Source organism: Calliphora vicina, chromosome 3, assembly GCF_958450345.1.
Source record: "Calliphora vicina chromosome 3, idCalVici1.1, whole genome shotgun sequence".
Taxonomy (NCBI): Eukaryota; Metazoa; Arthropoda; class Insecta; order Diptera; family Calliphoridae; genus Calliphora; species Calliphora vicina.
In genome coordinates, this window is record NC_088782.1 from 90,237,405 (window position 1) to 90,309,493 (window position 72,089).

Sequence of the window (72,089 nt, forward strand, 5' to 3'; positions counted from 1 at the left end):
TATGCCTGCAAAATTTAATATTGCAATTATTTAATTTTAAAAAAGTTGTTTCCCACAATAAAATTTCATAAATGTCCTTTGTTTTATACAAATTTTATACCTAGAATTGGTAATAAAAATTCCAAAAAATATTTCAAACATTTCATTACAAGAAACAGGCAGGCAGTTTATGAAAAAGTCATATGATTTAACAAATTATTTCTAAATACATATGTATTATGAATTGAAATCAATAAAAGCTAATAATTATAATTACACATTTTTGCGTGTAGTCAATATTAAATTAAAATATTTTAATAGTAATTACGCATTTATTTTGTTGAGTGTATAACATTTACAATGTATTACATACATTGTTTCTTTTGCTTTTCTTCTTTTGTTTTTATTCTATATAACGGTGGAGTTACAATAATTTTTTAAAAAATAATGTGCTAATGTTGTGTTTATCTGATCAAATTCAATAATTCTTTTTTTCGAGTCATAATATGTTTTAATTTGTTTTTTTAAGTTGAAACCATTTGTTGATGTGCTTTCATTATGTGCGATAGTTTAAAGCGTGAATCTACTCACAAGAACACAATGATTTCATTAAAGAAAAAAGCAAATCAATTAGAGAACGAAGTTACCGAGGTAAGAACATATGTATGTACGTACATGTTTATGTACCAATTGTATTGCAGAACGTATTTTAGTATAGTGCTTTTATTTGAAATTTAAAAGGGCATTAGCAAATTTTAAAATTAAACAAAAAATCCGAAAGCAAATGCCACATGAAAATTCCAATTTAGCGCAGAGACACGTTATCTGTTTTTCACCACACAATTGATCTGAAATCATTCACACAATCTATCGATGACATTTGTCGTCTAATGTGTTGTACTCTCAATATGTTGGGACTTAGTAGGCCAGTAGATCTTGCGATTGAGTTATCCCTGTGCAGGATTCTTTAACTGCTGATCTAAAAAATCCCAACCATATTAGGAGTAGTGAATTAAGTAATTACTCTAATCCGTGTTATGTATTCTATTGCGAATAATAAAATTAATTTACAAAACTCACAACTATACTGATGTACAGTGCGTTCTAAACTGAAATTAAAATGCCAATGAATTAATAGATTTATTATTAATAATAATTAAATTATATCAATGCGATCCATTACAAAAATCAAAAAGGTCTGTAGTTGGCTTCGTCGGCATTGAAAAGTGCAATAGTATCTGTAGTGTATTCGTCCGTAACTAAGATTCAACCTTGCATCTGCGGTTACTATGTACAACGATTAAAAAAAGTTGTATGCACATGTGTTTGATTACTTTTTATTTTTGTTTCTATTTCTATTAGCCACTAGATATGATATGTACATTAGGGTGGTTTTACACCCTTCATCATTAGTGGCAAGTTTATATATACCTTAGGGTGGCCCTTAATAAACGAAAGTTTGTTAAGGGCCATTAGTAAAAAAACATCCTGACAAATTTTAGGTAAATCGACTGGGGTTAAGACGTGCCGCAAGCCCTCTGCAGTTTTGAGATGCATTTTTTGTAAAAATGTTGCTATTAAAAAATTACTTTTGCAATTTAATTTAAAAGAATAGAAATGTGTACGTAATTATCGTTCTAATGAACAGAAAAAGAATTTTAAAATTATTAAAAATTCGCCAGGCCATTAACGTGTCTCAGGCAACAAGAAATGTAGAAACAAAATTAACATATTTTGAGAAATATTAAAATAAAAGCTCAATTTTACTTTAAATATATCCATATTTAAATTTTGTTCCTACATTTCATGTTATAGTGGCCTGAGATAAGATAATAGCCTGGCGATTTTTTAATAACTTTAACATTTTTTAACCAATTTTTGTGTTTTATATCTTATTAGAATAACAATTACGTACACATTACGATTCTTAAGTACACATTACGATTCTTTCTTTTTGCAAAAGTAATGGCAATTTTTTACAAAAACTGAAAAAATTGCCTTTTTTGAAAAAAGTTTTTTCCCCTTGTAAATGCACCTAAAAACTTCTGCGTCGTTGCGCCACCAGTTTTATCCTATCATCCTAATATTTTACACAACGTGTTTCTACAATACATACATAACAATTCTAGAGTGGGTGGGGGCGATCGTTCATAATTCGCAATTTTATTTTTTTGGAGCACTCTAATATATATACAATCAGTTGTATAGAAAAAAAATATTGTTCGTATTTTGAAGGGTGCCGTCCTGAATATTCTGACACTAGGTCTAAAAGTGAAATGCTGAAAATTTGTGCCAAATCGGACAATGATTTCCGGACGCGCATCGATGTCAAAGGTCAGATATATGCAAAATTTTACTATTTATATTAAATAAATTTTGTGAAACTCCTTAACAAGCTGCAATCAAATTTTTCACATTTCGTATAAATTTTGCCACTAAATAATTACTTTTGCAATTGAAAGCAAAATAATCGAAATCTAATGTGATATAAATGACAAAAATTGGTTAAAAAAGTTAAAGTTATTAAAAATTCCCCAGACCATTAACTTGTCTCAGGCCACTTGCACAAGAAATTTAGGAAAAAAATTAACATATTTTGAGAAATATTAAAATAAAATGTAATTTTTACTTAACATATATCCGTATTTACTTGTATATGAGTTTTTGTCTTCGTAGGATTTAATTTTTTTACCGGCAGTGTCAAAACTCCATTTTAAAAATTTTTCAAAATTTTGTTAAACAAATTTCAGATTTTATTGATCATTGAGATTTATTATAAAAATATAATAGATAATAAAAATATAAAAAAATTATGTCAATACCTCTGCGATTTAAATTTTGCGATTTTTTTTGAATAATTTTTTGGCCATATTTTGGCGAATGAGCCCAATTTCCATACAGTTTTGAATTTTAAGTAAAACCTATTCAGAGTATTATAGTGCATATAATTTTTAATATAGTCTGAAAGTTTTAATAATATCGTGAAGGTCAATTGTTAAATTTTTCTATTTTTCGAATTTCTAATGGAAAGATAGCGAAATGTTATATATTTTTTAATACCGATTTTAATGAAACTTGAGAAAAAGTTCAGCATTTACAATAATAGCACAAAAATGGAAATTAATCCTTAATAGCACTTGGGGTTTAAATGACCCTCAACTTTTAAAATCACACAGTCATTTTGAGACCAAAAAGCTCTTAAAGGAATATGCCTAAGCTTTCTTTTGAGCAAAAAAATTAGAAAAAAGGGCACATTTTGGAAAAAAAGTTCGATTTTGCCAAAAAAAAAGTAAAAAATTTTATGTCTTGAGTTAAAAAAAAAATTTATTTTGATAGAGTTAGAAAATATTTATTTTGATCAAAAAGGTCATCAAGGAAAATGTCTAAGCTTTTTTTTGAGCAAAAAAAAATTAAAAAATTAGTCCATTTTGAAAAAAAAAACGTTAACAAAGTTTTTGATTTTGCAAAAAAAGTAAAAAATTATATGTTTTGAGTTTATTTTGATAGATAATCAACTTGCATTACACTAAGCGACCAATAGGTCGAAAGATTGAAGAAATAGCTGTCTAAACTATTTGGGACACATTTTGCTGAGAACAATAGGTAATAAGTTACATGGATGAGATAAAACAAATGCTTGGCCAAAATGTAAAATTTTGACTCAGAGAGTTCTCCACTGATCTTGTTGAAATCTTTGTGCAAATTTCATCCCGATCGGATGTCATCGATTTCAAAAGTTGGTTCACTTGACATGAAAACCCCCATATATAGTACATACATATATTTAAATTTATTAAATTGCTTAAAATTGTTCATAATTCCAAATTTAAATAAGTAATAATGACTTACAAAAATTGTATTGTTTCTGAAATTCGACAAATAACTAAAGATAAATAACTAGTGCGTGGTACGATAGCTCCTTCTATAAATATATAAATATCACATCAAGAAGTTACAATTCTAAAACAAGTAATTCACGGGCGGCCGTGGTGTGAACATTAGGGTGGCCCTTAATAAACGAAACATGGATTTTGCCCATTCTCACCCCCCAGTTTGGTGAACATTAGTAAAACAATCATCCTGAAAAAATTTTAGGTAAATCGGTTGGGGTTAAGACGTGCCGCAAGCCCTCTGAAGTTTTGAGATATATTTACAAGGGGAAAAATGCATTTTTTTCAGTTTTTGTAAAAATTTTGCCATTCAAAAATTACTTTTGTAATTAAAGAATCGAAATGTGTACGTAATTGTCGATCTAATGAGATATAAAAAATATAAATTGGTAAAAAAAAATGTTAAAGTTATTAAAAATACGCCAGGCCATTTACGTGTCTCAGGCAACTAGAACAAGAAATGTAGGAAAAAATTAACATATTTTGCTAAATATTAAAATAAAAGCTCATTTTTACTTAAAATATATCCATATTTACTTGTATATGAGTTTTTGTCTTCGTAGAATACCGTTAACCTATTCGCAGATATGACCAAAAAAATTAAAAATTTTTTAAAAATTTAGTTAAACAAATTTCAGAATTTTTTAATAATCTCATTGGGATTTATTGAAAATAGAATAGGGAATAAAAATATGAAAAATTTATGAAAATATCTCTTATAGTTTTTCCGTATCTGCGATTTAAATTTTGAAATTTTCGAGAAAAACTCATTTTTTGGCCATATTTTGGCGAATGAGCTCTATTTCCTTACTGTTATGAATTTTAAGTAAAATCTGTTCAGAATATTATAGTCCAGGTAATTTTAAATATAGTCTGAAAGTTTTACTAAAATCGGAAAACGCTAACCCTTAAATCGTGAAGGTCAAAGATAAAATTTTTCAATATTTGGAATTTCTAATGGAAATATAGCGAAATATGATATATTTTTGAGCCGATTTTGATTAAACATAAGAAAAATATAAAATGAAATCTAGTATTTATAATAATAGAACAAAAATGGAAATTAACCCTTAAACGGCACTTGGGGTTAAAAACTTTTAAAATCATAAAAAACATTATCAATTTCAATAGTGGGGTTATTTTAACCACAAGTGCCATTAAGGGTTAATTTCCATTTTTGTGCTGTTATTATAAATACTAGACTTCATGTTATAATTCTCTTAAGTTTCATCAAAATCGGCGCAAAAATAAATAACATTCCGCTATCTTTAAATTAGAAATTCCAAATATTGAACAATTTAATTTTTGACCTTCACGATTTAAGGTTTAACGTTTTCCAATTTTAATAAAACTTTCAGAGTCCATTTAGAATTATTTATAATAATATTCTGAATAGGTTTTACTTAAAATTTATAACATAGAGCACATTCGCCAAAAAATGGACATATAATTGGTTTTTCTCGAAAATTTAAATCGCAGGCACGGAAAAACTATAAGAGATATTTTCATAATTTCATATTTTAATTCCCTATTATGTTCTCAATAAATCCCAATGAGATGATAAAAAATGTCTGAAATTTGTTTAACAAAATTTTTAAAAATTTGAAAATGGAGTTTTGAAACTGCCGTTAAAACATTTTTAATTTTTTTGGTCATATCTGCGAATAGGTTAACGGTATCCTACGAAGACAAAAGTAAAAATATTTTAAGTAAAAATGAGCTTTTGTTTTAATATTTATCAAAATATGTTAATTTTGTTCCTTCATTTCTGGTTCTAGTTGCCTGAGACACCTTAATTTTTACAAAAACTGAAAAAAATGCATTTTTTCAAAACTTCAGAGGGCTTGCGGGCACGTCTTAAACCCAACGGATTTACCTAAAATTTTTTCAGGATGATTTTTTTACAATGTCCACCAAACTGGGGACACCCTAGTGAACATATGCTGGCGAAATATTAGCACAATCGCAATTAATAATGAAAATATTAGCTTAGATTAAAGTGGAGTTGAACGTGATGGCGGTCGTCCAAAACGGTCGTCCAAAAATAAATTTTTTATATAAAAACTCAAAATATCTAAATTCGCTAATAACGTTTAATCACGAAAAGGTGCTCGATCTGTGATCACTTTTCTGACCAAAAATCGATTTTTTTTATATAAAACTCAAAATATCTAAATTCGCTATTAACTTGGCCAATAAACGTTTAATCAAGAAAAGGAACTTGATCACTCATATTTCTGACCAAAAACCGATTTTTTATATAAAAACCCAAAATATCTAAATTCGCTAGTAACTTGACCAATATATGTAGTTTAATCAAAAAATAAAATTATTTTATAATGGTTATCAAAGACCAAAAAAATAAAAATCATTAATAATGGTTATTGAAGACCAAAAAAAAAAATAAAAATCTTTCATAATGGTTATCAAAGACCTAATAAAATTAAAATTTTTCATAATGGTTATCATAGACTAAAATTTTTTTGAGTTATTTATAATTGTTATTACGGGACCTATTTTTTCCAGTTATTTTTTGTATAACCAATTGCTTATTTAAAACAAAATATCTGTCTGTGATCACTCATATTTCTGGCCAAAAATCGATTTGTTTATATAAAAACTCAAAATAACTAAATTTGCTAATAACTAGGCCAATAAGCGTTTAATTAAGAAAAGGAGCTCGATCTGTGATCATATTTCTGAACAACAAGTAAGAAAGTATGGTCGGTCAAGCCCGACCATATAATACCCTACACCAAGTAAATGAGTAAAAATATTTTTCTTTTAAAATATCAATAATTTATATTCATGAGTGATTTTCGGAAGTGGGCCTTATATGGGAGCTATGACCAATTATGGACCGATCACGTTGAAATTAGGTCGTGTGATTTATGTCTATATTAAATTTAACTATGTTGAATTTTGTGTGTATACCAACATTTTTAAGCGATTTATGCACGTTAAAGCGATTTTCGGAAGCGGGTCTATATGGGAGCTATGACTAATTATGGACCGATAGTAACAAAATTTGGTGACATGAATTTAGTTTATATAAAACTTATTTGGAGCGAAATTTGTGTAGATTCATAGATAAATTAAACATTTATGACCGATAAAGTCCAATTTCGAGGGGACATTTGTATGGGGGCTAGGTGAAATAATGAACCGATTTCAGCCAGTTTCAATAGGCTTGGTCCTTGGGCCGAAAAAGTAATATGTACCAAATTTGATCAAAATATCTTCAAAATTGCGACCTGTACTCTGCGCACAAGGTTTACATGGACAGCCAGCCAGCCAACCAGACGGACGGACATCGTTTAATCGACTCAGACACCCCACTATGGTGGTGTAGGGTATACAAATTTATTATACCCTACACCACCATAGTGGGGAGGGTATTATGCGTTTGTGCAGATGTTTGTAACGCCCAAAAATATTAGTCTAACACCCACCTTAAAGTATACCGATCGACTTAGAATCACTTTCTGAGTCGATTAAGCGATGTCCGTCCGTCTGGTTGGCTGGCTGTCCATGTAAACCTTGTGCGCAGAGTACAGGTCGCAATTTTGAAGATATTTCGATGAAATTTGATACATATTATTTTTTCGGCTCAAGGACCAAGCCTATTGAAACTGGCTGAAATCGGTCCACTATTTCACCTAGCCCCCATACAAATGTCCTCCCGAAATTGGACTTTATCGGTCATAAATGTTTAATTTGTGTATGTATCTCCACAAATTCCGCTCGAAATAAGTTTTATATAAACAAAATTCATGTCACCAAATTTTGTTACGATCGGTCCATAATTAGTCATAGCTCCCATATAGACCCGCTTCCGAAAATCACTTTAACGTGCATAAATCGCTTAAAAATGTTGGTAAACACACAAAATTCAACATAGTTAACTTTAATATAGACATAAATCACACGACCTAATTTCATGGTGATCGGTCCATAATTGGTCATAGCCCCCATATAACCCCACTTCCGAAAATCACTCAAAAATATAAATTATTGAAATTTTAAAAGAAAAATTTTTTTTGCTCTTTTCGGGCTTGACCGACCATACTTTCTTACTTGTTTTGACAAGAAATGGGATTTTTGAAGTTTATTTTATTTGTAAATATTCAGTGAAACGTTGCCACATTTAGAAAAAGGATATAATACTCCGAGAAATTTTCCATGAAATATGTGTATTATATAACAGTTCACAATACTGTAATTTATATTTAAAATAAATAAAAAACGGATTAATCTAAGACGTGTATCTTTATATCACATAGGCCATGACAATTAAAAGCTGCCCGAAGATAGTGATACCTTTTTCAATCAGACTTTAATAAAAGGGATGTTTTTAAATTTATCAGAGGAATTCTAACGTTGCCCCAAGTGTTGCATCAAAAGGATTTTGTGGTCGACTTTCTTTTACAAAACTAGCCTGTGCTACAAACGTGCTACAGCAGTCTTTACTAACTACTTTATGTATTGGCTAGAGATTTGAGAGAAGACTTTTATCCCTATTTTCAAGGCCTTATTTGCTGGGCGAGAGACGCTATGAAGAACGTGTTACCAATTATGCCGTTTGTCATTTATTGCTCGGGATGTTCGTGATTATGGCAAGTTCCTGGAGTTTATATTGACAACTATAGAGCGTGAAAAAGCTGATAGTGTGCAGGGCTGTGGTAGTTTATTAAGATAAAGCGCGGCGTAAAGGGACAATTCCATTGCATTGCCGGAGAATTTGCAGTTTATTTTAGAATCTTTGGTGGCGGATAAGAAGATAAAACCACAACAGAGCCAGCTCTTGAATGATATAGTGGAATATCGTCAAATATTCCACTGTATTATTCATCATACCAAGTATCTGACAGTTGTCCCAATGAAATTGTCTCTCAAATCTTATTAAGAGATTACACAAACGGTTGTACATTCGTAAAATTGTTCTCTTATTCGTGGAGGTGCAAGAGGTTTGTGCCGGCAAACAGCTTTGTGATTTAGTTGCAGATATAACCACAATCAAGCATAAACTAAATCCTTATGCTAACGATACTCAGGAAATGAAAACCTTGGCCAGATTTGTGTTGCTGCTCAATGCCTTGGATAAACGCACAATAATATTTTGAATAAAATATTTTTTTATTTTATTTATATTTGAAGTAACTATACTTCAATAAAGGCAAAAATCGGATTAAGTTATTGAATATGGTAGCTTTGTTTTAGATATAAACTTCAAATCCCCTTTAGTAAAAAATATCCAGTAACTTTATTTTAGAGAGTAAAAATAAATTACTCTCAATCTGAAAAGTAACAAAAAAAAAGTACGCGAACAACAATTTGTAAAAATGAGTTGTATTTTATTATAAATCAATTTAAAACGTTTGTTTTGTACTATTTTACTTCTTTTCTTTGCAAAACTTGTAAATTGTATTAATTTTCAACTTTTAGTTTTGTTTGCATTTGCAACCATATGTCTTAAACGTTTTTTTATGTTGATATTTTTTACTGGATAAAAAATGTCCAGTAAAAAATATCATCTTCTCTTTCTTCGAACTGTCACTTTTAACACTCTCTTGCTCTCTCGTTACAAGTTTTTAAAAGTAAACGAACGGAATCCCGTAACATCCAGTGATAATTTGTACAAATTATTACAAATTATCAAGTACGCGAACACAACTATTATATATCAACGTTAAGAAATTATGTTCACTTTTCAAAAATGTACAAAATTTTTAATGGGAATAAAAAATGGCATCTGCCTTTTTTTAAAAAATTTAGTTTTTAAAAAGCAATAAAAGTTTTGTTTATGAATCGTTTTTAATGAAATTTTTCACTCATAGAGAAACTTTTGATAAAAATCCAAAAGTGAAAAAGATATTTCTGAATTGTTAATGACAATCCCACAATTCCCAAAAGAAATTTCAAAAATCCCAAAATTGGGATTTTTTGATTTTTGGATATTGAAGGCACCAAGTTCGGGGCTATGAAATCCCCTTGCACAATATTGAAGAACATATTGGGACATTCAAAACAGGTCTTAATTTTTTGAAAACAGCTATGCGAGTAGAGAACATGTTGTCTAAAGTTGAAATTTACATAAAAAATAAGTCTAATTTGGAAGGCTCTGGACCACGCACTAATACGAATTTTGATATTATAATATTTCCCGAGATGTTATCTTTCAGAAAAATATAAATACATTATTTATCAATCACCCTTATCGTAGTTGGCGTAAACGTCATACGCCTACGACAGTTGCGTACTAGATTAAAGAAACAGTTTGCATTTTATCTTTAATCTAGTACGAAACAGTCGTAGGCGTAAGACGTTTACGCCAACCACTATAAGGGTGATTGTCTTATGTTCTGTATAATTTAAAATTAATGTAAGTACTTTTTTCGTAAAAAATGGCGAAAAAACGACTTTTTTACTTTTTTTAAGTTTGAATACATATAACTTTTGACGTTATATAAAAAACAAATTTATATATGATCCAAAAATAGAGAACATAAGTCATAAGCGTGTCAAATAAAATTTGGATCATTTAAGCGGACATAGGCCCCCAACCCTAAAAAGCTACATATTTGTATAGCCCTATCTATGTATGTATATGTTACTTAAATACGTACAAAAAACTACATCTTTTCTACGTTTTAGGAATTTCGGCATATGAAAACAAAGAATGGCAACAATTGCAATGCCATTGATTTAAGAACTATTAAGGGACCCATAGACACATACTGCTGACAGCTACTGCCGATGAACCCTTCGTATACGTGTGTGATTGATATTTTACTACACACCTATTAACCATCATTGAAAATGTTTTCTTGTTTTCAAAAAATATTTTATGTTTCTTTTATTTTATTTTCTTCAATAACTAAAACGTCAAATTTAAAACAAAATATTTCAGAAAAATTAAAAAAATTCATCTTATTGTTTATTTAAACAACTGCCAGCAGTAGGAATTCATTTCAAAATCAAAACTTATTTGATTTTTCAAAACAAAAAATTCAAATTTACCAACACATCCTTATTGCATGAGCATGATCAGTATGTGTGTCTATTAGAGCCATATAGAAACATAGAGCGGAAACTAGAAAAAACTCAAACAAAAAAATTACTCAAAATAATCACACATACGTGAGTTGTTTTTGTTTTCAAATAGTTTTTTCTACTAATACATTCTCACCACTTAGGTTTCTAACAACTGAGTTAGGTCTTTGACAGGAGAGTTTCCGCTCTAGGACTATTATCTATGGTACGCAATTTTGATTTTAATAATTCAAATTTATGTTCTACACAATCATTATTATGTATGTGTACGTCTACATTCAAATCGAGTACATATATTAAAAGAATACAAAATAAATATTTTGAATCGATTGAATCGAGTTTTAAATACCAAAAGAAAAATAATTAAAAAAAATAAAAATATAAAAACATGAAATCGCAAAATAATTTAAAAATGGAAAACAGTGCGGTCCTTAAAAAGCTTTTATCCGTCAAGACAGACAGACAGACAGACAGACAGACAGACAGACAGACAGACAGACAGACAGACAGACAGACAGACAGACAGACAGACAGACAGACAGACAGACAGACAGACAGACAGACAGACAGACAGACAGACAGACAGACAGACAGACAGACAGACAGACAGACAGACAGACAGACAGACAGACAGACAGACAGACAGACAGACAGACAGACAGACAGACAGACAGACAGACAGACAGACAGACAGACAGACAGACAGACAGACAGACAGACAGACAGACAGACAGACAGACAGACAGACAGACAGACAGACAGACAGACAGACAGACAGACAGACAGACAGACAGACAGACAGACAGACAGACAGACAGACAGACAGACAGACAGACAGACAGACAGACAGACAGACAGACAGACAGACAGACAGACAGACAGACAGACAGACAGACAGACAGACAGACAGACAGACAGACAGACAGACAGACAGACAGACAGACAGACAGACAGACAGACAGACAGACAGACAGACAGACAGACAGACAGACAGACAGACAGACAGACAGACAGACAGACAGACAGACAGACAGACAGACAGACAGACAGACAGACAGACAGACAGACAGACAGACAGACAGACAGACAGACAGACAGACAGACAGACAGACAGACAGACAGACAGTAAATACAGACAGTAAATACAGACAGTAAATACAGTTAGTTTAACATTATTTATTTATAAATAGTAAACGATTAAGTTGGTAGCTGCTCGTTGTTAGGTTTTGTTTTTTTGGAAGCGTATTTGGAACATTTTGTCAGGCTGTCATGGGCGTACTGGAAATGCTTTTGAGTTATTTTATAAAAATCATCGTCTTCCAGGGCAAATTTGTTCTTAAAAACATCTAATTAAATTATTCGAAAAATATTTATATATTAATATTTATCAATTTAAAAATAGACTTAAAATTATGGTACATAAATTAAATTCTATTATTTCTGTCCGTTTTCTTACCGTTTAATGTAATTTATTTTCATTTTATATTTGTTTATATTTATTCACTTTTTTAATTAATTTTTTCACACTTTTGATTTATTTATTATCGGCAAATTATTGAGGATTACATTTTTTTTTTAAATTTTCGATGTTTTCTCGAACATTTTTATTTCGAAATTTCTTGATTTTAGTGAATAATCTTTATTTTCGAAACTCAGGCCGGGTGGGATATTTAGGATGCTATACGCTGAAAATAGGAAATATACATGCATGCAGTGATTTTCAACAGCACTGATTTTTCTCAAAAAGGTATCCAATTGTCCACATCTGCTGTATTTATATTCTTATTGATCATAGGCAATTATTGCAGTCGTAATTCAGCTCTGGGTGGAGAAAGAGCTCGCGCGTCATTGTCATTATCGCTTAAGGGCAATCAGGCCGTCCCTTTTTCGCTGCCTTCGAGAGTTTTGCGGCTCACTCTCGCATTGGATAATGTTTGGCGTCGTCTAACTGTACCGCGTTACAGTTTCTCGAAGTTTACATTGTCCACATGCAATCGTTTTTGGTTTTCATAACCTAACTTTTTAATAAATGATTTAAAGTTCCAGCTTCCTATATGAAGATATAGGTCGACTGGGAACTACAAATCAACGTGGGATAACCTGGCAATTTGAGAGTTTTTCAACTCCGCCAACCAAATTTAAATTCTAAAAAAAAAAAAAAATAGGCAATTATTGTATGACATTTTGTCCAATATTTTTTTACGTAAGGAAATTATAAAATTTTTAGTAAAAACAGTGTTAAAATTGTGCGAGCAAAAAAATGCAACTCTAAGAAAGGTGACTTGATTTTTAAAAATTTGAAAAAAAAAAATTATAAAAAATTGCTAAAAACTATATTACTGTTACAATGCAGTAATTTGCTGTTAATATTAATAAATTCAAGCATATGAAATCTACAAAGGATAAAAGAATTAACGAATAATGCATTTTCTGTTCAATATGGTGAATTTTTCGAAAACCAAGACAATTTTAAGATTTTTTATTTATTTCCTTACCAATTTAAAATCTTGCGGATATTCTCTATGAAAAGGAAATCAAATAATTGTGGTGGTGTGCCTAAAACTGAGTGTATAAGAGCTCGAGATCAAAAGGACATGACTAGTTGATGTTAGAAGGGTGCTGAAATTTAATGCTAAAATAATATTTTCACAATCATATGACATCATGTGTTTTTAAAAAATACAAATAATGAAATCATATTCTAATATCCATTTATTTTGGTAAGTAAACGAATTCCAAAACAGAGGAACTGTAAATAATATTAAATTTGACACTGTTCCTATTTCATAGAATAAATAATAAAAAATAGAGTAAATAATATTAAATTTGACACTGTTCCTATTTCATAGAATCCTATATTTAGCTTACGTGATTACAAAGCTATCGCAAAGTTTTACTATTTTACGACCTGAGTAATAGATCGAAACTATCAGACACGAATAAATTAAAATTATTTTAATTGACCTTCCATATCATACGACTGCACCATTTTAAGCATAAAAGACCTGCCTCCAAAATCATAGGCTCTTAATTTATTTTTGTAAATAATATATGGTTAATTGAATTGGTTTCTCCTTATTATATTTGTATCATTAAATTATCTTTATAGTCATATTTTGGCGAATGAGCCTAATTTCCTTACTGTTATGATTTTTAAGTAAAAGCTATTCAGAATATTATAGTCCAGGTAATTTTAAATATAGTCTGAGAGTTTTACTAAATGCGGAGAACGTTAACCCTTTGTCATACGTTTTTCATATTTTTATTCCCTATTATTTTCTCAATTAATCCCAATGTGATGATTATAAAATTCTGAAATTTGTTTAACAAAATTTTTAAAAATTTGAAAATGAAGTTTTGAAACTGCCGTTAAAAAAATAATTTTTTTTGGTCATACCTTGGTCATACACAAAAACTGAAAAAATTTTATTTTTTTCCCTTGTAAATGCACTTGAAAACTAAATCGTAAGTCGGCACGGATTGCAATCATGATAACAATAGTTTTATATATGGGGCATTTCATGTCAAGTGAACCAACTTTTGAAATCGATGTCTTCCGATCGGAATGAAATTTGCACCAAGGTTAGTTCTATTGGATAAAAACTCAGACACAATTTTTCAACAAGATCGGTCGAGAACTCTCTGAGTTATAGGGGGTCAAATTTTGACATTTTGGTCAAACAGGGGTTTTTTCTTATCCATGTAACTTATTACCTTAGTGGGATGCGAGCGGGATATCTATCAAAATAAATATTTTGTAACTCAAAACATAAAATTTTCAGACTTTTTTTGCAAAATCAAAAACTTTGTTGACTTTTTTTTCAAAATGGACCCTTTTTTAATTTTTTTTTTAGCTTAAACAAAAGCTTAGATATTATCGTTGGAGACCCTTTTGGTCGTTTAGTGGGATGCGAGTGGGATATCTATCAAAATAAATATTTTTAACTCAAGACTTACAATTTTTGACTTTTTTTTTTTGCAAATACGATTTTTTTTTCAAAATGGGCCCTTTTTTAAAATTTTTTTTTAGTTAAAAGAAAGCTTAGGTCCATTCCTTTAAGATATTTTTAGTCGCTTAGTGGGATGCGAGTGGGATATCTATCAAAATAAATATTTTTTAACTCAAGACTTACAATTTTTGACTTTTTTTTGCAAAATCGAAATTTTTTTCCAATATGGGACCTTTTTTTAAAAATGTTTTTTTGCTCAAAAGAAAGCTTAGGTCTTTACCTTTAAGACCTATTTGGTCGAATAGTGGGATACGAGTGGGATATCTATCAAAATAAATGTTTTAACACAAAAATTGTATGTCTTGAGTTACAAAACATTTATTTTGATATATATCCCACTCGCATCCCACTAAGCGACTAAAAATATCTTAAAGGAATAGACCTAAGCTTTCTTTATAGCAAAAAAAAAAATACAAAAAGGGCCCATTTTAAAAGAAAGTCAGAAAAGTTTTTGATTTTGCCAAAAAAATCAAAAATTGTATGTCTTGAGTTACAAAATATTTATTTTGGTAGATATCCCACTCGCATCCCACTAAGCGACCAAAAATATCTTAAAGGAAGGACCGAGGCTTTCTTTTGAGCAAAAAAAAGGGCCCATATTGGAAAAAAATTTCGATTTTGCAAAAAAATTTCAAAAATTGAATTTCTTGAGTTATGAAATATTTATTTTGATAGATATCCCACTCGCATCCCACTAAGCGACCAAATAGGTGTTCAAGGAAAATATCTAAGCTTTATTTTAAGAAAAAAGGGCCCATTTTAAAAAAAAGTCAAAAAAGTTTTTGATTTCGGAAAAAAAATATTAAAAATTTTTTATTTTTGTTTTAAATATTTTTTTTCGAATGATTGAAGAAAGAGCTATCTAAACTATTTAAATAAATTTTGAGTTCTCGACCGATCTTGTTTAAAAATTGTGTCTGAGTTACTATCCAATAGAACTAACCTTGGTGCAAATTTCATCCCGATCGGAAGACATCGATTTCAAAAGTTGGTTCACTTGACATGAAATGCCACATATATATAAAAAAAAAATCGAGGGTATGCGTTCCAAAATTCCAAAAAAAAATTGTTTGGGACACTCGAATGTATGTATATACCAATTATTATAAGAAAGGTGAAGGGTATATAAGATTCGGCATAAGCGAATATAGCACTCTTACTTGTTCACTTTACAGTAGTTTTGTTTACGTCGCTAAATAACATTTAAATATAATTATTATATGAGTTACGTTAATAAAATATAGGAAGATTTTCGTCAATTTACACGTACACAATCCTAATACAAATATTTCAATCAGTTCCTTGATGTTGTTGCGGATATCAAATAATTTGTGGTGTTTACTCACTTTTTAGGCTGTGCGTATATAAAATGCTTATATTTACTCTTCAGAAGCTCCACAAACCTTGGTTGGCCCCTTTGAATTTTTTTTTTATTTCAGTATATGGATGAATTCATAAGTTATATTTAATATGTAAGAATACACATTTTGCATGCAATATATGAAAAAACGTTAAAAAGTTTTAAAGTGTGCAAGGTTTTTGGAGCTTCTGAAGAGTAAATATAAGTTTTTTATAAGTATTTGGTATTGGTGAAGATTTATGTATATTGTTACGTGTTTACCTTTTAAAAGCAGTGGTTTTTTCTTTTGAGTTAATTTTTATCGGGCCACACTAATAAATATATTTTCTTTACATTTTCAGAAAATCAATACACCAGATAAACCCATACCAATATTTTATGGAGATCGTTTTATACCTCGACGATTTTTATTAAAAAATTGTGAAAACAACTTGAAATTCGCTTTGAAAAAGCCGTCTAGAGATGTTCTTTCATTGGTAATATAAATAATTAAATCTCGTCTATTTATTATTGTCCCTATTCATAAGGAAATTTTTAATTAATCAAGGATTTAGTAAACAGAATTTTCATATGAAATTTGTTTTTCAAATCATTGATAAATAATTGATAAAGTTACAGTATATACATATGTATAAAAATTGTGTCGACTCTATTAATTTTTAGTGTACTAGCAATGACTATTGGAGAGAGAATACCTATTTGCCAACGATAAATTTTATAATGGAAATGACACAGGATCGTATACTGCAGCTAATGGATCCAGTAGTGAAATCAACTGGTCTTATGTTAAGATCACGTTGCCGAGACATCAATGAAAATAATTGTTTTTTATATGATTGGCCTTGCAGGCCTCGATCGAAACCATCTGTATCTCTTGATACCACTTTTGATCTGCCAGATTATGATTCCAGCTGTGGTAAGAATATATTTCAGTTAATACCTTAGCATCTTATTCATAATATATGTTTAAACTTATAAATGGTTTATACATATTTCAAATTTACAAACACACTATGTTTTAGAGGAAACCTTTGATAAATTTAAAAATTGATTTTAATTAAGGTCTTTATTATTATATTGTTCGGCTTTCATTTTACATACAAATTTAGACAGCATTACCTCACCTTATAAAATTATAAATTTCGTATTTCTATACGTGACAGTCCAGGCGCGGATCCTTAAATAAAACGTCAAAACTGTTAAATGCTGAATTTTTATTTTTTTTTATTTAGAAAATCAGGGATATTTATAATACAAAATCTAACCGCAAAAGCTAGTTTGCATATTGTTCAGTCGTTTCATGTATGGACTACGGGTCCATGTAAAACTTTTACAAGAAATGTTAGAAAATTTTAAAACTTCTAGATTTATTTCTTTTGCTAAACATTTCAAGATTCAACACATTTCTATTACGTGCAAAAGTTTGCTAAAAATTCGGAACTTGCAAAAATTTTAAATTGAAATTTGGCTAGAGAAATAATATCCAAATCGGTTGATTAGATGGAGTTGCGAAGACATACTTAATGATCCTCTTAAAAGACATTTAATTTTCACTATTAAAAGTAAACAAAAGGTAAGAAAAAATCAGCCCAACCAAGAAGAATATTTAAAATAAATATTTTACAAAAATTAAAGTCGTTTAGAACTATGAAAAAGAAGTAGTTTCCTCATATTTCTTTAGTTTTTTTCATACAAATAAAAAAACCATCTTTGAACTAGTTTTTAATGAAAACCCAACAAAGGTCCGAGCTTATTTTGTAAATCCCGGCACCAAGAAACAAAATATTAAAAAAAAATTATTTTGTTTTCATGAAAAGGCAAAGTAACACATACAAATTCTTTCGTTGATTACATTTTTTATTTGTATGGAAAACTAATTTTCCATGAATGTTTTGTTTTTCCATATAAACTTTCACTTGAGCTGAGTTTAGAAAATAAGGCCCCAATAAAACACTAAATACAACACAGCCTTCCCACAGTTTTGGGCTTGAATAACCACAATTACTGATTTTGGGGAAGGATCCGAGATGTCAGAAGTCTCGCATAGAATATGATGTCGAATTAAAAAATCGTCTAAAAGTAAAATGTAGCTGCCGTCTAGCCATAAACACTGATATATTATATGTTACGATCGGAAACAAAAGGGCAGCATTTCTAGGCTTGGCAAAAAAAATTTTATATTTTTGGAAATGTTATTAACATATCTTTAATCCTAGGGGGTGAATGACTCAACTTTTTTCACTATTCATTTAAAACGGATAAACCGGTTAATCGAAAATCAATATTTTAAATTAACCGGTTCCCAAAAAACTAACTAATAAAAAAATCACCCCTCCGTTGGGCCGCCATATCTAAAAAACGAAAAAAAAATCGAGCAAATGTTTTTTGTAGCTCTTCTCAAGGACTATTTATATGTCAAGTTTCAGTTCATTCGGATCAATAAACATGAGTATAATTTTGCTAATTAAGCGTAAAGGGCTTACAACTCTGGAATCTTTGGTGACCCCAACTGAATTTTTTTAAGAAATCTAGAATCGGAGAAGTTATCGTGGTCGTATTCGTTCAAGTAACAACAGCCAGCCATACTTCAGAATTATTTTAATTAAAGGGTTTTTATAAATTAAAAATGGAAAAAAAAATTTCCTTAAATTAATGTGACAACAAACAGTAAAAATTTATAAAATTAGTAACTGTTACGGATAAATTTATAAATTGCAGAATTTAAAAACTTTTGAAATACGAGTTAAACCCGAAACCGATTTTTTTAAATTTGACGGTTTTTTTGGACACTCTAATGTATGTACAATAGAGTGACAGCAGATTTTTTTTAGATTTCAAATAGTGCCGGTTGGAATATTGTGACACTAGCTCTAAAAGTTAAGTGCTGAAAATTTGAGTCAAATCGGACAACGATTTCTGGACGCGCATCGAGGTCAAAGTTCAGATATATGCAAAATTTTACTTTATATAGAATAAATAGGTGAAACTCATTAACTTTCTGCATTGTTTTCTAGAAATATGTATTATTTATTTATTTTGCTACTAAATAAATACTTTTGCAATTAAATGCAAAAGAATCGAAATGTGTACGTAATTATCGTTGTAATGAGATATAAGTGACAAAATTTGGTTAAAAAATTTTAAAGTTATTACAAATTCGACAGACCATTAACATGTCTCAGGCCACTTGAACAAGAAATTTAGGAAACAAATTAACATATTTCGAGAAAAATTAAAATTAAAGCTAATTTTTATTTAAAATAATCCGTATTTACTTGTGTATGAGTAGGATACCGTTAACCTATTCGCAGATATGGCAAAAAAAAAATTTTTTTAACGGCTGTTTCGAATCTCCATTTTCAAATTTTTAAAAATTTTGTTAAACCAATTTCAGAATTTTTTGCGATAATACAGTTTTTGGGTCATTTTGGCCAAAAGGAGAACAGGGTTAATTTCCAAAAAATTCTTTAATGTAATATTCATTAATATAAATAAATCTACATATTTCTAGAAAACAATGCAGAAAATTAACGAGTTTCACCTATTTATTTCATATAAATAATACAATTTTGCATATATCTGAACTTTGGCGATTAATTCATAGTAGTCATAGTTTTAAAATGTAATATTTTTTATATATAAGCACATAAAAACACAGCATTTAGAAAAAAAGGTTAAACAATTTTTTTTAACCCTTTTAACAATAATGCGCTTATTGTTTTTTTGGAAAAAAAGACCTTTATTGACAATTTATGCTGTATCTTTGGAATGGAAAGCTTTAAATTGTTGAATATAATTGGAAATTAAAGCATGCTTAATGTGCTATTAAAAAATTCAAATTATAAATTTATTGTATGTATAAATTTAATTTAAAATCCAATTTTTGTTTTACACAAAATTGTATAAATTTACAAATTTTTTCAAAAAAGTCACAAAAGAGAATATTATAATTTTTTAGTAATGAACATAATATAACAATAAAAGGTAGAATCACTATAAAATATGTTCTCAATTATTCATGCCTTGAATTGTCAGACTAATATAAAATAAAAAATAAAAGTAAAATTGAAATAAAACATCAAAAATTAACTACATACATAAATTGAAAAATAATTAAAATTCAATTTCAAAATATAAGAAGAAACATGCGTGTTTTTTTTTCGTATTTCAAATATAAACAAAATATTTCTCAATTTTCATTTGTTATTATTCGTATTTTCGTATTTCTGTTTTTTTGTTTTTCTATTATTTGACGTAACAAGGCATAGCATTTTTAACTCTCTCCCTAGTGATTCTACCTTCTAATGGTTGTATCATGGTAATGAATAAATATAAATTCATAAAAACACAGCATTTTTTTTTTTTTAAATACCTTAGTTCACAATATATGCTGTAACTTTCGAATCGAAAACGACAAATTAATGAATAAAATTAAAGGAAATTAAAGCATACTTAATGTGCTATTAAAAAATTGAAATAATAATATTATTATATGTATTTAGTATATATTAATTAGATAAATTTAATTTAAATTTTTTTCAAAAAAGTCACAAAAGAGAATGTTATAAATTTTTAGTAATGAATAATCATAAATACGAAAAATACAGGAAAAAAAAATGTTTTACCTGTTAGGCGTTTTTTGTGTTTCGGAAAAATATAATTTTCGCTTAACTTTAAAGTCAAAATAAATTTAAAGAATAAGTTAATATGTAATATGTATTCCTGTTAGTATAAATTTGTATCCAGTTTTTCTTTCACTAAATGCAGTAAATGTAAAAATTTAAAATTAAAAGTTTTGTGGGAATCGTTGGTTTCGTTTTACTGCATTCTCAAATTCACCACAAATATCCCAATTATCATAAGCTTCATATTAATCATTATCTTCATCATCATTATAATCATTATCTTCATCATTATCATCATTACTATCTTCATCGTTGTTATCATTTACTGGTCTTGTTAAACAAATGACAATCAGAGTTTTTACACAAAAATGAAAATAAAAAAAGGGCCGGGCATTGTCTGGACTTTTTTCAAAAATTTCCAATTTTTTCACTTTTTTTAAAAACAGTAATAATTTTCTAACTTTGACCGCTCACTGAAAAGAAAGTAAACAGCATAGTTGATTTATTTTTACAGCTAGTGATGTAGAATTTTATCTACTTTTACCCTATACCAAAATTTATTAGAAAAACTTTATTTCTAAATTTCAATTAATCGCCACTTTTATACCATTTGAACCCAACGTGCGACGCACAGTGTGGCAAAATTAAAAATAGCGGTCAAAACTCTATAACTTTTGACACAGGCGGAATTTTAATGCGGTTTTTTTTTTTTGTTTGATAGGTGACTTTTTTACCCTTATTTTGAGATATTAATTTGTATATTAGGTTGTGGTTATTGATAGTTATTTTCTTAAAAATTGATAGTTATTTTCTTAAGAATTATTATCCATAATTTAAGTAAGAATTTTTTTTTCAATTTGCATATGAAATTTATTACAAAAAATTGAGTATTTATTGTATTGTATAACATAAAAGCCTTTCTGTACCGCAATTCTGTAACTTTTTAACGACAAAATTTTGTCGTTAAGTAATCAAAATTCGTTAGTTAACAATATCGTTAAGAGATATTCCGAATTAAATTTTACCGATTATTTTCGTTAAAAATAGTCGGTAGATAACGATAACAAAATTTGTCGGTAGGTTAACGACAAATAAAATGTTCTAGTTAAGCCATAACGATAATTGTTTAGGAGTTAGTTTTGTAACATAAATATTAGAAATAAGTTGTTCTTTGAAAGTACGCTTGGTCAACTATTTTGTGTTTGTTAGATACGGACTGATTTGAGTTTTAAATATAAAAATTAACATGCATTAATTATCTTTTTATGATAAATTTGGACATATATTTGGTCAATTCACATGGGTTCTTATCAGTCAAATGTCTTAATATATCACGACCAGCGTTGCCACTCATAAAATATTTTTCCTACCAAATTTCTGATTAAAAACTACCAAAAACTACCACAACCTACCAAATTTTAAATATTTGAGAAATTCTATTAAAATAATATTAATGCTGTTATAACAAAGCTCCCTTATAGGGCCCACACCTAAAAATTACTTTAAGCTCTAAAAGTGTTGGTATCCCGACAGAATTCAACACAAATTAGTTTCATACAGAAATAAATTACGCGTCCTAATTTCATGGCGATCGGTACATAATGTGACAATCAGTTGTATGGAAAAAAAATTTTTGTTAAACTTTTGAAGATGGCCGGGTGGAATATTGTGACTAAATGTTAAGTGCTGAAAATTTGAGCCAAATCGGGAAACGATTTCTGGACGCGCATCGAGGTCAAAGTTCAGATATATGCAAAATTTTACTGTTAATATGGAATAAATAGGTGAAACTCGTTAACTTTCTGCATTGTTTTCTAGAAATATGTAGATTTATTTATATTAATGAATATTACATTAAAAAAATAATTTTGGAAATTAACCCTGTATCTCCTTTGGTTCAAAATGACCCAAAAACTGTATTATCGCCAAAATTAGAGAAAAATGCAAATTTTTCAGTTTTTGAAAAAAATTTGCTACTAAATAAATACTTTTGCAAAAGAATCGAAATATGTACGTAATTACCGTTGTAATGAGATATAAATGACAAAATTTGATTAAAAAATTTTAAAGTTATTACAAATTCGCCAGACCATTAATGTGCTTCAGGCCACTTGAACAAAAAATTTAGGAACAAAATTAAGATATTTCGAGAAAAATTAAAATAAAAGCTCATTTTTACTTAAAATATGTCCATATTTACTTGTTATGAGTTTTTGTCTTCGTAGGATACCGTTAACCTATTCGCAGGTATGGCCAAAAAAAATAATTTTTTTAACGGCTGTTTCAAAACTCCATTTTCAAATTTTTAAAAATTTTGTTAAACAAATTTCTGATTTTTTCGATCATCACATTGGGGTTTATTGAGATCAAAATAGGGAATAAAAATATGAAAAAATTATGTCAATACCTCTTACAGTTTTTCCGTACCTGCGATTTAAATTTTGCGATTTTCAAGAAAAACTAATTATTTGTCCATATTTAGGCGAATGAGCAACTTAAAAAAAATAAAACATAAAGTCCGGAATTTAAAATAACAGCACAAAAATGGAAATTAACCCTTAGCAGCACTTGGGGTCCAAATTAACCTCAACTTTTAAAATCACGAAAAACACAGCCATTTTGACCCCAAATGCTCTTAAAGGATTAAATCCATTCTTACACTGTTGTTGTAAATGCTAGACCCCAATATATATTTTCCTCAAGTTTCATGAAAATCGGCACAAAAATATATAACATTTCGCTATCTTTTCATTAGAAATTCGAAATATTGAAAAATTTGACCTTCGCGATTCAAAGGTTATCGTTTTCCGATTTTAGTAAAACTTTCAGAACATATTTAAAATTACAAGGACTATAATATTATGAATAGGGTTTACTTTAAATTTATAACAGTAAGGAAATTGGACTCATTCGCCTAAATATGGACAAAAAATTAGTTTTTCTTGAAAAACGCAAAATTGAAATCACAGGTACGGAAAAACTGTTAGAGGTATTGACATAATTTTTTCATATTTTTATTCCCTATTTTGATCTCAATAAACCCCAATGTGATGATCGAAAAAATCAGAAATTTGTTTAACAAAATTTTTAAAAATTTGAAAATGGAGTTTTGAAACAGCCGTTAAAAAAATTATTTTTTTTGGCCATACCTGCGAATAGGTTAACGGTATCCTACGAAGACAAAAACTCATAACAAGTAAATATGGACATATTTTAAGTAAAAATGAGCTTTTATTTTAATTTTTCTCGAAATATCTTAATTTTGTTCCTAAATTTTTTGTTCAAGTGGCCTGAAGCACATTAATGGTCTGGCGAATTTGTAATAACTTTAAAATTTTTTAATCAAATTTTGTCATTTATATCTCATTACAACGGTAATTACGTACATATTTCGATTATTTTGCATTCTATTGCAAAAGTATTTATTTAGTAGCAAAATTTTTTCAAAAGCTGAAAAATTTGCAATAATACAGTTTTTGGGTCATTATGAACCAAAGGAGATACAGGGTTAATTTCCAAAATTATTTTTTTAATGTAATATTCATTAATATAAATAAATCTACATATTTCTAGAAAACAATGCAGAAAGTTAACGAGTTTCACCTATTTATTCCATATTAACAGTAAAATTTTGCATATATCTGAACTTTGACCTCGATGCGCGTCCGTAAATCGTTGCCCGATTTGGCTCAAATTTTCAGCACTTAACATTTAGGCCTAGTGTCACCATATTCCACCCGGCACTCTTTGAAATCTAAAAAAAAAAATTCGGCTGTCACTCTATTGGTCATAGCTTCTTCTCTAAATCACTCACGAAAATAAATTATTGAAATTTTAAAAGAAAAATGTATTTGCTAGCACAGGCTATTACTTATTACTTCTTTTAACATGACTACGCACAATTTAAAAAATTGTTGTTATAATTTGGAAGATTTAGAATATTTAAATTAAATTTTTCAAGAAATCTTGAAGCAACAAAACAAAAAATTATAAGAAAATAAAAGTCTTGCGAGCCCTTTGGAATTTTTTGAACTGAACTCTACGAAATACGTACACATTTACTTGACTAAACTAAAAATTTAAGATAATTCTGTATTCATATTCAATTTTTCATAAATAATTTTATTATTTTGGAGTAACATAGTTTTTTTGTTATGATTTTTATTATTTTGTTCTTAAAAATTCTTATTCAAAAACTTACCAAAATACGACAAAAATCGGAACAAACCAACCAAACTACCAAAAGTCAATTTATTAACTTAAAACTACCAATTTTGGTCCAATTGGACCAAAGCGGCAACGCTGCTCACGACTCTGCGGCTCGGCTTAACCGACTCTTAAGCATTCGGCGCAGGTCTCTGCTGGTTGGTTACGATAACATAGCATACATAATAGTATTATTTTAGAACATTTTTTGATTGAAAAGCAATAAAAACCACTGTGAAATATTAGGACATTATGACAATATGACATGATAAGGAACATTGTGAATTGACCAACTATGTTAATTTTGAAAAGCAATAAAAACCACTGTGAAATATTAGGACAATATGACCTTGTGAATTGACCAATTATATTAATTTTAGGAAATAGTATTCGAATTTTAAGAGCAACTTTTATTTGTTGCATAATATCCATATTTAACACATTTCTGGAGTGTATAATGTTTATCCCTATATTCAAATTTCCTAGTGAGCATTTTAAACCATATTTGGCGATGTGAAACGAGTATAAACTTATACATGACCGTATTCTAAGAAGGAAATTTGTTGGAATTTGTCGACTGTCCTTATAACAACACATATCTAAATTCTGAATCAATGATCACTTGTGGTGGCATAGACATATGGATTATGTTCTTTTCTTTTCAGTAGGTTTCGCGAACATATTTGGGTGAGCTGATGCTTGATTTTTATATATAAATGCGATTATTTATTCACACGACTACGAATTTATCTGCAAACACGAAAAAATAGTGAATATTTTTAATTTTAAAAATATTGACATTTATATTTTTAACTATATTCGTCGTTAAAATGTATTACCGAGAGATATCGTTAACTTCAAATAGTGAATATTAAATTCGTTAAAGCAACCGATATTTTTCGATACTTAAAAAAAAGTTACAGAATTGCGGTACTGAGTCCATCTATTTGTGGAATAATTAAACAAATTTTGAATAAAGTGTTGATTTTTTTTAGAAATATTTATTATTAGAAATATATGCATATAAAAAATGGGAATATACACAAAGATCTAAACGTTCCCCTTGTAAAAACTGAGATCACGAAGAATGCAGAAAAATATTTAAAATAGCTTGAAATTCACCCAAACCCATTGGCCCGCAACATATTAGTTAACCGTGGCCACACTCGATTAAGAAGGAGGGACACAGCAGACCTAATCTAGAAGGATAAATGCCAATTTAACCAAAAACAACCATGAATACAAAATTTTTCGTCCGGCACTGGCTGGACTTATTAAATAATAATTATTAGATATAAGATTTGTACCACTTATTGTTAGTTCATTAAATAATGAAGATACAATAAACAAATGAAAATGAAAAAAAAGAAATATATGCTATGTGATTTTTAACAGCACTGATCTTGCTGAAAAAGGTATGCAATTGTCCACATCTGCTTTTTATATTCTTATTGATCATAGGCAATTATTGTATGACATCTTGTCCAATATTTTTGTGCGTAAAATTTTTAGTAAAAACAATGGTAAAATTGTGCGAGCAAAAAATGCAACTTCCGTAGAGTTGACTTAATCTTTAAAATTTTGTAAAAAAAAAATTATCAAAAATTGCGTTGCATTACCATCATTTACTATTAATGAAAACAAATTTAAGGACATTAAAATTCAAAAGGATAAACATTTTATCCAAAAAACGCCAAGCTCCTATTCCGTTATAAAAATTTAGATATAATTAAGAATTATGTTATGATTAGAGTGCCGAAATAATTTTGATGGCTAGTTTAGAAATTGTTTATATATTGAAATAAAACTAAAAGGTTAGACATTGATGGTGACATCATATATTTGATGCTACCCAAACGAACACATGTGGACATTTATGATTATTTCAACTTCCGAAAGATAATTTAATGATACAAATATAATAAGGAGAAACCAATCCAATAAACCATATATTATTTACAAAAAAAATATTAAGCGCCTATGCTTTTCGAAGCAGGCCCTTTATGCTTAAAATGGTGCAGTCGTGTGATATGAAAGGTCAATTAACGTAATTTTAATTTATTCGAGTCTGATCTTATTGTTACGCATTCTGTCTGGTCAAAGATATTCCCTTAAATATTAAATTAAAATAGTAAAAAATAGCGAAAACTTAGTAATCATGTAAGCTAAATATAGGATTCTATGAAATAGGAACCGTGTCAAATTTAATATTGTCTTCTGCTGTTTTGAAATTCGTTTACTTAACAAAATAAATGGATATTTAAATATGATTTCATTATTTGTAATTTTTACAGATGTCATATGATTGTGAAAATATTGTTTTAGCATTAAATTTCAGAACCTTTCTAACAAAAATAACAGATGGGGAGAATTGGATCCAGTTATAAGAAAAATCATACCAGTTGAAGATCACATAGCATAGCGTTGCATTTTTTATGCTCGCAACTGTAAATCCCAAATCCGTGCATTAACAAATTAAACATAAATTCTAGAGTATCCAAAACCGGTCAACCGGTTTTTTCATCTTTGCAAACTCCACCGGTTTCGTTTTTTTTATCTTTTCGATTTTTTGACAAACCGGTTTTTGTAAGAAAAACTTTGATACCATTTTTAAAAATATTGATTTATTTTATAGAAAATTATAGCATTTGACATTATTTTGTAAAATATATAAAATAATTGCATATAGATGGAACCTTACGAATTCAAAAATGCTACATTTCCAAAGATTTAGTACACAATTCTTAAGACATTTCCTATTAGCGTCCACAAATAAAAATAAATTTAAGGAGCTCTTTTTCATATTAAATAAAAATTTAATATAAACCGGTTAACCGGTTTTTTTTTAAGACAAAACCCGAAACCGTTTAAAGGCAATAATCAAAACCGGTTTTTTCAAAAACACACTTTTTCGGTTAAACCGGAAACCGGGTTTTCAAATTTGCCGGTTTTTTGGACACTCTAATAAATTCACTTGAATTATATTTGATTAGCTTCGTTAACGAAGTAGCGGGTTAATACCTAGTAAATAATAAAAATATCTAAACAGCTATTTTCCGTCCTTGTTGACAATAGTTATTATTAAAAGTTACTGGGTACAACTTGATGTCTGTAAACATGAATGGGGTTACGAAACTATTTTAAAAGAAAATATAAATAAAATTGCTACGATTCATGCTCAATGTAAAATTCAATCCTCGCTGGAACTATCATCAGATCACTGACCCAATATTGTTACATTATTGAGCCCCCGAGAAATTCCCCGACAGGCACACGAATTAATTGGCTCAAATATAAAAAACACCTCAGTACATAATGCTCGGAAAACATACAGCTAAGAACACAAGAAAACATCGATCACTCTCTTATCAATTTCGATAAAAATCTCAAACTAGCTGCTCAACATTCTACTGAAACCCCTCCACAAATCAGATATAATAGAATTTATTCTGCAGTTGCCGAACGGCTCTTAAATAAAAAAAGAAGAGTTCGAAGAGAGTGACAATTCCACTGATCCCCCCAACTAAAATCGAAGCTAAAAGATTGCACAAAAACACTTAAAAAAGTCTTGGAAATTTGAAAAATAGAATCTATGAATAAATAGCATGAAATCTGGGGAGCTACAAAACGTTTTAAAATACCTGTCATATGTAAGCCCCCCTTGAGAAATTCAAGTGGTGGTTGGGCAAGAAATGATACTGAAAAAGGGAATCTGTTTGTTAATCATATGATGCAAGTTCTAACCCGAACACATCAAATGAAACTATTGAGTTGCCACTTGTTGTACACCATTTTGGAGCAGCCACACAGATGGATGGCTTCATAAATTTTTTTGCAAAAATTATAAGGAGTTGTCGTAGAAATTTGGCACCGAGAATTATATGGACTAAACTAAGAAAAAATAAAATATTATCAAAATGACCACGCCCAACGCCCACTACCCATACAATCCAAATAGATTTTTTTGCATAAAATTTTTCTTATCCAAGTAAAAGTCTAGAAATTTGGTACATATATTTTCTGAAACAAAATAAGAACGTATGCTATGTTTTATTAAAATCGGCCATGCCCACCGCATACCGCCCATGGAATCCAAATGCAATACATTTTTGTGCATTTTTTTTAATCGAAACAAGACACTCCAACCTTTCATTTTATTAAAACACAGCTTGGGCGAAATTGGGGCTACATTTTTTTTCTCCATGGAAAATCAAAAATAAAATAATTTTTAGAGACTTATATATTTGGTCATATCTTCTTAACGGTTTATGGTATCCCCATATTTTTTTTTTATTGATGGAGAAATGTTATATTTTTCAAATATGTTAAAGGTAAATGGTATTATTAAGAAAATTATACATATATAAACCACTGAATTGCATGAAAATATATGTAAATTTTTGCTTAACACCCTTGTATGGACATTACTTCAATTTTTTTAAAAATAAAATTAAATTTTTCTTAAAACTATAAGTGTACATTTCAACTTTGAACATTTCTCTACAAAACTGCATCATTTGATTTTTGAAATTGAGTGTTTGAAAAATTGACTTTTTGGCACCAAAATCCCTCTGCGAGCCGTACCCCTACGTTTTAAGATTCTATTGAAAAAACCCATAGACTTGTAAATATTGTAAGAAAAGCGTTTGAGTGAAGGAAATATTGTTCCGCTGTCTTCATTGACATTTCTCAAGCATTTGATAAAGTATGCCATGATGGTTTAATATACAAATTGAGTCAAAATTTACCCACAAACACACATAAGCTATTGGAAAGCTATTTAGCTGGTCGAACATTTGAGGTCAAAGAAGGAGACTTTTTAAGTACTCCGCAACCCATTGAAACTGGAATCCCCCACGGCAGTATCCTAGGATCCTTTTTATATTTGATATATGCCAACTAAAAATAGCACTCATACATCAACATTTGCAGACGATACTGTTATTCTAAGCTGTCATGAAAAACTTTTACTTTATAACATGATCCAAAAACCGATATGGTGTTATGGCATACAGCTATGGGGCACGGCATCAGTGTCAAATGTAGAAAAGATCCAAAGTCGCCAAAACAAGTTTTTAAGAATGATCACAGTTGTCCACTGGTATATAGAAAACGCGAATATACACAAAGATCTAAACGTGCCCCTTGTAAAATCTCAGATCACGAACTATTTAGAAAAATATTTAAAAACAACTTGAAATTCACAAAAACCCAATGCACCGCAACATATTAGATAACCATGGCCACACTCGATTAAGAAGGTGGGACACAGCTGACCTAATCCAAAGACTAGACAGAATAATGCCAATTTAAGCAACAATGAATAAACAATTTTTCGTCTGGTACTGGCTAGACTAATTAAATAATAGTTATTAGATATAAGCAGGGCACACTTAGAAAGGTGACTGCATCACTACAACAATACAAAAACAACAGGTACTTTGTTTTTGTTAAAAAGTAGGTGAACTGTCAAAGTTGCCTGTTGTTGTTTTTGGGTTTGTTGTATTTTTCGCCACAACAATCACAAGTGAATTGACAATTCAAACTGTATAAAAAAATAATCAGCTGTTTTATCGCAGTCACCTTTCTAAGTGTGCCCTGGATATAAGATTTGAAAAACTTATTGTAAGTTCATTAAGTAATGATGCAATAAATAAAAATTGAAAATTAAGATCTATAGTTAATGTTTATTTTAAGTTAAGTTATTATTATTAATGAGGCTTAGAATATAATTTATTCTGAATTCTACAGATCAGAACCTAGTTGATTGGTCAATACGAGGTCAAATTGCCGTTTCTTTTGGTCACGATGTAATAATATGGCAAAGCAAGGAAGATATAACCATGGCCTTCGATATTAAGTGTCCACGATCGTTGGCATATAGTCCGAATGGGGAGTTTTTGGCTATTGGCTGCAAGTCTTGTGAATACCCAGGCAAGTAATATTGTATACATATAGAGACGAGACATATAGAAACTTTATTATTACAATAACAACAGATTTCGGGTTTTGACCATCTGTCTCGTCTCTATTCTACCCTACATTTGTATTGTATATATTTTATGTAAATTATGAACAACTTTTATATTTGCTGTCTTTAATTTCTAAAGTATTGGAACTGTGGGATGTGTCATGTCCTCAAGATTTTTGTGTAATTTGTGGAAAAGCGTTTGGTTTAAAACACATTGCTGTGCAATGCATTGAGTGGACCTCATCGGGCAAACAAATTGTATGTGGAACCCACTATGGATCTATGTACATTTTATCCATTCCCGATATGAATACTATCAAGAAGATACGGAAGCATCATTTGCCAATAACAATAATACGTTTCTCACCCACCATGCGTTATTTGGCCAGTGGGGATTCTGAGGGAAACATTGTCATCTATAACTGGAATATGTGCACTGTATATCTGTATGTAAGATCCAGACGTAAACTGAATGTCGTTTTCGATTGGCATCCGTGGACTGGAGTTGATTTGGCCATCTGTATGTACATTCAAACACGTATTTAGCTGGTAAACTTGGAATACGTCTAACAATTTTCATAAACAAATTTTATTACAGCCGAGGATGTTCCTGCTTCCATTGTGCTTCTACATGTTCCCACCAAGAAAATCGTTGCATATTATCAACAAAATGGGTCAAAAATTGCAATTAATTATATATCGTTTAGTAAACTTACAGGTGAATTACTGGTCAGCACTTCCAGTCAAGGTAAAATTTCATAATTCAATTTTTCATAAAATTTTTAAATTTAACCAACTGGATAACTTGTTTATAGATGGAAACGCATGTAATGATTATAAGGTTTTAGTAATGTCTTCGCTAGATCGAATTGTAGACATACTGAAAATACCAGATGGTGGAGCCAGATTTTTAATGTGGAGTCCAGATGGTACAAGAGTTGCCACAACTGGAAATGATGAGACTCTAACTTTGTGGAATTTTTATCCAGCGAAAAAAAGCAAATATTTTAAGAAACTTAATGGATTAAAAGCAAAATCTTCAATGGAATCTAAATTTGGAAATCAATTTAAAAAATGGTGTTATTTAAAATGACAAATTATAGTAGTATGTATAAAAGAATTTGTTTATCTATTTGTTGTAAAATTCTATTTAATGTGATTATATATTAAGAATATCGAGTATCTTTCTTTATTTTATTTTTTTTTAATATTGTGGCAATGTTTTAAGCGACAGTCAATCCCCTTTTCATACCCACTACCAAAAAGATGAGGGTTATATTGATTTTGTTATTCTATTTGTATCTGTATCAAAATATATGAAAACCTTTGTTCGGCCTAGTGTTGTCAATATTTGAGTTTAATTTTAATCGAATATTATTTTATTATTCGAGTAATCGATTAATTTTTTTAAAGTTTCTCGATTATCAAAGGAATAACGAGTAAAACAATCATGGCTATTCCTGTTCTCACTTTCACCATTCACCCTATTTCTGAAAGCATAATTACAACAATATAATATAAAATAAAATTTCGAAAATTATATAATTAAGGTTAAACAAATCACGTGTAAACATTTCTAATAAGAAATTCTGAGAAAATTAGAAACCATTGTTGTAATTGTGCTTTCAAAAATAAGGTGAATGGTGAAAGTGAGAACAGGAATAACCCTGAATATTAAAATAAAAATACATAAATACAAATTTATAACATTGTGTAAAAGTTATATCGGTCAAAAAAATATATATAGTCCTGGCGTTTCGCTGGTTCAGGTCTAGGAATTGAGATATATCGATTTGTAAATAATAATTTTAATAAAGTCTGGTTAAATATTTTATGAACTAATAACTCAGAGGAATAAGTTTGTCATTCTGGTTTGGTGCATCGAATAATATTTGATGGGACATTTAATTTTCAAAACGGTTCTATTTTGTTTATTCTATCTAAATTCAACGATATATGTATTGGTAAAATTTAAAGGGTTAAACATTTGTTCACGATGTACAATAAAAACATATCAATAAACTAATTTATATAAAACAAGTAAGAGAGCTATATTCGGCTGTGCCGAATCTTATATACCCTTCACCAAATTATACTTAAAAATATTTTTATTTAAACAAAATCAAATTTAGTTTTTTAATGTTTTAAAATGTTTTTAAAAAAAAATTTTTTTTTTCAAAATTGTTTTTTAATTTTTTTTAAAAAAAGTTTTTTCAAAATTTTTTTTTTTAAATTTCTTTAATTAATTTTTTTGGAAAAAGAATTTATGACAAAAAAAATTTTTGATAAAAAAAAATTCGGGTTAAAAAATATTTTTTTCCGATTTTGACCCATTGTATGTCCAACTTACTATGGTCTTATATACGTCGTTGCAAAGGTCTTTGAAATATCTATCCATATTGTCTTATATACGTCGTTGCAAAGGTCTTTGAAATATCTATCATTAGATATCCATATTGTCTATATTAATGACTAGTAATCCAGGTCAAAAATAGGTCAAAAATCGAGGTTGTCCTAGTTTTTTCCTTATATGTCAGCCATATGTCACCGATTTTCTCGATTTTAAATAGCAACCGAGCCGGAAGAATTTCGGAGATATTGATGTATGAATCGTGTATGTAAGTTTTTTGGGGGATTCGGAAAGTTGATTTCAACACACAGACGGACAGACGGACATGGCTATATCGATTCCGCTATCTATAACGATCCAGAATATATATACTTTATGAAAATAGTAGATATTGTCATATTTTTATTCCCTATTATGTTGTCAATAAATCCCCATGTGATGATCAACAAATTCTGAAATTTGTTTAACAAAATTTTTAAAAATTTGAAATTGGAGTTTTGAAACTGGTGCGTGAATTTTTTGATGACCTAAACAAATGATTTTCATTACTTATACAATATTGCCCGTCACGTGGTGGTATGCCAAAAATTTCGCCAAAATTAGTTATATCCCTAATATCCATATTTACTTGTATTTGAGTTTTTGTCTTCGTAGGACATCGAATAGGTTACCATTCGCAGGTATGATCAAAAAAAAATAATTTAATTAACGGCCGTTCCAAAACTACATTTCAAATTTAAAAAAAAAATTTCAGAATTTTATGATCATCTTAATGGGATGTATAGAGAATATAATAGGGAATAAAAAAATTAAAAAAATGATGTCAATATCTCCTCTATTTTTTCAGAACCTGCGATTTAAATTTTGCGATTTTTGGAAAAAACTAATTATTTGGACATATTTTGGTAAATGAGCCCAATTTCCTTACAGTTATGAATTTTAAATAAACCTATTCAGAATATTATAGTACAGATAATTTTAAACATTCTCTGAAAGTTTTACTAAAATCGGAAAACGTTAACCCTTAAATCGTGAAGGTCAAATATTTCAATATTCGGAATTTCTAATTGAAAGATAGCGAAACGTTATACAAGTAAAACGTAATTTCTAGTATTTACAAAATTTGTTTTGATTTTAAAAATTAAGATGACAGATTATGAAAAAAGATGACATATAGAGGACACAAATTTTATAGATGACAGCCAGTTAAAATAGATGATTGTCCTCTAAAAAAGAGGATGTATGGTCACCTTACTGTATATGAGTAGGTGAAATTCAAAACTCGCTCGTTACACATAAACCGAATTTTGGAAAAACACGAAAAACATGTAGCGGGTGATTCAATGGACCAAATTAGTCGAATGTTTGAAATTCTTAGATGTTACTTCATTCTTGACTAAAACTCTACAGTTGAAAAAAATAAATAAACTGCAACATAGAGAAGGACTACCAGAATAGTTATCGCAATTTTTTTTAATGTTTTGTAACGAGAGAGTTTTGCATCTCACCTACTCATATACTTTATAGGGTCGGAAAATTATATTGTGGAAATTACAAACGGAATGACAAACTTATATATATATATACCCTTCTCACAAAGATGAAGGCTATAATTAACTAAGATAAAAATTTTTGTTTCATATACATTTTTTTGAAATCCTATAGTTTTGACTAAAATTTCTGACCAAACAACCGAAATAGCAATGTAATGAACAATAAATCCTCTGAGTTTTTTTTATTGAATGCGTGAAAGTCTATTAAAAAAGACAGATTTTTACAATATTTTCAAAATAATATATTAATCTAACCAGAGCACCCTGACGGCAAAGTTTTGCAAAAAATCATAAACGATGACTTCAAAAAATATAATTGTTTAGCATAATGGCAATAGATACCAATAAACTATGTTTTAAAGACTATAGAAAAGGTGGTTAGTAAAGTGATCACCCAACCGCAAAGAGTTCTCATCAAAAGCTCTAGAATTGGAATATACGAGTTTTGACAGTTAAGAACAATCGAGACTACTCGAGTGCAGATGGCAGTGTTATAAAAAGTGACAGAGGTTGCAGTCGTTAGTTAGTTCATACTATGTAAATAAACATCAACTGTGTGCCTTAAAGTGTGCTGTATTTTCCAGTGAATTCGTGAACATTATAAACGTGTGTGTGTGCGTATTTGAACATAAATAAAGAGTTGTTACAATTTTTAAACTACTAAAAGGCTTTTATTTGCAATCAAAAATATCCGGTTTATTTAAAGGAAATAAGCCAACGTCTTAAAAAGGTTAAAACGTAACAATATATACGCACAATAGAATGCTCCAAAAAATAGAATTGTTCAATGTATTGTAGCAACACGTTGAGTAAAATATTAGGATGATAGGATAACGTTAACTGGTGGAGCAACAACGCTGAAGTTTTAAGGAGAAACATGCAATTTTTTCCATTAAATAATTACTTGTGCAATTTAAATTTAAAAGAATCGAAATGTGTACGTATTACGTAATTGTCGTTGTAGTGAGATATAAACGACAAAAATTGATTTAAAAATGTTAAAGTTATTAAAAATTCCAAAGGCCGTTAACGTGTCTCAGGCCACTAGAACAAAAAAAGTAGGAACAAAATGAACATATTTAGAGAAATATTAAAATAAAAGCTCATTTTTACTTAAAATATATCCACAGTTACTTGTATGTGAGTTTTTGTCTTCGTAGGATACCGTTAACCTATTCGCAGGTAGGACCAAAAAATTTAATTTCAAAACTCCATTTTCGATTTTTAAACATTTTAATATAGACATTCCAATATAGTACCGATAGAACAGTTAAACGCGCTCCAGTGAATCAATAGAGTTGGATACCCTACTGTCACCAATAATAACCTTCGCCCTCTCCTGTTCGCGGTCAGGAAGCTCCAAAATAGACTTTGAAGCACAGGCCCATACATGAGAGTTGTATTCCATTTTCGGTCGGATATAGGTGGTGTAAATAGTGAGGAGATCTGGGGCCGAATTACCACACTCGTGATCGAATGAACTATCGTATCGAAAAATAATTTCGATATCGTAATTATAACAAAATGTACTAAATTTCATGCTCGATATCGAATGCCGTAATCTCAAATAAGAAAATTACGATCGAATTTACGTGATATCGAATGCGGTAATTCGGCCTCTGATGGAGTGAAGTAATTTCAACACCCCTCTACGATGGGTAGTTATCAGAGAACGGATTGAATGCTCTATTTTGTGCTTTTGAATGCATTCACAAAAAATGAGCCTTTTGTTGACAATATACATTAATTCTGTAAAGCAATGCATGACATTATTCACAAAATAGAGTGCAACGAAAAATTATACATGCATTGCTTGTCTTCTATAAAAGTAAACTAACACTCCACAGTGGGGCAGAATCGAAATTTTTTGGAAATAAATCTGGCATTTCTAAACGGCTGGTCCGATCGGGAAAAATTTTACGTGACATGTTTTTTCTAGACCTAGCCGAGCGCTTTCCAAAAATATAAAAATCTTTGAAATAGGATGGGAAACAAAAAAAAGGCACGTGTTTAAAAATTTTACATGTCGAAGGTACCCTACTTTGAGCCCCCATAACGCCGCCCCTGGAGGATCCGCCCTTTGTAGGATCCAAATCAAATTTTATCCCGATCGAACCAGCCGTTTAGAAATGCCAGATTTATTTCCAAAAAATTTTGATTCTGCCCCACTGTGCACTCCCAAAAGCAACGAATACTTAACGATTGATGTGAATGTTTTTAATGCTGATATCGCACTTGATCAACAAGAGGGTATTAACTCAAAATTTTAAAATTTTCAGTAGAGGATAAAAATTGTATGTGGTTACATTTTAAGAGAATTTGAAAATCTGAATACATCATAGTATGTAAATTCCATTTAAAAATATAATTACATTAAGGGTCCTCATGTAAACGCTTAAAAGCCTCGCAAACTGTGCATTTTTACACTCTCGCAAATGAAATGTCAAAAAATGTATGGAAATTCGTTTGTACAACTCCGATAAGTTTGCGCGACAATTTAGACTCGCAAACTTGAATTTATTGTGCATTTGATGAATCAGCTGCTTTTGTTTACTTTTATTTATAAGAAATAAAAATCAAATAAAATATGAAAATTTTGTGCATGTTAAAATTGTGTAACTTTGGAACAGAATGATTGTATTAAATGGCATTGTGTATGAAAACATTAACCAACAGCTAGAACATAAACAAAGTCCTCCAAACTATGTATACCACCGTTTGTTCCAAAGATTTAACTTTCATTCAACATTTTAAAATTAAAATTTATACAATTTGAAAAAAAATTATTAAAGCTTTTGTTGAATTTATGTATTTTTATTTGACAAATATAAATTTTCTGTATAAACTTGCACAAAATTGAAAAGGTGGGTTCATGAAACATGTCGCGCAAATTTGCCCATTTGCACAAATGGGAAACTTAAGCGTTTAAATGAGTACCCTTTTTGTTTTTCTTTTAAATTTTTCCAATTATTGCAAACAACATCTGGTTTTTGAGTTAATACCATTTTTCTGAAAAAATGTGAACAATTTTATTATAAAAAGAGTCACATTTCGAATTAAAATCATAAAGTAAAACAAATTTTATCAACAAAACAGTATCAACTCATAATACAACCAAATATAAATAAAACAATTTTATTATTTTTAACTGGAATAAAGGCTCAACTCAAAATAATACCTTTTTTATGAAAATATACGATGCATTTCTATTTCAACTTTTGTATTAACTCAAAATAATACCTTTTTGTTGTAAAAAAGTAGTCACTACATTATCACGAAAATGGTCTCAAATGTTGTTTTCGAGATGAAAGAGTAATCGGAATACGTTGAAATTTTTACAGTAGATAGATATTGATGTTGTTAGTTGATTTCTTGAAAAAAGTGAAATTTTAAAAATTTTGAGTTAATACCCTCTTGTTGATCAAGTGCGATATGTTAAATAGAAAAAGAATTCTTTAAAAATCATGACCAACTTCAATGTTATATGCATTTTAATTTATAAAATTTAAAATACTAATTCCGTAGGATTCTGTATGTTCACAAACTACATATGTATGCACACAAATGTTAAAGAATATTTAACGAATGGTGCGAATGGTTTTAGTTTTTTTCATATGGCAATTAGAAAAAAATGAGTTTACGCATAGCTCGGCATATTTTTGTTATTGTCGATTAAAGGCAATGCAATAGCAATGAATTTATGAATGGGCAGAAAACGTGAATGTTTTCAATGTCAAGCCGGTTAAACGACCAAACCGCCCCTCTCAGTTGCTTCCCATATGCTATCTGTGCGATCATGTTCAGTGAAGGAATCCTCCTGTTCTGTAGCAGTACCACCCCTGGGTAACTCCGGATTCGCAAGCAGTCTCAGGCTTAAAAATCCTGCCAAAAGGGCTGCTAACACCAGGCGTTCCGCCTACCGCTTCATTGCATATCTCGACTCTAAAAAGTCGAGGATCTCACAAAGTGGCAAAAAGCTTCCATCTCCTGGGCGAAAGCCCATATTACTGGTCTCAAGACCGCTCCTCCCTCCGCTGAGTCATCGGCGGTGCCTAAACGGTTGCGTTCAGATGAGGTTGCGACAGCCAAGAGCCAGCAACTGGGACCCAAAGCGGCAAAAAGAACTCTAGATAAGTCCTTTAGCGAGATTGTCAGAGACAACCTCGTTAGAGCGGTAATCCATCGGAGTGCCAATGACGGATCCATATCTCAATTGAATTGGGATTTGGTGAAGCAAAAATTGGTAGGGGTGTTCTGGAAAGTTCTCAAAGAGAACCCAGGCACTCCTCCACAATGCGTTTTTTTCTGATTTTTCAGTATGATTACTAATTAGGCTGTGGCATGCTCCTTTTCCGATCACCAATATATTGATTTCAATACTAGTGTAACTTACACGAGTGTTAATACCATTCTAAATAGGTGGAAAACCAATTGGGAGATGCAGCGTGATGTACTCTATCGGTCTTTTCCCAACCCGCCTGCTATTGAAAGGAGAGAAGATATTGAGGTAGCAGTCGAGACGCTTGCATAAGCGTTCCAATCGGCTACTAATATGACCTGTAAGCCGAACATCCGCAGAGGAAGGAATAAGCCTCCTTGGTGGAATACTGAGATAGCACTCGTCAGAAGGGCACACAGGGATTTTGGTGTCAAAAATCCTATTTTTCATTTCAAAAATCAAGTGATGCAGTTTTGTAGAGAAATGTTTAAAGATGAAATGTGCACTTATAGTTTTAAGAAAAATTGTATTTTATTTTTAAAAAAATGAATCTAAAGTTAAGCAAAAATGTACTTTTATTTTCACGCAATTCAGTGGTTTATTTATGTATAATTTTCCTGATAATACCATTTATCTGTAACATATTTGAAAAATATAACATTATTTTATTTTTGAGTTTCCAGGAAAAAAAATAATGTAGCCCCACTGTTCCCCAAGCTGTTGTTTTAATATAACATAAAGTGAGAGTGTCTGATAGCTATTATAAAAAATAGTTCTCGGAAGTTTTCGGAACAGGATTAAAACTTGTCGAATGATAAACGGGCGGTTATGGGCGGTGGTGATGACCGATTTTATTGAAACTTGGCATGCGTTCCAAATTTCTAGACTTTTGCTTGGCTAGGAAAAAGTACATTGAACGAGGACTATCGCTATACTGATTACAGGTCTACCTACTATAAGGCACTTTTTACTATTTTAAAATGGTTACCAGTTTATTTTATGGTGATACAATAAGGGCAAAAGAGTCGGTAGAGGTCCAATTGGCTAAGGTATTATCGAATATCTGCTGATATACAGTGGTTGACAAAACAATGGAAACTTTTCCAAATATTCCATATGTAGCCCAAATTTTAAAATATTTTTTTACAATAATTTTTTTTAGTATTCTACTTGTATAGTTTTATTCATGATAAAAATATAGAAGGTAGTTTCAATCAAATTTTGTTTTTTAAAATAAGGTTTTTTGACGTTTCCTTATTTTGTGAGAATTATAAAAAGCGTTGCCACATTCCTAAAAATGATTCTGATTATCGAGACATTTATTACAGAAAATGTGTAATTTATAATTTAGTATTTAAATAAAAATGTATTATGTTGTGTTGGAAGTTATTGATTCAATTTCTAACGTGAGCTTACTTATAACTAAAACACGTTGACTATTTTTATAGGTCTTTTTCGTATGCATTTTTCCATTTATGTTATTACTATGCAAATATTTTATATTTTAATTATAAGAGACAGCACACGCATGAATGTATTTTCAAGATCTAGCCGAGCACTTTCAGAAAATATAAAAAGTCTTTGAAATCTGATGGAAAACAAAAAATGGCACGCGTTTAAAAAATTTGCATGTCGAAGGTGCCCTACTTTGAGTTTTAGATATAGCCAGCCGCTGTTGTCGTATGTTGGGTAATGTAGAGACTTTAAAAAAATCATGTTTGAAAAAAATTTTTGGTATTTTTGCAGTTGGGGAAAATAAACTAATTTTTATGTTTTTTAATATTTTTCAAATTAATGTAATTTAAATATTCCCAAAGAATGAAAGGGAAAATTTAAAATTAATATGGCATTACTATTTTTATGAAAACGTCACAATCCTTGAGCATGTCAGATATAGAATTTGAAAAAATAAAGAGAGAATGAAACTACCTTCTATTTTTCTACTATGGTTTTATTTATATAAATTAACTGAAAAACAAACAACATAATTAATTATATTCTGAAAAAAGGGAACAAAATTAAAAATATTCACTATTTCGCTACTGACAAAACAATGGAAACTTTTAAACTTCTACAAGAAAGAAGTGTAAAACGAAAATAATAACTAAAAGAACGATGTAAAAAGCATCCAGTTTACAGTTATTTTATTTTTAAATTCTGGTAATTTTTCACAAATTTCTTTTTCTAAGTTTTTCGCATAATTGCTTTTTTTCAAAGTTAACGAAAATGGCTAAAGTTAAGATATGTGAAAACTTAAAAAATAAAATAATTAACGATTTTAAAGCTGGTTTAAAACAAAAAAGTATCTGTGACAAATATTCAATAAATAAATCAGCAGTTTCAAAAAATATAAAGAAATTTCGTGAGACCGGTTCTGTAAAAACTCAACATTTAGGTGGAAGACCTCGTAAGACTACTCCTAGACAAGATAATTTAATAGCGAGAGAGTTCAAGAAATTTCCAAAAATAACTCCTCGAGAGGTTGTTAATAGCCTAAAATTAGAAATAAGTACCCGAACAGTTAGTCGCAGGGCAAATGAGGCTGGTCTTGGTTGCTATCGTCTTGTGAAAAAACCACTCATTTCTAAAAAGAACCGTTCTGCTCGTCTACAATTTGCCAGGGATCATTTAAACTGGTCGATACAGAAATGGAATACTGTCCTCTTTTCCGACGAGGATCATTTCAAAGAAGACCATTGACCCTTTAATTGGTTCAATGCATCGTCGATGTGTAGCAGTTATAAAAAATAAGGAATACCCAACAAAATATTGAGTTATTGCAAAGTTTAGACCATATTTGTTAAAATAATACCTAAGTTTCCATTGTTTTGTCAATGCCGTAATAAAGAAATCTTTTAATTTTGTTTTCTCATTTTTAGAATTTAATTAATTATGTCCTTTGTTTTTTGTTAAATTATGTTAATAAAAGTATACAAATAAAATACTACAAAAATGTTAACATTTTTTAAAAAATTATTTCAGATTTTAGGCCACTAATGAAATATTTGGAAAAGTTTCCATTGTTTTGTCAACCACTGTATGTACTATGTGATAGCAAGGCTATCGTTAACGTAATAGCGGGTGTCTTCACGACATCTAGGTTAACTAAGGAATGCCGTATATCCCTAAATGAGATAGCGAGACATTCAAGGATAACGCTTATATGGGTCCCTGGACACGATGGAAATCAGGGTAATTGAATAGCATATGAATTGGCCAAAATTAGTGCGATCCCTTTTCTGGCATTTCACTTGTTAAATGCAAGATGGCTATATATGAAACTATATGAAACTGCACAATACAGGTGGATCAGTGAACCATCCTGTGCTACAACGAGGTCGACTTGGCCCGTATATGATGCCAGCAGGACGAATCTACTTATGGAATTGCGTCGTGAGCAAATTAGGCTCATTGTCTCCGTTATTATTATCTGAAAAAGCTCGATATAAATAGAGAGAAGTTATTACCGACACCAAAAGTAAAAAATAAAAATGCACCATGCCACCACTTTACTTTCGTCAAAACTGTGAATAAAACGACACAATTTGTCCGTTAGGATGACTAGGAAGTCTCCCGTAGAGCCATCATCTACGAAAGTCATACTACCTGCCGGTCGCTGAGTAGATTGTTGGAATATAAATATTTCACAAGATGGTAATTAACCATTGGGCGATAATTGTCAGGGTTGTTAGCCTCTCCGTTTTTAAGTGTTGCATTAGCAACCTTCCAACATAAGGAATTTTGCCGAAATGGTACAAAGTGCTGAAAAGGTTATCTCATGTTGTAATGATTATAAGGTGTATGATTTACGGCAACAAATACAACAAGCATTTTGTTTTTGTTAAATAACTTTTATAGTGTCAAAAACAGCTGACTTACGGCCATTCTCACAATGTACGATTAAAAGTTAACGTGAACTTTAACCGCAAGTTAGGCTAATTTGAATTTCACAATGTACGATTAATTCTTAATTGACACTATTTAACAACAAAGTTGCTGTTAAATATAACCGAACAAATTTCGCCGGTTAGCATCTTAATTGTAAGAAATATAATAAAAGAACATGGAAAAACATTTATATTTTTGTAATATTTATGATTTTTAAAAGTGTAAAGCGAAGAAAAGTAAATTTTGCACGAGGTGATCCATATACCACCCGGATATTGCACTTACAAACCAAACAACAAATGTGCACTTTTGCTTGTTGGTTTTCAGTAATTGTTGTTCAGTTTGTTCTGTAAATTTTATAGTTAGGTACCTTCATATTTTTGAGTTTTATACGTTTTTTTTATTATACCACTAAGAAAACACAAACTATTATTTTTTATGCCGTCTTTTAGACAATTTTTTGTATTTCAATCTTTCATTACACTATTTTTCGTAAACAAATGTATGCATTATTGCCATACTTTCTACTGAATGCTTTGGTTAAGTAATCAAATGATGGTGAAACGCAAATCGGTAACCGTTGGTTAAATGGTCCCCGTTAAACAAACCGACAGTTAGTTAATTTTCCGGTTAAAATGAAATAATCGTACATTGTGAAAATGGCCGTTAAAGTAAATAAAAAATTATTTGTAAAACTGAAAAAAACACACTTGTATAATTTGGTATTGAAAATTAATAAAAAATTCAAATAGATTTAATTTTTGCAGAAATTATGGAATAAAAAGCAGAAAAATCTAATTATATAATCTTTCCAGTTCAAATATACATACATTAAAGAATTGTTTGAATTTTTTAAATTTAATTGTAATACAATTTTGTTATGATTTTTAAGTCCGCTTTTTTACAACTCTGTGTGTTTGAGGAGTGTGGTGAAAGTGGTTAGAAAATAAACAAAATGTTATCAATATGCATAGAGTTAGGTTTTTTATGACAACCGACTTAGGTTTTTTTGGCGTAGTAATAGGGGGGTTGAGAGTAATAGGGGGGTCAGACGGCATGTATTGCTTGTGTATTGGGACATGTATACCATACATATGAAATTCCATGTGTATGTCAAAATTCACGTTACACATACGATTCATAATTTCCACGTTCGAACGTACATATGTAATTGCATGTGACATAACCTCTATTAGTTTATATGTTTGTTGTTTTTAACAATATATTTATTTAAACATTTTTAAATCACAATAAATATATTTAATGCAATGAAATTTATTTTGTTATGATTTTTCTTTTTTGTTTTTTTTTTATTTTGCACTCACACAGTGTTGTATGTCTGTTATACACACGACAATAGAACATGCTCTAATTGCCAAAAATGTCACATGTATTTTACATACACAAAGTTTCATATGGATCACACGGTATGTACATATATGTTTACATATGGAAAAATGTCCCAATACATGGCACAAAACATAAGCAATACATGACCCCCTTTAAATGTATTTTTACTCTTTAAATTAAAGTTACTGGATAATTTTTACTGGAAAGTACGCGAACACACTTAATATAAGCAAACTTTGACAAATGGCTGCGTATACAAAGTACAGCAAAAAAAAAAAACAATATTGACAAGATGAAAGTTGTAACCAAAATCGCGCAAAAAATAATCAGCTATTTGATTAATGTCACTTTTTATATCATTACATCATGGGTTAGCTAATGGACGAGCTACCATCGTAGAACACTGCATCAAGACCAGTGCTGGTATACCATCTGGCCCAGGAGACTTAATTACTTGAGATCCGATAAAACCCGTTTAACATAGTCACTAATACTCTTTCGAGTTTGGGCAACAAGTGATTGCTATTTCGTACGTCTGATTAAACCAAAAAGTATTCGAGTTTAAGTTCAAGGCAAAAGTGCTATATTTTTAAAGGACGGCATAATTTTGAATCTAATTGAGTAATAACTCAATTTTGTAAGACAAAAATTTAACTTATCTAAACATAAAATCAAATTGTTCCTATTTTTTACCTTAAAAACTAAAAAAAATTGTCATATGGTGTTTTTCTACGAATAAAATTATATAATTTGAATTAATGTAAAATTTTAACAATTAAAGACATCATAACTAAATTTGGAACCAATATAGACTCAAATGTCCTTAAATCAATGGCATTAGAGTTTTTGAAATTTTTTATTTTCAAATACCGAAATTCCTAAAACGGGGAAAATGTGTTCCAAAAACTGAGTTTTTTTTAGAAAAGTGCCTACTGTGACGTTGTTTACCGTGTGATAGTAAAATTACTTAGTAAGTATTTAAGAAACATATTGGGTTATACAAATATGGAGCTTTTTCGTGGATCGGTGCTTTGCCTTTTTAGAATTTTTTACTCAAACCGAATTTTTTAAAATTGGCCAAGTTTGAATAGGTCTGGGCGGTGATATGTCCGCAAATTTTTCTTTACACGCTTTTGCATTAAGTTATCTTTCCGGATCATATTCTATATAGTCCCGAAGAAATTCTTTTTCTACAAAAGAAAAAATATATGGCCTTTTTTGGGAAAAACATAAATAATACGCCCTTTTTACAAGTTTCAACTTTGGATGCGTATAAATTTTTATATGGAAGAGATAACTGTTAGCAAGTTTTATTATTTTTATTAGAATTTTATCGCCAATATAGCTGATGTTTTAGAAATAAATTTCGACCCTCCGTATGCCCGTCATATCTAAAAAACCATAAAAAGATCGAGCAAAATTAAAAAAATAAATCAATAAACCTGAATATCTCTTCAACTAATACAGATACCCTACACTTGTAAGCTTGTTTTTTGTAGATCTTCTTAAGGACTATTCATATTCAAAATTTCAGCTCATTCGGATCATAAATGGATTTTTGGAGATTTTTTTAAAAAATTTGAGGCCCGATGTGACCAACTTTGGGTTGCTAATTACTGTCACCCATTAGCGCTAGGAAGCTGAACAGACGTAAATCAACTCGAAGATACCTCAGCTCAAACCATGTGCAATTTTGTAATAATATCTCCAATAGTTCCCAAGATACCGAATTATTTCCAAAAAAAAAAAGTTTCTAAACCACTGTGCAATGGGTGATTCACATACTTACATGTATACTAGGGTGATTGATTCTTCGACATTTTTTAGAAACCGGTTTTCAGTTTCTTCGAAAAATTGCAATTTAATATAAACCGGTTTCGGTTTTTTATAATAACCGGTTAGTCGGTTTTTTGGAAAAATATTAAAACGCCTAGAAATAACAAAAAAAAGTTTTATTTATTAAAATAATAGTGATTAAAACCATTTTGATTACTTCTTATATCCTTCACCCATTTTGAAATTAATATTAATTTTTTTCTAAAAGTGAGTGGTTGATATTTTTGACATTTTATGAATTTTATTTAATTTCAAACAACTATGTTAGGTTTTTAGAAAAACAAATTGGCAAAAAAATATCTATAAACTTTATTTTGAAATTAAAATTGCATTTTTTTTAAATGAATGGTTGATATTTTTGATATTTTATGACTTTAATTTAATTTCAAGTGTCAACAACGTTATGTTTTTTTTTTAAAAAATCTATTTTCTATTTGGGTTAAATTTGACCCGATGATCGTTAACGTCAGTAAATTTGAAGACCTTATGAAGGTAAAATAATCTCTTAGGAATAAGTAAAACACAGTTTAAATGCTTTGGAGTATATCGATTTTTTTTGTTTTTATAAAACTAGACCATTGAGGCCCAACTATAATATGCATACACTAGCTTAAGTCAGCTTAAGCAACTGAGCGAATACATATGAAACGTATGTGACAAACTATAATGTACTTAAGAGAGTTTCGTCAACTTTTATTGCTTTCATATTGATAGCATTTTTGTGTGTATATGATATCAGCTGTTTTAGCTGTCACTTAACGTTGCGGACAAAATTCTATTTTCAACAGATTCATCCGCAACAGAACGGCAACGTTACAGAAAAACTAACGACATACACAACTTTCCCTATGCTAAAAACAAAACAGCTGATTCTTTACGGAACGTAACGTACAAACTAATTAGGCCTTAATGGAGCCTTTACTCAGTAGTATAAAAACCAGCGTTTCCGCTTTGGTCCAATTGGACCAAAATTGGTAGTTTTAAGTTAACAAATTGACTTTTGGTAGTTTGGTTGGTTTGTTCCGATTTTTGTCGCATATTGGTAGGTTTTTTGAATATGTATTTTTAAGAACAAATTAACAAAAAACTTAACAAAAAAACTATGTTAATCCAAAATAATAAAATTATTTATAAAATAGGAATACTTTTATTATTTAGTCAAGTAAATGCGTACGTATTTAGTAGTGTTCAGTATACATTTTATTTACACATTTTAAATATTTCAAAATTATAACACATATTATTTAAATTGTGTGTAGTCATGTTAAAAGAAGTAATAAGTAGTGAGCAAAAACATTTTTCTTTTAAAATTTCAATAATTTGTTTTCGTGAAGCTACGTATACACGGTTGTCATATTCTTACAATATTGTCAGAACATGCTCATAAAATCGTTAACACAACCATGAGAACTTATGTTGAAACATATGGGTGTTAACCATTTATTGAACATTTTCTGACAATATTGTAAGAATATGACAACCGTGTATACGTAGCTTGAGTGATTTTGAGAAGTGGGCAGCTATGACCAATTATTTACCGATCGCCATGAAACTAATTTGTGTTGAATTTTGTCGGGATACCGACACTTTTAGGAGTTTTATGCTCCTTAAAATAAGTTTTAGAAATGGGCCTTATATGGGGCTTATGGTCAATTATAAAACGATTCACACACAATTTTTAGATGTGACATATTTATGATTGTAGTGTAATTAAATAATATTTATCCTCAGGGAAATGCTATAGCAGCAATAATATAATTTTAATTTAATTATTAATTTTGAAAGGAATCCAAATAGCATTTCACAAATATTTAAAATTTGGTAGGTTTTGGTAGTTTTTAATCGGAAATTTGGTAGGAAAAATATTTTATGAGTGGCAACGCTGACAAAAACTAACAAAAGAGAAGGTTGTGTGCGGATTTTTTCTTGCACACACATTTTGTAGTAATTTATACACTGACCAAAACAAGGCGAATTTATACAAGGTGGAGTCAGTCAAACAGCTGATAATTTTTTTTTTCGCTTTTTGGTTTTAACAGTTGTCAAAGCTTGTTTTTATATTTAAATATCTACATATTCTAATCGTATTAACAAACTATTTATTTTTTACATAAATAAGTAAAGCTCTCACTATACAATTATCTACACTACATTAAGTTTTAATACATATTTGTTTATTTTTTAATTTTTGTTTATTGACATTTGTTAAGACCAATTGTTGTATTTGTAGAACTGATAGCACCTTGTATAAATTCGCCTTGGACCAAAACAAATGTGCATAATTATGTTTGCTCCTGAATGGGAAGACAATTTTTTTTTCAGAGAATATTTCAGGAAAATCAGAATGTTTAATATGTGGACGTGTACTTACCACAAAAAAATATAATATTGAGAGACACTACAGAACTATTACATAAAACATCTACATATACATATGGGGGATTTCATGTCAAGTGAACCAACTTTTGAAATCGGTCGAGAACTCTCTGAGTTATAGGGGGTAAAATTTTGACAATTTGGTCAAACAGGGGTTTTTTCTTATCCATGTAACTTATTACCTATTGTTCTTAGCAAAATGTGTTCCAAATAGTATAGATAGCTATTTCTTCGATCTTTCGAAAAAAAATATTTAAAAAAAAAAATAAAAAATTTTTAATATTTTTTTTCCGAAATCAAAAACTTTTTTGACTTTTTTTTAAAATACGCTATTTTTTTTTATTATTTTTTTTTTCTTAAAATAAAGTTTAGATATTTTCCTTGAACACCTACTTGGTCGCTTAGTGGGATGCGAGTGGGATATCTATCAAAATAAATATTTTGTAACTCAAAACATAAAATTTTTGACTTTTTTTGCAAAATCAAAAACTTTGTTGACTTTTTTTTTCAAAATGGACCCTTTTTTAATCTTTTTTTTTTAGGTCAAACAAAAGCTTAGATATTATCCTTGAAGACCCTTTTGGTCGCTTAGTGGGATGCGAGTGGGATATCTATCAAAATAAATATTTTTTAACTCAAGACTTACAATTTTTGACTTTTTTTTTTGCAAATACGATTTTTTTTCCAAATGGGCCCTTTTTTTAAAATTTTTTTTGTAGTCAAAAGAAAGCTTAGGTCCATTCCTTTAAGATATTTTTAGTCCCTTAGTGGGATGCGAGTAGGATATCTATCAAAATAAATATTTTGTAACGCAAGACATAAAATTTTTTAATTTTTTTTTGCAAAATCAAAATTTTTTTCCAATATGGGCCCTTTTTTAATTTTTTTTTTTGCTCAAAAGAAAGCCTAGGTCCATTCCTTTAAGATATTTTTAGTCCCTTAGTGGGATGCGAGTGGGATATCTATCAAAATAAATGTTTTAACACAAAAATTGTATGTCTTGAGTTACAAAACATTTATTTTGATATATATCCCACTCGCATCCCACTAAGCGATCAAAACCATCTTAAAGGAATAGGCCTAAGCTTTCTTTATAGCAAAAAAAAAAATTACAAAAAGGGCCCATTTTAAAAAAAAGTCAAAAAAGTTTTTGATTTTGCCAAAAAATCAAAAATTGTATATCTTGAGTTACAAAATATTTATTTTGATAGATATCCCACTCGTATCCCACTAAGGGACCTAAAATATCTTAAAGGAATGGACCTAAGCTTTCTTTTGACTAAAAAAAAAATTTTAAAAAAGGGCCCATTTTGAAAAAAAATTCGAATTTGCAAAAAAAAAAGTCAATAATTGAATGTCTTGAGTTACAACATTTTTATTTTAATAGATATCCTACTCACATCTTCCTAAGTGACAAAATAGGTCTTAAAGGAAAAGACCTAAGCTTTCTTTTGAGCAAAAAAAAATTTTAAAAAAAAGTCCCATATTGGAAAAAAATTTCGATTTTGCAAAAAAAAATTAAAAAATTGTATGTCTTGCGTTACAAAATATTTATTTTGATAGATATCCCACTCGCATCCCACTAAGGGACTAAAAATATCTTAAAGGAATGGACCTAGGCTTTCTTTTGAGCAAAAAAAAAAAATTAAAAAAGGGCCCATATTGGAAAAAAATTTTGAATTTGCAAAAAAAAATTAAAAAATTGTATGTCTTGCGTTACAAAATATTTATTTTGATAGATATCCTACTCGCATCCCACTAAGGGACTAAAAATATCTTAAAGGAATGGACCTAAGCTTTCTTTTGACTACAAAAAAAATTTTAAAAAAAGGGCCCATTTGGAAAAAAAATCGTATTTGCAAAAAAAAAAGTCAAAAATTGTAAGTCTTGAGTTAAAAATATTTATTTTGATAGATATCCCACTCGCATCCCACTAAGCGACCAAAAGGGTCTTCAAGGATAATATCTAAGCTTTTGTTTGACCTAAAAAAAAAGATTAAAAAAGGGTCCATTTTGAAAAAAAAAAGTCAACAAAGTTTTTGATTTTGCAAAAAAAGTCAAAAATTTTATGTTTTGAGTTACAAAATATTTATTTTGATAGATATCCCACTCGCATCCCACTAAGCGACCAAGTAGGTGTTCAAGGAAAATATCTAAACTTTATTTTAAGAAAAAAAAAAAATAAAAAAAATAGCGTATTTTAAAAAAAAGTCAAAAAAGTTTTTGATTTCGGAAAAAAAATATTAAAAATTTTTTATTTTTTTTTTTAAATATTTTTTTTCGAAAGATCGAAGAAATAGCTATCTATACTATTTGGAACACATTTTGCTAAGAACAATAGGTAATAAGTTACATGGATAAGAAAAAACCCCTGTTTGACCAAATTGTCAAAATTTTACCCCCTATAACTCAGAGAGTTCTCGACCGATGTTGTTGAAAAATTGTGTCTGAGTTACTATCCAATAGAGCTAACCTTGGTGCAAATTTCATCCCGATCGGAAGACATCGATTTCAAAAGTTGGTTCACTTGACATGAAATCCCCCATATATATAAAAGAGTAACGTTATTGGCTCACTGACTGACTGATTCATCATGGCACAGCCCAAACGACTGAAGCTAGAATCATGAAATTTTAACTGTGGGGGTAAAAAAGGGTAAAAACGGGTAAATTCGGTAACCTTATATCTTAAAAACTAATAAAGATACAAAAAAACTTAAAATTGCATGTTACTCCATTTAAAAAAAAGCTGACAGGTGTTTCGTACTTTTCCGAAATTCGAACCGTTTAGGGGAGAAAACGAGTAAAAACTGTATTTTGGTACTTTTTTGGCACCCTACGTATCTTTTAAACCAATAAACATATAAACAAATTTTAAATCGCATTCTTTACTTATCAAAAAAACAAAAAAATATAAGTTTGGTACTTTTTGGAAATTCGAACCCTTAAGGGATAAAAATTGTGTTTATTTTTGGTACTTTTTCATAAAATATGTTTTTCTATAATTTGACATAGACAAACGAATATTTTATTATGAATAAAATTTTACCACCGCAATGGGGATAAAAAAGGTACCAAAAAGGGGATAAAATCGGGAAAATACATTTTATTTGAAATTATTAAGCCAATTTTGATCATTTTTTTTAACATTGGTTCCTGGATTCATACAAAAATTAACTAACAGGGTGTTATTTGTAACTCGTGTGCCAAATCCGGGTAAACAGTTTGGTACTTTTTTTAAAACATATTTTTTCTTGGGCACATTAACACAGATTTTAATATTTTGAGACATGTCTGTAGCATAAACAATTTTGGCAAAATGGAGTATTTTTAAATTTCAAGCTTTAGGGGTGTTCGAGGAAGAAAAGGGAAGTTGGTACTTTTCTCCTAATGGTACTTTTTTAATATTTTAATTATTACACTTATAGACATTAAAGTTAGCTGATATTAATCTTAGTGAGGTTAGTGTGAGGAATATTGGATAATATTTAGGTACCAAAATGTGTGAACTGAACTATAGGTACTTTTTTGTTCTTCTAATGGTACTTTTTTGAAATTTCTATAACAATGGACTTAGAAACATGAAATTAAACATATAACATATATGGACTTAGAAACATGAAATTAAACCTAAGTGAGTGAGAATTCTAGGGGGAGACTTTTTGGTACTTTTTCTTTATTGGAATGGTACTTTTTGTAATTTCTTCACCAATGAACCTAGAAACATGAAATAAAGCTTATATATAAACCGAGTGAGTGGGAAACCACAAGTGTGGGTTTTTTGGTACTTTTTCTATATTCTAATGGTACTTTTTTGAATTTTCTATAACTATGGACTTAGAAACATGAAATTAAGCATATATGGTCCTAGGTGAGTGAGAATTCTAGGGGAGACTTTTTGGTACTTTTTCTTTATTCTAATGGTACTTTTTTGAATTTTCTATAACAATGAACTTAGAAACATGAAATTAAGCATATATGGTCCTAAGTAAGTGAGAATTCTAGGCGGAAACTTTTTGGTACTTTTTCTTTATTCGATTCGTACTTTTTGTAATTTCCAATGAACCTAGAAACATGAAATAAAGCTTATATGGCACCGAGTGAGTGGGAAACAACAGGTGGGTGCTTTTTGGTACTTTTTCTATATTCTAATGGTACTTTTTGAATTTTCTATAATATAATGGACCTAGAAATTTAAAATTAAGCGTATATGGTCCTATGTGAGTGAAAATTCAAGCGGATAATTCATGGTTCTTTTTCTTTATTATAATGGTACTTTTATTTAATTTTCTGTAACAATGGACTTAGAAACATGAAATTAAGCATACAAGGTCCTAAGTCATTGAGAATTCTAGGGGGAGACTTTTTGGTACTTTTTCTTTATTCTTTTGTAATTTCTTCACCAATGAACCTAGAAACATGAAGTAAAGCTTATATGGACTGCAGTGACTACAAGTGCCTGATTTTTGTTACTTTTTATATATTGTAGCCGTACTGTTTGAATTTTCTGTAATAATGGTCATAGAAATATGAAATTATTCTAGGGGGAGACTTTTTGGTACTTTTTCTTTATTCGAATGGTACTTTTTGTAATTTCTTCACCAATGAACCTAGAAACATGCAATAAAGCTTATATGGACCCGAGTGAGTGGGAATCCAAAAGTGGCTGCTTTTTGATACTTTTTCTATATTCTAATGGTACTTTTTGAATTTTCTGTAATAATGGACATAAAAATATGAAATTAAGCGTATATGGTCCTAAGTGAGGGAGAATTATAGGGGGAGACTTTTTGATAATTTTTTTATTTCTAATGGTACTTTTTTGAATTTTCTATAACAATAGACTTTTTAGTACTTTTTCTTTATTCGAATGGTCCTTTTTGTAATTTCTTCACCAGTGAACCCAAAGCCATGAAATTAAGCTTATATGGACTCGAGTGAGTGGGAAACCACAAGTGGGGAATTTTTGGTACTTTTTATATATTCTAATGGTACTTTTTTAATTTTTTGTAATAATGGACATATAAATATGAAATTAGGCGTATATGGTCCCAAGTGAGTGAAAATTCAAGGGCATACTTCGTGGTACTTTTTCTTTATTCTCATGGGTACTTTTTTGAATTTCCTATAATAATGGACCTAGAGTTTCCAAAAAGAATTTCAAAACCGCGGTTTGGGTTTTGTGATAATTTTTTAAATATTATGTATTATAGAAACAAAATTAGTTGATAATATAGGAAATGATATACAAATCTAAAATTCAAACTTGACGGGTTATGGTTTAGTGAATGAGAATTTAAAAGTGATAATCAATGGTACTATTTCCTTATTGAAATGGTACTTTTTGAATATTTTATAATAATAAACCTAACAATTTTAAATTAGGAACACATTTTGCATTTTCTTTAATAATGGACCCAGAAATATGAAATTAGACATTTTCAATCAGATTCACAAAGTGAGACTTGATAGTACTATTTCTTTCTTCTAATTGGTGTGGCGAAGCGCACCGGGTCAGCTAGTTGATAAAGATAAAAGATCCAAAGTTCTTTTGTCATTAAAAAAATCTTTTCACGAAAATATTGTAAAAAAGGTCGAAAATAACAAAACCACTGTTGGTTGTGGTTCAAATGGGCAGGATGAAGAGATAAACAAAGCAACCTATTTAGTTGCGTTAGAATTGGCAAAACATTGTCGCCCATTCACTGATGGATGTTTTTTTTCAAAAAATTGTCTGTATCTGTTTTGGACAGCTTTGGGAGGGATGCGCAAAGGTTTTCTGATATTATTGGTTCATTACCATTGTCAGCCCAAACTATGTGCAGACGTACTGAAGAAATAAGTTAATTTCTTAAAAATAAAATAAACTAAAATATAATACTATTAATTGCAAATATTATTCTATATGTCTCGATGAAACAGCCGATATAAATGACATAAGTCAGTTGCTTATTTTTGTTAAAACTGTTGACAAAGATTTTAATGTCACAGAAGAAGTGGGAGCCCTTTGCTCTCTGCATGGAAATCCACCGGTATGGCAATATTTAATGCTGTTAATAAACAATTACTTTCATTTTCCAATTTAAAAAAACTGAGCAGTGTATGTACAGATGGTGCTCCTGTAATGGTTGGTAAAAAAGAAGGTTTTGTTGGTCAGTTGATGAAGAATAATATTAATGTCCCTAGCTTTCATTGCATTATATACCAGCAGACTCTCTTTTCAAAAGATGTAGCCATGATTCAAGCCATGAAAGCTGCAGTAAAAATTATGACCAAAATACGTAGCGGTCATAACTCATTAAGACATAGAAAATGTGTATCATTTTTAAAAGACCTTGAAGCAGACTACGGTGATTTACTTCTATATACAGAAGTGCGATGGCTAAGTAGTGGAAAGAGTTTGGAAAGATTATTTAACTTGAGAAAGGAAATGGACTTAGCTTTCTTATGCGATATGATATGTTATATGAACCAGTAAAATCTTTCCCTTCAAGGTCAAAACAAATTTATTACTGATTTAGTGCAAAATGTAAAACAGTTTCAACAACGGCTAGAATTTTTATATGATCAGCTTCAATCAGAAAATTTTACAAATATGCCTAAAACCAATGAGTTAGTTAAAGAATTCACAATTCTAGATTGTAAGTCTCAATTTTTGGACACGTTAAAAACTCTTAAGAAAAAGTATGAAGAACGATTTCATGATTTCAAAAAAATCGAAAACGAAATAGCCTTATTTAATGCTCCCCTGACGTGTAGAATTTCTGATCAAAATGCTGAGCTTCACGAAGAACTACATAGAATGAGATGTGACATTTGCATACCTCTTGACATAGGCATAGAATTTTGGAAACAAATCAGTGAAGAGAGTTATCCAAAAATATTGGATACTTACTATTTATCAAATTTATTCAATGTTTGGCTCAACATATAACTGCGAAGTTGCATTTTCGACTTTCAAAAATATTCTAACCAAACACAGAAACAGACTTTCCGATTATAATTTAGAAAGTCTCATGCGAATCAAATGTTGCCCTTATACAATTAATAAAGACGAGGTCATCAAATATCGGACTAATTAATATATACACTCAGGGATTTTTATTCTTTTTTTTTCAGAAATATTTGTTGTTTTTTATTTTTTTCCTCAGAAATATTTGTTTGATTTTTATTTTTTTTGTCAGGAATATTGTCAGATTATGATTTTTATTTTTTTGACAGACTTTGATTTTTATTTTTTTGACAGATTTAAAAATTAATTATTGAGTTTTATTTACATATATTTAGATAAAACTCAATAATTAATTTTTCTATCTGCCAAAAAATAAAAATCATAGTACATATGAAAAATATTTCTGACGAATAAATAATATACATATGTATATTTCTGACAAAACAAATACATTTTTTACTTTAAAAAAATCAAATAACTGAATTATTAAATATTCAAGTTTAAGAATTTATCTTGAAACAAAAATTAAAAAAAATGTTTTTCTTTTAAATAAAAACATTAACGTATACTTCATAAGAAATTTGGCTCAGTGTACACACATCGTTACACTAAAATACGAAGCAAATGTATTGTTGTGTGAGTTTGGTTAACAATGAACTCAGTGATGTTAACCGTACGGTAATTAAGTACTCCGTACGGTAGGCTGGTAATTTCTACATTTGTACGGTAATTTTAAAAAGTTTAAATTTTTAAGAATTATATCCCAAAAGTTATATTTCCATAATATTTCTGATTAAAATCTTATATATAAATAGGCCACACGTTTTTTTGTGGTACACTTTTAAATATGTTATTGTCCACCAATATTGATGAAACATACATGGTTTTAAAGGTTATTTACTCTAAATTAAAAAATTCGTTAATAATTTTTTCAATAAAAGTGGTAAAAAGCGTTTTAAAACCACTAGGCGATCCTAGTAATCATAAAATTTTGAGGATGATGATAACCAACTGCCGCCTCTATCTTTGATATTCAGTAAAACAGTCCTCATCTATGCATAGCTATGGTGTGAATTTCTTACAAACATGTTGTTTTTTGCTGTTTTATTTGCTATTTCTCTATGTTATACAATTAATCTTTTCAAATAATTAATTTTCAAATATTTTTTTGGAATAATTTCTTCTTGCAATTCATGTTTTCTTAATAATTTTTGAATTCTGAACATGAATTTTACATTTTTCAATCATTTAAAAAAATGAACTACCACGAAAATTTTTTACCTTTTTGTTTTTGGAAAATATAATTTTCATTGCATAAAAATTAATGGTTAAAGTTGGAGTTTGCTTAAAAAAGTGTGTACTTTTAAAGTGTTTTTATCTTATGTTGTATTATTAGGCGTTATCATAAATAAATCACGTTAAAAACTGACAGATGGCATAAATGAAATCAAAATAATTTAATTCTATTAAAATGCAAAATCCTCTATCTTATCATTTTTATACATGCACATTGAATATTTTGAGAAGAAACCCCCCTATTTATCATAAAGTCCCCAATAATGCAAAATTTTAAAAACCAATTTTATGTGAGATTCAGTAGTTGTTGTTTTAAAATAATAATTGTAGCATACCGAATTTTAATAACTCAAGTAATACGCGGAAAAAAAACAGTTTTTTGGATTTCCTGAAAAGTTTTGTTTTTTAAGATAGAGTGTTTTGAATATAGGCCATCGATATATTGAATTATAAAAATAAACCTGTTTCAATAAAAATATATTATTATTTTTGTACAAAACTTTAGATACGGTAATTTTACTTAAAAAACGGTAATTTTTTTAGGGCTGTACGGTAATCGAAATTAAAAAGTTAACATCACTGAATGAACTAGACATTGAAAATTATCTTTTACTTGGTGTATTTGTAGGACTTATAGAAAACAAAGCATTGAGTAAGTTTTCAGGCTTTCCAGATCACTTGTGAAATTTTCTAACCCCCCGTTGCCACATGCAAGTAATTACTTGTAAGTAATCAAGGCGAATTTATACACGGTGGTGGTAGTTCTACAAAAACAACAAATGGTCTTAACAAATGTCAAAAAACAGAAATTAAAAATTAAACAAATATGTATTAAAACTAAATATAGTGTAGATAATTGAATAGTGAGGGCTTTACTTATTTATGTAAACAATAAATATTTTGTTAATAAGCTTAGAATATGTAGATATTTAAATATAAAAACAAGCTTTGGCAGTTGTTAGAACCAAAAAGCGAAAAAAAAATTATCAGCTGTTTGACTGACTCCACCTTGTATAAATTCGCCTTGTAAGTAATGAATACGTATTATCATCGAAAAACACCGAAAAACCACAAATTTTTTTGTGTGTCTACACTATGCGTTGCAAGTTCATTTTAAAAATGTCGCCAACAACGAATGTTCTTGCAAAAATTGATATGTTGAACGAATTAAAAGAAAATATTAAGGGAAAGCCAGTATTGCCGTGTTGTCAATATTATGAAATTACTGAAAAAAATATTTTCGTTAATTTTTTTTTAATAAATTAAATTTATTTTTAAAAATATCATTAATTCTGTTGTTGTATATTTGTGTTTTATTTTTTTTTTTTTTTAAATACATAGAAAATCTGCTAATTTCTTTTACTAAGCTCTAGTAAATTGATATAAAACTCCTTCTTGGTAACACTGTTCCTTCATTTGTCATTTTGCTTGCGACAAGTGACAAAAATTTACTTAACCATATGGATACACGTAACTTTAGGAGCACTTTACACTCTCCAGGACAAAAAATAAGTTTGGGATTTTTTAGTTTATATTATTTTAAGACCTTTTTAATTATTTAAAATATTTTTTATAAGTTTTGTTATAGGTTTTATTCAAAAATTTTTTATTTAAAAAAAAAGATTTTTATTTTTTTTTTTTTTGGTCAAAAATTGATTTTTTTATTATACTAAAAATATACATAAATTTGTTTTTTTCTTTATGAAAACATATCAAGCACCTACAGAAATCTTCATTTTAATCCATTCCGTTAAAAGTTATAAGTTTTAAAAATTCCGAAAGCCGTAGGAATTTTTTAAAAGTTGCATGTATCCATATGGATACAAATTAACGTTTTGGTGTAAAAAATAAACAAACATTGTCATTTGAATTCACATGCTGATACGGTACAGACGTTTATTTTCATTTACGCTTGTACTTGTTGAAATAAAAAAATGCCTAGAAAAATAAATGATTCTGAAATTGAAAAAATTTTAACTAATTTCGTTGATTCCGATATTTCTGATGATGAAACGGAGGAATCAGATATTATTAATAATTTGTTTGATGCTTTTGAAAGTAATCAAAGTTTTATGTTGGAGGAGCTTTCTCGGCAGGGCCCATATGAAATAAATATATAAGATATTGATCTAGACAATGATAATAACCATCCTACTATATCTAAAGATATAGCAGAGCAAGGATGCTCAACAGGAATAGTTGAGAACAATCTTTCAACTTCTAAAAGTTTTGAACCGAAAAAAGTAGATCAATTTCGTTGGAAAAAGACAACGTGGGACTGTCCAGAAAATATTTTTTCAGAAACAGAGAAACAGAAAGTAAATAAATTACCTGTAGAATATTTTTTAGAGTATTTTAATGAAGATTTTCTTGGAAATATTGTTTCGTGGACAAACCAATTTTCTCTCATAAGAGATGGAAAATCTATAAATATGAGTTATGAAGAACTTCTAAAATTCATAGCGTTACAGATATTTATTGGTACAATTGGATATCCTAGATTAGAAATGTACTGGACAATTGGTACGGAAATCCCTTCGTTTCCAGACAACATGACTAGAACTAGATTTCACTTATTGCGCAATAATTTAAAATTTTCAGCAAATGATATTCAAAATGATAAATTATATAAAATCCGTAGCATTATAAATATGTTTACTCAAAAATCGTATTCTCTTCAAAAAGATGAAAATCTTAGTATTGACGAAATGATGGTTCCTTTCAAAGGAAGAACATCACTTAGGCAATTTATGCCAAAGAAACCTACAAAATGGGGTATAAAAATATTTTGTTTGTGTAGTTCGAATGGTATTGTTTATGATTTTTAAATATATCAGGGAAAAGGAACAATTATAAGTGAACCGTCTTTTGGATTTTGCTCAGATATAGTTATTCATCTTTCAAAAACTATATCTGAGCAAAATAATCACAAACTATATTTTCACAACTATTTCACAACATTAAATTTAGTTTTATATTTACGCGAAAAAGGAATTTGGTCAACAGGAACCATAAGAGGAAATAGATTTGGAAAAATTGATCTACAATCAGAAAAAGATTTTAAAAAACAAGGCCGTGGAAGTTTTGATTATCGCATAGAGCGGTCAAACAATATATTTCTTCTGAGGTGGCTTGACGGAGGAATTGTTCAACTAGTGTCTTCAATTCATGGTTCTGAACCCCTAAATTCAGTGCGCCGATTTTCCGTCGTAGAAAAAAAAAATATTGAAATAACACAGCCAAAAATAGTAGCCGAGTACAACAAAAATATGGGTGGCGTAGACAAAATGGATTTCCTTCTGTCTTTGTACAGAATTTCGATTAGATCTACAAAGTGGACTCTAAAAATTTATGATCATTTCATTGATATGGCTATTTGTAACTCTTGGTTAGAGTACAAAATGGACAACGAACACAATAATATCAAAAATAAATGTATGGACTTATTGAGCTTTCGCAATGACGTTGCAAATGGCCTCATTGCTCGATCCAATCAGCAAGCATGCTCTCGTAAACGTGGGCGTCCAAAAGCGTGCTCAAATGATATTTCAGTAAGTCCTTCAACATCCGGTAAAAGTCGAAAAATAACTCCAGCAAATTCTGTGCGATATGACGGAAACCAACATTGGCCGGAACATGTGACTGATAAAGGCAGATGTAAATATAAGGACTGTAAGGGTCAAACAAGATATAAATGTTCCAAGTGTGATGTTCTTCTATGTGTACCGAATGGATCCAGAAATTGTTTTAAGGATTATCATTATTTATCGATGGAATAAATTATATTTTATTATATTTTATGTATTAATCAAAATTGTATTTATGTTTTTTAACTGCATGAATTATTTATTTTTATTTTATACCAAAAATTTATCTTATGTTTATAAATAAAAAAATAAATAAAAAAAAACTTTAATATCAAATTAATAAAATTTTTGCATTTTTCTTTCCCTTATAGTAAATTTGTATCCATATTTGTAACACATTTGGGGTAAAAATTTTTAAAATTTTTTTAATGATTATTGTTTCTAGGGTCAATAGTAGCATAAATCCAAAAAATTAGATTTTTTGAACCTGCCAATAAAAACTTGTAGCGAAAGGGTTAAAAATTAATTCTCTTGTAAGCTGAGCTGTAAGTAAGAAAGATGCGATTGTGTTAGTAAAAAACTGTGAGTGTATTGAGTTTTTCGAACTTGCACTTACATGTGGCAACGGGGGATAAATATAAAAAGTTTTCTAAAATAGTTGGAGTATTTGTTTTAATTATTTTTTTTGGATTTTAAATATTTTTTAAAGTTTTTAATACACTAAAACTCATAAAACACACTTTTAGAAAAAACCGGCTATTCGAGGAGAAAATCCCGGTTTCTTCGATATTCGAAATGTGAGCTTTTCAAAATACCCGAAACCGACCTTAGCATAAAAACCGGTTATAACCGGTTATTAAATACCGAGCCGATCACCCTAATATATACGCAATATCTAATATAAACACATTTAAATTATAAACACTTCCATTTTCGTTCCTTTTGTTGATTCTTCGAAACCTACAGTATTTTTTAGGAAGTTGTTTAAAGAAGAAAACCGATTATTCGTCAATAAAAGCTGATAGATCTTTGAAATGTAAAAAACCGGTTGACCGGTTTTGGATATAGAGTATGTATGTTTAAAATTTGTATCGTGATGCGAAATTGAAAATAATAATCGACTTTGTGTATGAAAAATCGACTTTAGTTCTTTTGTACAATAGTATGGCTGAATTTTGATTAAAGTCGACATTATTTTAAAATATAACTTTTGTTTTATCCGTTATCGATTGGTACAACATATAAAAAATGGTTCGGTAGGGTGTTAGAAAAATATTACTGTGTTAAAACTTCAAATATAACTGTGATTTTTGTATTTTTCGAAATTCATTAATTTAGCAGATATTTAAATCAACAAAATTATGCAGATAAGGAATGTATAATAAGAAGCAATTTTTAATTAATATAAATTAACACAATATTTGTCAATATGACATTTCTTTTAAACTTAATTTAGCTTGTTCCTCTTAAATATTTAAATGATTGGTGAAAGTTTTCCATTATATTTTGTATAAATCAGGCAAAAGTTTCATAGAAATATTTAGTGTATCATGAATCGTCTGTGGTATTGTAAACTTTTAACAACTCACCTTGTTATCGTACTGTTGTTGAGTAGAGTAGAAGCAGGCAGTAAACAAAATAATCGAGTTATAGGCGGAATAGTTGTGAATGAAACTAGTGCTGGATGGCATGTTGCTGTTATATACAAAAGAGCCTTAATTTGTAGTGGATCTTTGTTGCGGAGAAGTATTGTACTCACTGCAGCCTCTTGCATCATTGATTTGAACTACAATGATTTGGTAATTAGAGGTGGAAGTATACATTTTAAAATGGGTGGACAAATTCGTGAGATACGCCAAACTGCTGTTCATCCCGAATTTAAACCAGGCAAAAACTCTTATAATATTGCTCTCATCAATTTGCGGAGACCACTAAGTAATAATAATGGCAATATAAAGACTTTACGAATACCTACAGCAGAATCCATAGATTTGCCATCAGCAATATCTGTTTATGGTTGGGGTATATCAAGCTTTCACACTGGCAATTATCTTACAAAGAAACTAAGAGTGGCCAAGTTTAAAGTTTACTCAGATAGAAAGTGTTTGCATTATCTGCCGAACGCAGATACAGAAAATATTAAAAATCTTATTTGTATGGGCGATCGAACAAAAATAGTTGATATTTGCAATGATGATATTGGAACCGCAGCTATAAATACACAGTATAACACGGTATATGGTATTGTATCGACCACTGGAGCCTGCACTGAAAATCATACCATTATAGCTACGCGCGTAGCACCGCACTCGTCATGGATCAATAGTGTTTTAACCGAATGGCAAAGAACTTAAAATCTGAAATATACTTTTTACATACTACATATATGTATATTTTATTACGATTGTCTATAAATTGGCATCAATTCTTTAACAATTAAATTATAAAATAAATTTCACAAATATTTTTAAAAAACATTTCAACATACTACATATTCATTTCAACCTCACATATGGGCAAATTCAGTACAGAATAGAATAAACACATAGGAGGGAAGGAGAGAGAAATTTTAATGATCAATATGTGACAATAAAATATTTTTCTGATTAGGGGTTATATAGGGGACCGATTTGGAACCAATCGTTACAAAAAATGGTAGATATATTTAAGTTAGGGTTTATAATTTCCCGACCTTTTTTGATTAACGGGAATCGGGATTTTTTTTTCTACATTCAAATAAACAGGAGGGGGTTTGGATGACTTGGGTAATGTTGAGGGGTTAGCTGTCTCATCTTGCAAAATATAAAATCTGTTATCGGTAGTTTTCCTATACATTTCCCTATATTTAGGTACTTTGGCGGTTGATGCAACTTTTGAGGATTTTGGGCTTTTGTGCACTACTTTTGGGCTAACCATTTTTAGGTATTGCTCCCGGTAATGTACCTATCAATTCCCACTTGCATTTGTGGTTTTTGGGCTGACCATTTTTAGGTATTGCTCCAGTGCTATGGTTAATTGGGTTTGCACTTAGGTTTCCAGGCAACCACGAAATGAAAGAAAAGAATAGCAGTTCACGTGGGTCCAAGCAATGGTCCCTTTGTGTTAATTGGGTTTGCACTTGCTGTGAAGGTTTTTACATTAGAGGGTGAATTATTTAGCATAAAAATAAATGTTTAAAGAAAAGACTATCGAAGGAGGTTTTGAAAAATATATGATTTATGGGAGAAAACGCAAAAAATATTGTACATTATCCCCTTGTAAACTTGTCAATAGTTGATATCTGTATGCATAGAAGAGTGCAGAAAGTTGTGCGAAACAAAGGACGGTGTACTGGATAATAGTCTTAATTTAATATGTTCTTATATTTTTAAAGAAAACAATAATTAGTTTTTGATTAATTTGTTTTTACTTGAAACGTATCTATAATTATGAGCATCAAAATTTAATTTAATTGAAAATTTAAACAAATTGGCAATTAAAACAAAAATTGGTATTAAGTAATTCTGAAGTGTTTGTTTCGTTTTTAATTTCCTATTTACTTTTGATATACATAAGTATATCCCACTCGCATCCCACTAAGCCACCAAATAGGTCTTTAAGGAAAACAACTAAGCTTTTATTTGAACAAAAAAAAGTTAAAAAAGGGCCCATTTTGGAAAAAAAATTAAATTTTGCAAAACAAAGTCTAAAACTGTATGTCTTGAGTTACAAAATATTTATTTTGTAGATATCCCACTCGCATCCCTTTAAGCGATCAAAAAGGTCTTCAATCATATATCGTGAGTTCAAAATATTTATTTTGATATATATACCACTCGCATCTCTCTAAGTGACCAAATAGGTCTTCAAGGAAAATATCTAAGCTTTCTTTTGAGAAAAAAAGGCCCATTTTGAAAAAAAGTCAAAAAATTTTTGATTTCGGTAAAAAAATATCGAACATATTTTTTTTTAAAGGTTGAATATTTGGGACAAATTTTTGCTAAGAACAATAGGTGATAAGTTACTTGGGCGAGAAAAAACACCTGCTTGGCCAAAACGTCAAATTTTGACCCCCTCTAACTCAGAGAGTTCTCGACCGTTCTTGTTGAAAAATTGTATAGAACTAACCTTGATGCTAATTTCATGCCGATCGGAAGACATCGATTTCAAAAGTTGGTTCACTTGACATGAACATATATTTTTATACCCTCCATCACCACAAGTGGTGAATGAGAGTATATATAAGTTTGTCGTTCCGTGTGTAACATTCAGAAATAATTATCTAAGACCCAACAAAGTATATATGTACATATATTATTGATCTAAGTCGATTAAGCCATGTCTGTCCGTCTCACAGTACGTTCAAAGGCACCTTTGTCTAGCCAAAAGTCGAAAAATGATCCACAAATTTGTATATGGGGGTTTTTGGGGTTGCTGATTACGAATCCGTTATCAGAATTAGCAAATTCAAAATGGCCAACCTAATATGGCGTCATTTCATACGACAAAAAATTAAATGAATTTGCTAATTGATTAAAAGTTTTTGTTTTGATATTATTAGGGTATATAATTGAAAATTTATTAAAAACTAGCTGACCCGGTGCGCTTCGCCACCCCAATTAGAAGAAAGAAATAGTACTATCAAGTCTCACTTTGTGAATCTAATTGTAAATGTCTAATTTCATATTTCTGGGTCCATTATTATAGAAAATGCAAAATGTGTTCCTAATTTAAAATTGTTAGGTTTATTATTATAAAATATTCAAAAAGTACCATTGCAATAAGGAAATAGTACCATTGATTATCACTTTTAAATTCGCATTCACTAAACCATAACCCGTCAAGCTTGAATTTTAGATTTGTATATCATTTCCTATATTATCAACTAATTTTGTTTCTATAATACTTAAGATTTAATAAATTATCACAAAACCGAAACCGATCGATTTTTAATTTTTTAAAACCGAAACCGCGGTTTTGAAATTCTTCGATTTTTTGGAAAGTCTAGGTCCATTATTATAGGAAATTCAAAAAAAGTACCATTAGAATATATAAAAAGTACCAAAAATCCCCCACTTGTGGTTTCCCACTCACTCGGGTCCATATAAGCTTAATTTCATGGCTTTAGGTTCATTGGTGTAGAAATTACAAAAAGTACCATTCGAATAAAGAAAAAGTACCAAAAAGTCTCCCCTAGAATTCTAACTCACTTAGGACCATGTATGCTTAATTTCATGTTTTAAAGTCCATTGCTATAGAAAATTAAAAAAAGTACCATTAGAATAAACAAAAAGTACCATGTGGTATCCGCTTGAATTTTCAATCACTTAGGACCATATACGCTTAGTTTCATATTTAGGTCCATTATATTATAGAAAATTCAAAAAGTACCATTAGAATATAGAAAAAGTACCAAAAAGCACCCACTTGTAGTTTCCCACTCACTCGGTTCCATATAAGCTTTATTTCATGTTTCTAGGTTCATTGGTGAAGAAATTACAAAAAGTACCAATCGAATAAAGAAAAAGTACCACAAAGTCTCCCCATAGAATTCTCACTTACTTAGGACCATATATGCTTAATTTCATGTTTCTAAGTTCATTGTTATAGAAAATTCAAAAAAGTACTATTAGAATAAACAAAAAGTACCAAAAAGTCTCCCCCTAGAATTCTCACTCACTTAGGACCATATATGCTTAACTTCATATTTCTATGTCCATTATTACAGAAAATTCAAAAAGTACCATTCGAATATAGAAAAAGTACCAAAAAGCAGTCACTTGTAGATTCCCACTCACTCCGGTCTTAATTTCATGTTTTTAGGTTCATTGGTGAAGAAATTACAAAAAGTACCAATCGAATAAAGAAAAAGTACCAAAAAGTCTCCCCCTAGAATTCTCACTCACTTAGGACCATATATGCTTAATTTCATGTCTCTAAGTCCATTGTTATAGAAAATTCAAAAAAGTACCATTAGAATATAGAAAAAGGACCAAAAAGCCCACACTTGTGGTTTCCCACTCACTCGGTTCCATATAAGCTTTATTTCATGTTTCTAGGTTCATTGGTGAAGAAATTACAAAAAGTACCAATCGAATAAAGAAAAAGTACCAAAAAGTCTCCCCCTAGAATTATCACTCACTTAGGACCATATATGTTTAATTTCATGTTTCTAAGTCCATTATTATAGAAATTTCAAAAAAGTACCATTAGATGAACAAAAAAGTACCTATAGTACAGTTCACACATTTTGGTACCTAAATATTATGCCCTATTCCTAACACTAACTTCACTCAAATAAATATCAGCTAACTTTAATGTCGATAACTGAATTAATTTAAAATTTTAAAAAAGTACCATTAGGAGAAAAGTACCAATTTCCCTTTTCTTACTTGAACACCCCTCAAGTTTGAAATTTAAAAATATTCCATTTTGCCAAAATTGTTTATGCTACAGGCATGTATCAAAATATTAAAATCTATGTTAATGTGCCCAAGAATAAATATGTTTTAAAAAAAGTACCAAACTGTTTACCCGGATTTGGCCCAATATACACCTTGGTACTCGAGTTCCAAATAACACGCTGTTAGTTAATTTTTGTATGAATCCAGGAACCAACGATAAAAAAAAATTATCAAAATTGGATTAATAATTTCAAATATAATGTATTTTCCCGATTTTATCCCCTTTTTGGTACCTATTTTATCCCCATTGAGGTGGTACAATTTCATTCAAATAAATTTCTGTAACGTGGTGGGAGCTCATAATAAAATATTCGTATGTCTATGTCAAATTATAGAAAAACATATTTTATGAAAAAGTACCAAAAATTAACACAATTTTTATCCCTTAAAGGTTCGAATTTCCAAAAAGTACCAAACTTATATTTTTTATTTTTTGTTAATTAAAGAATACGATTTAAAATTTGTTTCTATGTTTATTGGTTTAAAAGATACATAGGGTGCAAAAAAAGTACCAAAATACAGTTTTTACCCGTTTTCTCCCCAAAAAGTTTCGAATTTCCAAAAAGTACGAAACACCTGTCAGCTTATTTTTTAAATGGAGTAACATGCTATTTTAAGTTTTTTTGTATCTTTATTAGTTTTGAAGATATAAGGTTACCGAATTTACCCGTTTTTACCCTTTTTTACCCCCTAAACGTTCGAATTTCCAAAAATCCCTTCTTATCGGATCGTTTTGGGGAGGGAGGAACCCACAGTTAAAATTTCGTGATTCTAGCTTCAGCCGTTTGGGCTGTGCGATGATGAATCAGTCAGTCAGTCAGTCAGTCAGTAACGTTACTCTTTTATATATATAGATTAACAAATTTACAATGGTGAAATGCAATATGGCGATGTTAGAGTGCATTCAACAAATACATGCATACACATTTGTGTAGCTCTACCTTAGTACACGTTTTCGAGAGTTTACTGTATATTGTGGTGTTGTATTTTATGTTATTTCATGTACTTTAAAGCGTACCACCTTACAAGCAAAAAAAAATGCTCCGTAAACCCTCTGTAAGTATTTTTGCAAGGCAGTTATCAACAAAAATTTAATTTTTGTTTGCAGAACGTAGGGCAACTTGCAAATATGTGCAGCTGAATTTTGTTTTATTTGTTAAATAATACTTTGACTTATTACCTCCAATAGCTTAGAGAGCAGGAAAAAACTTTCACTAAATCACATAAATTTTGTTTAACAAATTAATAACACTGTGCATCAAATTTCGGGTCATTAAATCTTTCCCGAATGAGACCAACGGAAAGTGATAGTAGAACATCAGTAGACCAAAACCCCCAAAGTTAGCTCGTATTTTAAAGTTATGCGCCTTTAAAGTTCAGCTTTTTTGAGTAAAAATTTTTCATATATATTTATTTTTTAAAATTTAATTTGTATTTTTTTTACATAGTTTATATAAAAATGAACTACATTATATAGTTCGAGATCTTTTCTGCTCTGGTGGATGCTCTGTAGAACCAGAATTTGAAGTAGACAAATTTTGTAGTTCACTTCCTGTGTTTTCTTCTCCTTCAGCATCGTAATGCAAGTTCTTGCTCCACCAACAAATTTCCGCTAATACAGCATCGGGAGACTTTTTTCCTCGATATCTGCAAAATTTGTGTTAAAATGTATTGGGAAAAAAAATATATGTATGTATATTAAAAATTACCTCATTTCAAATGGCATTGCAATTTGGTGGTACTGTTCACCTTGTTCATCTGATTCGGTCGCTAGTTGCTGACCGAAGTAGTCTAGATGATGATGTAGGTAATGAATTTTGAGCGACATATTAACGCCTATTTTAGAAAAAGCATTCATCATTGCGTTAACAGATCTCTGATAGCTGTCAGACCTATTTTTACCCAACAACCCGCCAATATCCTCTTTGATTGATTGCCAAGCAATCAGTTCGTTTTTATTTAAAATATTATCAAATTCCTGATTTTTGACCAGCTTCCGAATGTCTGGACCATTCACAACACCTAAAGGAAGAAAAGTTATAAAAATATATATATTTTAATCAAGAAAAATATACTCATTTTAAATGTCTTACCTTCTCTTAATTTACTTTCAGTGAGTCGGGGGAAAATTTTTGCTAAAGTAGTGTAAACTTCATCCCTCTTAACCACAGTTTTCAGAAAACTTTTTACTATATCGAGTTTTATATGTAATGGTGGTAATAAAACTTTGTCTTGAGGTACCAGGGGATCTTCAATGACGTAGGCATTCGCATGTTTGCTTAATTCCCTACACTTCCATTCATGATTTGCAGACATCACTCCTTTTTAGAAACATTTTAGGTTTACAAGATTATATCAATAAATATTTTGAACTTTTTAACTATTATTCCAGTTTTTTTAATAATATTTTATTCTGATTTGAAAATTGTTTACGCTAAGAGTTGCATTTCTAATATTGATTTGAGTTGTATTTATAGTAGAGATGCATTTTTTGCACCATAACCGTTAAATTTAAATAAATTAAATTGTAAAAATACAAGTCTAAAAGTATTGAGTAACTACTAGGGTATTCGAATTATTCTATTTTTCTCTTCTTCGAATAAAACGAATAATTCGAATAAGAGATTTTAATTTGTTCGAATAATTCGATCACACGTTTAAAATTAATCGAATTATCCGAATAATTTAATTTTTTTAAAGAAGTAAAGAAAACAAAAAAAAATAACTTTAAAGTTAACAATTCAATTATTGATAATGTTAAAAAACATTCAAAAACAAAGTCCATCATTAAATTTTCAACAGAAATATTCTGATCAGATTAACTCCCGAACAATCTACAAAAAAATTGACTAGCAAAACCTTTATTTTCCGTTTTGGAGCTATGCTTTAAAAACTTTGAGCTAGTTGGACGTGATCCTGAATTCAAATACAATATAAACGTATTAAGAACTTTTTTATGTCGTTCCTTAATTCGGGGAACGTGGCTAATTTCAAGTCAGGCAGTGCATGATTGATGCATTTACAAATACGCAAAAAGTTTATTACCATGTTAGACAAAGATGTTTAACGATGTTCAAAATCACGTATAAAGCTACGTTTACACGATTGTCAGATCATACAACGTTGTCAGAAAAATGCTCAGAAAATTATTAACACAACCATGTAATCTTATGTTGAAACATATGGTTGTTAACCATTTATTGAACATTTTTCTCTATCACATTCAACTCCACTTTAATCTAAGTTAAAATTTAAATTATTAATTGCGATTCTTCTAATATTTCGCCAGCTAAATAACAAATATCCTAAGTTAAAAATTTTGAAAGATTTGTTTTTAGAATTGTAACTTCTTGCAGTAATATTTATATATTTATAGAAGGAGCTATCGGAACACTCATCTACAGTGATCGAAAGTTCCTTTGTCTTTAGTTAGTTGTCGAATTTCAAAACAATACAATTTTTGTGAGTCATTATTAGTTATTTAATTTTAAGCAATTTAATAAATTTAAATATACATATATGAACACTTATTCGTTTTATTCGATTATTCTACATAAAATTGTTCGAATTATTCGTTATTCGAAAATAGCCATTTTTAAATTGTTCGATGAATTATTCGTAAGAAATTATTCGATTAATCGAACGATCATTAGTCGAATGAATACCCTAGTAACTACTTTTGAGTATTGAGTACTCAAACAATATGGCAAATACTCGATACACGATACCCACTACTCAATACTTTTACAGCAATATTCAGCAATTCTCCAAAAATTGGTAATTGCGTATCTAAGTACCAAAAACTATAAAAATAAAAAAATAAATCTAAATAAATAGATTATTCATAAAATATATGTGAACAATTTTTACTCAAAAAAGCTGAACTTTAAAGGCGAATATCTTTAAAACACGAGCTAACTTTTAAAAACCCTTTGGGGGTTGTGGTATACTAATTATCTACTTTCATTTCCCGTTGGTCTCTTTCGGGAAAGATTTTCTTGTTGCACAGTGTTATATGTATTCGCCTTGATCCTGGCAAACTCAATCATTAACGGAAAAATGTTAACATCATCTGATTTTAAGCTAATTGTCGATGACTATATAGTAGGGTATTCAATTAATCGGGTTTCTGGTTTAATCGGTTAATCGAGCAAATAATTAATCGGTGTTTAGATTTATTCGGTTAATAATCGGTTAATTTAAAATTATTCGATTAACCGAATAATTTCTGTTTTAATCAGAGACCGCAAATAACGGTTATCCAGAAAATTTGAAATCAAAAAATCACTATGTTAGAGTCAACTGAGACATATACTCTTACATACCAATAGATTCGTATTGACGTGATCTTTCAGAATCTATGGTGATATTAAAAAAATGATCCCAACTCCAAAGTTAACAGTTATTTTTCAACGTAAAAATAAAAGTTCCGATGAAACTGTTGAAAAAAGAGTTTGAAATATCCGTCATAAATAAAAGTCTTTTGAGGACTTTTATTTTTTCCGTCAGAAAAAAAACTCATTTGAGGACTTTTATTTTTTCCGTCATAAAATAAAAGTCATTAGAGGACTTTTATTTTTTCATATAGTTTTATCAGTTTTCAAAAAAGTATATTATTTTTTGTATGAGAGCGTTTTTTTGTTGTAAACATCAAAATTAAAATTCATGTTTTCCGGTATTTTTGACAAGTAAAAATTTGGGATAAATATAAATTAGAAAAATATTAACATCAACTATTTATATTTCAAAAATCGCATGATTTGTTGAAAATTTATTTAAGAAATAGTAAAATGTCATAAAACATTCAAGGACGTTTTTCTCGAAACGACTTTGTTTTGAATTATGACGCTGTTGCAGCAAATGAACGATATGTGTATTTTTAGGGTTTTAGTGAGATCTTCTGAAAAAATCTTTTAAATAAAGAATATAATTTAAATGTTTTCCTATTAAACGATTTTTTTTCTTTAGATTTAATACAACTTTTTTTGGAAAAAAAATCTATCGCTGATTGTATATGTTGGCGAATAAAATCCTTAGTTATACCAAAAGACTCATTTCCAAAAAAAACTTTCGTCTATACATGTAAATACTAACATAGTTTCAAATACATGTAAATTAAATATGTCAGTTGTTATACTCACTAAAC

At 29.6% G+C, this 72,089-nt stretch overlaps 2 protein-coding genes across 2 annotated transcripts; both read left to right on the forward strand.

Annotated features, from left to right (window-relative positions):
- Positions 1-537: 537 nt before the first annotated feature.
- cort (cortex) lies at positions 538-32,187 on the forward strand. Its single transcript, XM_065506417.1, has 7 exons — positions 538-630; positions 16,634-16,768; positions 16,956-17,208; positions 30,875-31,057; positions 31,234-31,614; positions 31,693-31,842; positions 31,910-32,187. Exons 1-7 carry the CDS (start codon positions 538-540, stop codon positions 32,185-32,187), a joined length of 1,473 nt encoding a protein of 490 aa, XP_065362489.1.
- A 29,863-nt stretch (positions 32,188-62,050) lies between these two features.
- Positions 62,051-62,854, forward strand: LOC135955626 (mite allergen Der p 3-like). Its single transcript, XM_065505984.1, has one exon. It carries the CDS (start codon positions 62,051-62,053, stop codon positions 62,852-62,854), a length of 804 nt encoding a protein of 267 aa, XP_065362056.1.
- Positions 62,855-72,089: the final 9,235 nt, after the last annotated feature.

What these genes read in the sequence shown, in the direction of transcription:
- cort (XM_065506417.1), top strand. Translation starts at nt 538, where the DNA reads ATGTGCGATAGTTTAAAGCGTGAATCTACTCACAAGAACACAATGATT. An exon ending in CAAGTCTTGTGAATACCCAG is followed by an intron (nt 31,058 to 31,233) that starts GCAAGTAATATT and finishes TAATTTCTAAAG; the next exon opens with TATTGGAACTGTGGGATGTG. An exon ending in TGGAGTTGATTTGGCCATCT is followed by an intron (nt 31,615 to 31,692) that starts GTATGTACATTC and finishes ATTTTATTACAG; the next exon opens with CCGAGGATGTTCCTGCTTCC.
- LOC135955626 (XM_065505984.1), top strand. Translation starts at nt 62,051, where the DNA reads ATGAATCGTCTGTGGTATTGTAAACTTTTAACAACTCACCTTGTTATC.